The sequence below is a fragment of the Polyodon spathula genome, chromosome 60, assembly GCF_017654505.1.
Source record: "Polyodon spathula isolate WHYD16114869_AA chromosome 60, ASM1765450v1, whole genome shotgun sequence".
NCBI classification, from domain to species: Eukaryota; Metazoa; Chordata; class Actinopteri; order Acipenseriformes; family Polyodontidae; genus Polyodon; species Polyodon spathula.
In genome coordinates this window covers 1,104,209-1,176,297 of record NC_054593.1, presented here as the reverse complement: position 1 = coordinate 1,176,297, position 72,089 = coordinate 1,104,209, and the positions used below count along the sequence as shown (strand labels likewise).

The following is a 72,089-nucleotide window of genomic DNA, read 5'->3' as shown; positions in this document are numbered from 1 at the left end:
TATCAACATATTCTTAGTTTTAGTTTATTTTAAACAATTCACTTCTGTATCTTATAATGTACTCAATGACACTGACACAGTAATGCCATCTATAGTTCAAATTAAATAATATTATATATAAGTTATTGGAAACTTTGTTTAATGTGTGTGGAGAAAAAGCTTGCCATATATTTCCAATGTGTCCCTTCTAAGTAGAATGACTCGGTAACTCTGTCCTAAATCCCAAGGCTCTCCAGATCATTGTGAAAGAATGGGTCTGTCTCCTTCAGTTGGACACACTCCCCTTCTCAGTGTCTCTGGATTCAAGGTTGCTCTCATTCCTGGGGACCCTCTTCATTTACTGCAGGGTGAGAGAGACAATGAATCAGACAGCTCTCCACACACTCAAACAAGCAGGGTGGAGAGGTGAGGGACGGAGGGAGGATGGCTGGCTCTAGTGGTTAGAGCTAAAGGACCTAGAGGGAAGGAAACTGTCCCTGGTTAGAGAAGAGGGACTGGGAGGGAGGGAGATTGGCTCTATGGCTAGCTTAAGGACTGGGAGAGAGTGAGGGAGACTGTCCCTGGTTAGAGAAGAGGGAACTGGAGGGAGGGATGAAAAAGTCAATAAAGTAAATCTTACCTCCTTTTCTTCTTTGGGAGGACTGTGGCATACATGACCTCTGCATTATCTGCTGTGGGTTTGCCTGTGAAATGCACCCTGATTAATAGATGGAGGAAACACAGAGAGGAGGGGTTCTAGACAGTCTCCAGCAGTGTTTACGGTTTACATTACCTCAGGGCTGTTAGCTGCTGGGGGAATACAGACCGGCTAGTGAGTGAAAGAGAGTTACATTCATAAAAGAAGTGCAGTCGTTTTCACGTGCTTGTTATAACACCGATGAAGACATTCCCCGCTTGCTTGAGTTTCTCATGCTTTTTGATTGCGTGTCTGCAGTTAAAGGTGGATAACATGATCCACTGTGGAGGTTGAATATCCCTGGCCACAGTGTACAATGATATTGATCCACTGTGGAGGTTGAATATCCCTGGCCACAGTGTACAATGATATTGATCCACTGTGGAGGTTGAATCCCTGGCCACAGTGTACATCCCTGTCCCAGCGACAGCGAGTGGAAGCGACAGCGAGTGGGAGAAGTACAGGCGTGGAAAAGTACAGAGCAGTTTCGAAGCAGAAAGGAGAAATTGCATCTTGAATTGCTTTAATCAGAAAACAGAGGACATTGGGGAAACACAGCAGCAGCTCAAAGTCAAACAGCCGCGTGTGTTTTTCTGATAACAAACAAGCTGAAACTCGGAGCAGCTGATTCAAATTCAGCGTCGTTTTGAGACACGGGCGAAGGGAGGAGCCGACAGCACAGCAGAACAACGCAGTTAAACGAGGCAGTCTTCCCAGCGACAGCGAGTGGAAGAAGTACAGGCGTGGAAAAGTACAGAGCAGTTTCGAAGCAGTTTGAAAGCAGGCTGACAGTTGCAGAAGAAACTAAACTTCAAAAAAAAAAAAAACCTCAACATGGTCTTCAAGCCTGTAATCTGTGATACCTGCTTGATGTGGGAAATCCGAGAAAACCCAGCGGAGCTAAACCAAGTGTGCGTAAAGTGCCGCGCGATCCAGGATTTGCATAAACTAGTAAGTATGCTAGAAATGGAGCTGGAGGAAGTGAGACAGCAACAGGATCTTGAGGAACTGGCACACCCACAATTCATGGAAGTCTGCATCACCCCTAACAGACTGAAAGCCACCAGGGAGATAGAAGGTAAGAACAGCTGGGTTCAGGTAGGCAGAAGCAGGGAAAAAAAGAAACTTCGTCAAACACAACCACCAGAAATCAAAACAACCAACAAATTTGAGTCACTTCAGAATTGTGATGAGCAGAACCAACAACAAGAGAATGAAAGGAACAACATCCAGGACCCCATTGACAGTGGTGACCAGACAGCAAAAAGAAGGGAGGTCATGATTGTTGGGGACTCCATATTGAGAAACACAGCAAGTTCAGTTCGCAGTTTGGACCCCCTTACTACAACAGTGTGCTGCCTTCCGGGAGCCTCGGTCAAGCACATCACTGAAAACGTGGACAGGCTCCTAGAACGAACAGGAGACGACCCGGTAGTAGTCGTCCACATCGGTACAAACAACATTGGAAGAGACAGACCAAAATCCCTGCAAAACAAATTCAGAGAGCTAGGAAGGAAATTAAAAGAGAAAACCAAAACTGTGGTATTTTCTGGTATACTACCCGCACCTTGCAAAGGACCATATGGACAGCTGGAAATAATTAATCAAAACGCATGGCTGAAGACGTGGTGCACACGGGAAGGCTTCACCTATCTTGATCATTGGACCACATTCTACAACGAGGACTATCTGTATAGACGGGATGGACTGCATTTAAATAACAAGGGAACTAGTCTACTCGGAGAAAAGATCCTCGAGCAGGTTCGGAAGCATTTAAACTAGAAAGGAAGGGGGGAGAAATCAACAAAAAAACAGAAGGGAGACCGCATCAAAACAAGAACAACAACTCAGGTAAGACAACCATTAAATGTATTTATCTAAATGCTAGAAGTATCAGAAACAAAATTCTAGAACTTGAAGCTACTGCACTAACAGGTAACTATGATGTGATAGGTGTTACAGAAACGTGGTTATCTGAGAGTGATGGGGACGAATATAATATTTGTGGGTATACACTGTATAGGAAAGACAGGCAGGACAGAAGAGGAGGAGGGGTAGCGCTATACATAAGAAACAGTCTTGAAGCCCAGGTGTTAAACCTGGACAAAGAAAATAAAACCGAATCAATATGGGTCAGAATAACAGACAAAAATTCAAAAGGCATAATAATAGGAGCATGCTATAGACCGCCAGATTCAGACGGTGAGCACAATAATCTGTTATACAATGACATTAGAAATGTGTGTAGCAAAGGAGAAGCCATACTAATGGGGGATTTCAACTTCCCCCATATAAAATGGGAAAACCCGGTGGGTAGCGCGAAGGATGAAATAGAAATGGTGGAAATGACAAATGACTGCTTCCTAACACAATTTGTGAAGGCACCCACTAGAGGGGAGGCATGCCTTGATTTAGTCTTTTCAAATAACGAAGATAGAATAACTAAAACAGAGGTCAGAGAACCACTGGCAAACTCAGACCATAACATGGTCTCATTTGAAGTGTTTTTTAAATCCCCAAAAGTAAAGACTAAAGTTAAGGTTTACAATTTTAGAAAAGCAAACTATGAAGGCATGAAACAGAGACTAACAGAAGTAGATTGGAGTAAAATAGAGAAAACACCCACAGAAGAAGGATGGTTGTTCTTCAAAAATGTAGTACTAGAGGCGCAAAACAATTACATCCCTAAAGTAGACAAATCTAAATGTAAAACTAAATTGCCAAAATGGTTTAATAGATCAATTAAAAAAAATATTCAGCGAAAAAAGGCACTTTACAGAGCATTAAAAAAGGACCAAAAAGAAAGTACACAGAAAGAGTACACAGAACTGCAAATGCAAGTCAAAAAGGAAGTTAGAAAGGCCAAGAGAGAAATAGAAATGAACATTGCTAAGGGAGCTAAAACCAATTCCAAAATGTTTTTCCAATATTACAACAGCAAGAGAACATTCAAAGAGGAGATTAAATGTTTAAGAGATACAAATGGCAAAATCGTAGAGGAAGAAAAAAAAATAGCAAATATGTTAAATGATTACTTTTCACAAGTTTTTACAAAGGAAGATACTGACAACATGCCCCACATGTCATCCAGTTCCTATCCAGTTTTAAATAACTTTAGCATAACTGAGGCAGAAGTGTTAAAGGGACTAGGAGCTCTTAAAATAAACAAATCCCCTGGGCCGGACGAGATCCTCCCAGTAGTACTCAAAGAAATGAAAGAAGTAATTTACAAACCGCTAACCAAGATCATGCAGCAGTCTCTTGACACAGGGGTGGTACCGACAGACTGGAAAATTGCAAACGTAATACCGATCCACAAAAAGGGAAACAAAACTGAACCAGGTAACTACAGACCAGTAAGCCTGACTTCTATTATATGCAAACTTATGGAAACTATAATAAGATCCAAAATGGAAAATTACCTATATGGTAACAGGGTACTGGGAGACAGTCAACATGGTTTTAGGAAAGGGAGATCGTGCCTAACTAACTTGCTTGATTTTTTTGAGGATGCAACATCGATAATGGATAATTGCAAAGCATATGACATGGTTTATTTAGATTTCCAGAAAGCTTTTGACAAAGTCCCGCACAAAAGATTAATTCTCAAACTGAACACAGTTGGGATTCAAGGAAACACATGTACATGGATTAGGGAGTGGTTAACATGTAGAAAACAGAAAGTACTGATTAGAGGAAAAACCTCAGAATGGAGTGTGGTAACCAGCGGTGTACCACAGGGATCAGTATTAGGTCCTCTGCTATTCCTAATCTACATTAATGATTTAGATTCTGGTATAGTAAGCAAACTTGTTAAATTTGCAGACGACACAAAAGTAGGAGGAGTGGCAAACACTGTTGCAGCAGCAAAGGTCATTCAAAATGATCTAGACAAGATTCAGAACTGGGCAGACACATGGCAAATGACATTTAATAGAGAAAAGTGTAAGGTACTGCACGCAGGAAATAAAAATGTACATTATAAATATCATATGGGAGATATTGAAATTGGAGAAGGAATCTATGAAAAAGACCTAGGAGTTTTTGTTGACTCAGAAATGTCTTCATCTAGGCAATGTGGGGAAGCTATAAAAAAGGCTAACAAGATGCTCGGATACATTGTGAAAAGTGTTGAATTTAAATCAAGGGAAGTAATGTTAAAACTGTACAATGCACTAGTAAGACCTCATCTTGAATATTGTGTGCAGTTCTGGTCACCTCGCTATAAAAAAGATATTGCTGATCTAGAAAGAGTGCAAAGAAGAGCGACCAGAATTATTCCGGGCTTAAAAGTCATATGCAGACAGGCTAAAAGAATTGAATCTGTTCAGTCTTGAACAAAGAAGACTACGTGGCGACCTAATTCAAGCATTCAAAATTCTAAAAGGTATTTATAGTGTCGACGCAAGGGACTTTTTCAGCCTGAAAAAAGAAACAAGGACCAGGGGTCACAAATGGAGTTTAGAAAAAGGGGCATTCAGAACAGAAAATAGGAGACACTTTTTTACACAGAGAATTGTGAGGGTCTGGAATCAACTCCCCAGTAATGTTGTTGAAGCTGACACCCTGGGATCCTTCAAGAAGCTGCTTGATGAGATTTTGGGATCAATAAGCTACTAACAACCAAACGAGCAAGATGGGCCGAATGGCCTCCTCTCGTTTGTAAACTTTCTTATGTTCTTATGTTCTTATGTACAATGATATTGATCCACTGTGGAGGTTGAATATCCCTGGCCACAGTGTACAATGATATTGATCCACTGTGGAGGTTGAATATCCCTGGCCACAGTGTACAATGATATTGATCCACTGTGGAGGTTGAATATCCCTGGCCACAGTGTACAATGATATCACAGTGTGTCGGTATCAATGTTAAAACAGCCCCTTGCTTTTGTGGGTTCAAGTTTAACACAGAATCTTATTTTGAATATTATATTATCGAATTTAAGGACCAACTTGGTAAGTGTAGGACATGTCAGAGTTATCTTTACTAATCTATTTCTCTTGCTTAGAATTACTTTGTATCATTTTCTGTTCCATCCTGGTGAATTTTAAAACTGAGTGGTCTCAATAGAGCTCTCATAGTCATGTCTGAATCCTAAATTCATCAGGGACACCAGAGTGTAACCAAGAATATGTTCTCTTACTCAGAAAGTAAGAAATACCACACAGAGTAAATGAGGTTCTGAATTTCATATCTATCATGTGTGTGTGAGAGAGAGAGAGAGAGAAAGAGAGAGATGCAATGGAAAGAGCTTTAAGAGATTCTTACCTGCAGTTATTTTCAGTGCTGAGTACACAGTGTCAGTCTCAGCAGGTTTGACTGGTAAAATAAACAGACTGTTAATACTCATAGGAGAGTAAACACATTGGATCAATAGTCCCAGTCTTTTAGCAGACAGGGACCCCCTTAGTGTTCAGGGGTTACACACAGACAAGGGGTGTCTTCTATTTCTGGAGCAGCTCAGCTCCACAGTCCTTTTGCTCACCAAAGAGCTCAGAGGAGCCACTCTCACACCATGAGAGCCAGGGGCCACTGGACATGTGAACTGATATAGAAAACAAGCGGAAGCCTCTCTCCCCTGTCATGGGTTACAATCCTAGATCGTTTGTGGAATTGTGAATGGTGAATTGTGAATTGTTCAGGTTGGTAATTTAGACACACAATTTCCAGCAATTCTTACCTTTCTTTTTTTTGTTGTGCTTGCTGGTGTAAATCTCGCTGTAAAATAATTCTTCAGAATCTGGAGGGACATATAAAAAAAAAAAAAAAACAACAGCATTGAAATGCAGTGTTAAAAAAGTTACTAAATAGGGTTAATTCGTTATTTTACACTGGTGTAGGTAGAGGCATGTACAGTATGCAATTTTAAAAAGTAAGATTTTTTTTTCATTGAAAAGTTATGTGTACATTGTATTTCAGCATTTATTTCATTAACTATCTTCATTATTGGTTTTATGCTATTTTAGAAATTAATTTCGGTACCCAGCTTTACTGTTATGATCGTGTGTGAATAAAGTTTCGGTGTCTCCTCTGTGTGTCAGTAACTCACCAGGTTGCTGTGATCGGCTGGAGAGCTCTACTCCCCCTGCTGCTTGGTCTTGGTTCTGATCCGAGAGTTCCCTGTGAAAGTTTTGAGATACAACCAGGCTTGATCATAGTGTCAGTGTTTCACTTCAGCAGTAATCCCTCCTGTCAGTGTGTCAGTGTTTCACTTCAGCAGTAATCCCTCCTGTCAGTGTGTCAATGTTTCACTTCAGCAGTAATCCCTCCTGTCAGTGTTTCACTTCAGCAGTAATCCCTCCTGTCAGTATCGGTGTTTCACTTCAGTAATAATAAGAACATAAGAAAGTTTACAAACGAGAGGAGGCCATTCGGCCCATCTTGCTCGTTTGGTTGTTAGTAGCTTATTGATCCCAAAATCTCATCAAGCAGCTTCTTGAAGGATCCCAGGGTGTCAGCTTCAACAACATTACTGGGGAGTTGATTCCAGACCCTCACAATTCTCTGTGTAAAAAAGTGCCTCCCATTTTCTGTTCTGAATGCCCCTTTGTCTAATCTCCATTTGTGACCCCTGGTCCTTGTTTCTTTTTTCAGGCTGAAAAAGTCCCTTGGGTTGACACTGTCAATACCTTTTAGAATTTTGAATGCTTGAATTAGGTTGCCACGTAGTCTTCTTTGTTCAAGACTGAACAGATTCAATTTTTTTAGCCTGTCTGCATATGACATGCCTTTTAAGCCCGGAATAATTCTGGTCGCTCTTTTTGCACTCTTTCTAAGCAGCAATATCTTTTTTATAGCGAGGTGACCAGAACTGCACACAATATTCAAGATGAGGTCTTACTAGTGCATTGTACAGTTTTAACATTACTTTCCTTGATTTAAATTCAACACTTTTCACAATGTATCCGAGCATCTTGTTAGCCTTTTTTATAGCTTCCCCACATTGTCTAGATGAAGACATTTCTGAGTCAACAAAAACTCCTAGGTCTTTTTCATGGATTCCTTCTCCAATTTCAGTATCTACCATATGATATTTATAATGTACATTTTTATTTCCTGCGTGCAGTACCTTACACTTTTCTCTATTAAATGTCATTTGCCATGTGTCTGCCCAGTTCTGAATCTTGTCTAGATCATTTTGAATGACCTTTGCTGCTGCAACAGTGTTTGCCACTCCTCCTACTTTTGTGTCGTCTGTAAATTTAACAAGTTTGCGTACTATACCAGAATCTAAATCATTAATGTAGATTAGGAATAGCAGAGGACCTAATACTGATCCCTGTGGTACACCGCTGGTTACCACACTCCATTCTGAGGTTTTTCCTCTAATCAGTACTTTCTGTTTTCTACATGTTAACCACTCCCTAATCCATGTACATGTGTTTCCTTGAATCCCAACTGTGTTCAGTTTGAGAATTAATCTTTTGTGCGGGACTTTGTCAAAAGCTTTCTGGAAATCTAAATAAACCATGTCATATGCTTTGCAATTATCCATTATCGATGTTGCATCCTCAAAAAAATCAAGCAGTTAGTTAGACACGATCTCCCTTTCCTAAAATCATGTTGACTGTCTCCCAGGACCTTGTTACCATATAGGTAATTTTTCATTTTGGATCTTATTATAGTTTCCATAAGTTTGCATATAATAGAAGTCAGGCTTACTGGTCTGTAGTTACCTGGTTCAGTTTTGTTTCCCTTTTTGTGGATCGGTATTACGTTTGCAATTTTCCAGTCTGTCGGTACCACCCCTGTGTCAAGAGACTGCTGCATGATCTTGGTTAGCGGTTTGTAAATAACTTCTTTCATTTCTTTGAGTACTATTGGGAGGATCTCATCCGGCCCAGGGGATTTGTTTATTTTAAGAGCTCCTAGTCCCTTTAACACTTCTGCCTCAGCTATGCTAAAGTTATTTAAAACTGGATAGGAACTGGATGATATGTGGGGCATGTTGTCAGTATCTTCCTTTGTAAAAACTTGTGAAAAGTAATCATTTAATATATTTGCTATTTTTTTTCTTCATCTACGATTTTGCCATTTGTATCTCTTAAACATTTAATCTCCTCTTTGAATGTTCTCTTGCTGTTGTAATATTGGAAAAACATTTTGGAATTGGTTTTAGCTCCCTTAGCAATGTTCATTTCTATTTCTCTCTTGCCTTTCTAACTTCCTTTTTGACTTGCGTTTGCAGTTCTGTGTACTCTTTCTGTGTACTTTCTTTTTGGTCCTTTTTTAATGCTCTATAAAGTGCCTTTTTTCGCTGAATATTTTTTTAAAATTGATCTATTAAACCATTTTGGCAATTTAGTTTTACATTTAGATTTGTCTACTTTAGGGATGTAATTGTTTTGTGCCTCTAGTACTACATTTTTGAAGAACAACCATCCTTCTTCTGTGGGTGTTTTCTCTATTTTACTCCAGTCTACTTCTGTTAGTCTCTGTTTCATACCTTCATAGTTTGCTTTTCTAAAATTGTAAACCTTAGCTTTAGTCATTACTTTGGGGGTTTTAAAAAACACTTCAAATGATACCATGTTGTGGTCTGAGTTTGCAAGTGGTTCTCTGACCTCTGTTTTAGTTATTCTGTCTTCGTTATTTGAAAAGACTAAATCAAAGCATGCCTCCCCTCTAGTCGGTGCCTTGACAGATTGTGTTAGGAAGCAGTCATTTGTCATTTCCACCATTTCTATTTCATCCTTCCTGCTACCCACCGGGTTTTCCCATTTTATATGGGGAAGTTGAAATCCCCCATTAGTATGGCTTCTCCTTTGCTACACGCATTTCTAATGTCATTGTATAACAGATTATTGTGCTCACCGTCTGAATCTGGCGGTCTATAGCATGCTCCTATTATTATGCCCTTTGAATTTTTGTCCGTTATTCTGACCCATATTGATTCGGTTTTATTTTCTTTGTCCAGGTTTAACACCTGGGTTTCAAGACTGTTTCTTATGTATAGCCCTACCCCTCCTCCTCTTCTGTCCTGCTTGTCATTCCTATACAGTGTATACCCACAAATATTATATTTGTCCCCATCACTCTCAGACAACCACGTTTCTGTAACACCTATCACATCATAGTTACCTGTTAGTGCAGTAGCTTCAAGTTCTAGAATTTTGTTTCTGATACCTCCTGATCTCCTGTGCTGTGTTATTGAAGACACTCATATGCATGGGCACCATGTGTAGGGTAACATTTTAATAAAGGCTTTTAAAAATGAACAAAAACTCTGCTAACTCTGTGCAGGTATTGAATGCTAACACTGCCTAATGGATAGCAGAGCCATCATTACAATGTAACCCTGTTTGCTAATATTAATAAGTGGTCAGACAATGGATATTAAAGCTTTGGCACCACTTCTTTAAAAGAGGACCAGTGATGCTAGCGCTAATAGAGGTAAGACAATGGGTTTTAACTAAGCCTGGGTTCAATGAAGAACCAGTGACAAGATTTTGAATTCTAGTAAGAATTAAGAGTCTTGGTAAGCACTCCTTCATTGGGTGACCAGTGATAATGCTGTTATATCTAAAAGGAAGTAAGACATATATTGTAGAGCCTTGTTATTAATGTTCACGATGTCCAGGTTTCTACACACTTGCTGATTTTCCACACTGTAAAGGATGACTACAGGTAGAGACAGTGAGCTGTGAGCGCCACTGCCCTGTCTGCACACATACAAGAGCTGACTTACCTTGAGATGCCACCAGCAACACTCAGTAAACCTAGACAAGTAATACAGATTGATTACATTTGGTTTCTTACAAGTGTTCTGAAAGTAAACAAACTTGCAAATCCTGTTTGCTAATTAGCTGTGCATACTTAATTAGACAATGATTATTAACTAATTATTTGTATGTCAGTATCTCACCAGGTTGCTGTGCTCGGCTGGAGAGCTCTACTCCCCCTGTTGCTTGGTCCTGGTTCTGATCCGAGCGTTCCCTGTAACAGTATTGAGAGACATCAGACTTGATCAGTTTCAATTCAGCAATGATTCCACACTCCCTACCTCTCTATGTGCCATTGAAGACAAGCATGTTTTTTTGTATTATCAAATTGTTATATTAAAAATAATGACAATATTGTTAAATAGCAAATAGCTTTAAATACAATGTTTTTTTTAAATATCTTTTTATCAGCTTTTAGTTTAGAACAGAAAAGAAAATAATGTTAAACATATCCAAGTATGGTAAGGATAGTACCTAGGTAAGGATCATACATATATAATTACATTCAATAAATCATAAGAAGATGATACAACAATACTCCTTGACTCATGAGTTAAAGAAAGAGTAAATAAAATAAGTAAATAACAATTGACCAAGTTTGGATATGTAAGTTCTCAAAGGATTCCATGAAGGGCAATCACACCTTGTTAAGCTTGTCTTTGGAACCTTTTAATGTAAACTTAATGTTCTCCAATTGAAGATGTTGCATAACCTCCCTGATCCACTGTGTGTGAGAGGGTGGGGCAGCTTGCTTCCAATTCAATAGTATCAGGCACCTCGCCAGTAGGGATGAAAAAGCTATGGCATCAGACTGGGTTTTTAGTAGGGCTGTGTCTGCTGGTAGAACTCCAGAGATTGCAATAAGTGGGTCGGGATCAATACTCAAGAAAAATTAGGGAGAAAGTTTCAAAAATAGAGGTCCAAAATGTAACCAATCTGAGACAGGACCAGAACATGTGGATTAGAGAGACAGGAGTCTGTTTGGATCTCTTACAGGCTGGGTCAGTATCTGGATATATTTTAGCTAGCTTTTCTTCAGTACGATGTAGAATTTTAAATTGGATAAGCATGAAGAATGCACACAAGCTAGAACAGACTCCCACTGGTCATCTGAAAAAGTGATGCTCAGATCCTGCTCCCAGAGTGTCTTCACTGTTGCTAACGACTGAGGACTCGAGTCAGAAGTAATATTGTAGATTTTAGATATCAGACCTCCACCACTGGGGTTCAACTCCAACAAACAGTCAATAGGGGCTAGAGGAGGCAAGAATGGAAATTGACTAAATAATTTTTTGGTAAAATGTCTAATTTGTAAATAGCAAAAAAAGTGTGAACGAGGTAAATTAAGGTTGAAGAAACTTTTGGTAATGAAAATTGGGATATTCTGGAAGAGATACAGAAATCTGGGAAGCACGCTCATTTTAAACATGTTGATACGACCAGCAAGTGACAGGGGTAGAGCAGGCCAGCGGGCAAGATCGTGTCGAATGCATTCAAGCAGTGGTGTGAAATTAGCCTTAAAGAGGGAGGAAAACGCAGGTGTGACTGATATGCCCAAGTATTTCAAATTACCAGACACCTTCTTACAGGGGCAGAGTGTAGAGGGTAAGTGCAAGGTGGATGTATTAATAGGGAATAGTTCACTTTTATGTAAGTTTAGTTTATAACTAGAGAGTGTCCCAAATTGGTCCATAACTGACAAAACATGTGGAAGGGAAGAGCTTGGGTTTATAATATATAGGAAGAGTTCATCTGCATTTAAATATACTTTGTGCTCTTGATCTCCCCGTATGATTCCTTCAAATCCTTGAGAGTGAGGCAGAGAGATGGACAGAGGTTCAATAGCAACAGCAAACAGTAGTGGAGAAAGAGGGCAGCCTTGTCTTGTCCCCCGATGGAGTGGGAAGTACTCTGACTGTGTATTATTAGTACAAACAGACACAGACGGGGATGCATATAGCAGTTTAATCCATGATATAAAATTAGGGCCAAAGCTAAATTTTTCAAGTGTAGCTAAGCGTTAATTCCATTTGACGTGGTCAAATGCTTTTTCAGCATCAAGAGACACAAGGACTTCTGGGGGCAATTTGGATAAAGAGGAGTAAATTATATTGAATAGTCTGAATAAATTAAAGAGTTTCTTCCCTGTATAAAACCAGTTTGATCTACTGAGATTAAAGAGGGAAGGGCCTGTTCGAGACGATGGGCCAGGACCTTAGAGAGGATTTTAAAATCTGCGTTGAGGAGAGCGATCGGCCTATATGAACCATAATGTAGGGATCCTTGTCTTTCTTCAGTAGAAGAAACATAAAAGCTTGAGAAAGTGTAGGAGGGAGGAGTCCTGAAGAGAATGAATCCCTGAAAACAGAAGAAAGCAGCAGGGAAAGAGAAACAGAATTTATAATAAAATTCCACAGGAAATCCACCTGGACCAGGGGATTTGCTGTTTTGCATATATCTGTTGGCTTGTTCTATTTCTGGGAGAGAGACTGGTTCCTCCAGAGCGGTTTTGGACTGTAGGTCGACAGTAGAAATATTAAGGTTATGAAAGAAAGAATTAAATAAAGAAGGATCATCAGCAGATTCAGATGTATAAAGTTCAGTATAGAACTTTACAAATTAATTATTTATGTCTCGTGGATTGACCTTTGAGGGGCATGTGGCAACAGATTGGCGAGCCTGATGGGCTAAGAGTTTACTGGCTTTGTCTCCAAATTCATATGCACTGCTCAGCATATTTAGTGGACAACAGGTCAATCTCAGTCTGTAATTGAAGATGCTCCTTATATAGGTCAGGTATAAGAGAAGCGTAATGCCTATCGAGTTGTAAAATAAGGTCAGTAAGTCTGGCAGATTCTTGCTTTTTTACCCTAGAGGTATAACAGATTATTTGCCCACGCAGATAGGCTTTGAGGGGTTCCCATAAGGTGGAATTGGAGAGTTCTAGGCTGGAGTTAGTTTCAACGAAAAAAATTATTTCAGAAGAAATAAACCAGACAAATTCTCCATTGGAAAGCAAGAAGGGGTTAAGCTGCCAGGTCTTACAAGAAAAAGAACAGTCAGGGAAGGATAGCTCTACTGATACAGGGGCATGGTCAGAGATCACAATGCTGTGATAGGAGTAGATTTTAACCAATGGAAGAAGCCTATTGTCCAGCAGGAAATAGTCTATGCGGGAGAAAGAGTGGTGAACAGGAAAAAGGAAAGAGTAGTCCCTAGCTGTAGGAAACATAAATCTCTATGGGTCCAATACCCTGTATTGAAATTTAGAGTGGAACAGCTGCCCCACCCATCCCCTATGAATACGAAATTGATCAGTGTGTGACAATGAGTTTCCTGGAGGAAAGCCATGCCCACCTTTAGATGTAAAAGATGGCTTACTACTTTATTTCTTTTAACTGGGTGGTTGAGCCCTTTAACATTCCAGGTGATAAAGTTAATAGGGCGCTCGCCCATGGGAACCCTTCTATTTACCATTCACTAATAAAGGTGAAAAATAGATAAATATTGGATAAAAAAACATATCCCCCCTTTCAGAGTACTGATGAGTTCCAAATTGCAAATATATAGGTGTTTGCGTGAAGAAAAAATAAAAAAATAAATAAAAAATAATAATTCCACAACAATCTCAAGACTGGCTGTTTGTCCCACCCCAGCTCCTATGAAAGAGGAGCCTCCCACCCTCTTAACACCTCCCCAAACGAGATGTACGCACACCCAAAAAACTGCAATATCAGAACTGTGCATCTTGCACAAGTTGAGCACCTCTCAGATACTCATGCTCCTACATACACAATAAGCAGACCTAGGAAACACATTTATAAAGCTTGAAACGGTTACATATACACATGTACATATACATGCACACACATATACACTCACATATACACACATATATACACACACACATATACATACGCATACACATACACACACACGTACATACAAACACTCATCCAGAAAAAAAAAAACGCAGATTACAAAGTATGTGTATCAGTTAAATGTCAGAAATTCTATATGAGTAAGTAATAATAGTACCATTATTACCAACACCAAGTCTAACAGCTGAATGCTATAGCAGTTGGAGAGACAATAATTAGGTTCATTGTACTTACAGAGATCCAAAACCCTGAGGAAAAATAAATAAATAAACAAACATGGTGGTTCAAGGACAATTGGCAGATGCCGTATAGCTAGAGATTTAACAACAATCATAATAATAGAGAAAATAAAATGAAAGCATGTTAATGAAATAAATCAGACCCAAGGTCCAGCACAAATAAAATTACAAGCTGATATTTTATCCATAACGGTTGTACTCTATGCTGTAAACATACATGTGCTGAGTAAAGGGGTTTCGGTCTGCAATTCAGCCTCCCAACAGTAGAAGGCATCAAACCAACTCGGGACTTCCCTTACCAAGGTCTTGTGACCATGACAAAAGCCATCTTTATGAGGGGCGGCACATTGGTGAGGGGCGGAAGTACGAGTATGTAAATTCCAGCCTCTGGAGTCAAGTGAAGTTAAGGATAACTGTCAGTCTGGGATTGGTGATCCACTGACTACCGGGGCGGGGTTTGCATACTAAAGGAAACGTGCTACTGTGTTCGGGGTTGGTCCTGAGGAATAGAGGCGGGGGAAAAAATGGCTGGAGGCAAGTACGTGTGGGGTGGACTGTGTTATTTACTTTTAATTACGGACGGAGGCCTTACTAGCTTTGCTCTTTTCTGTTTTTATTCCTTTTTGTTTCATTTTGGATTGAGCAGATCATGAAGAGGATTAAGAGGCTTCCGTTTCTTTTATTTTTGATTACTCCAGCACTCCCTCCCTCACATCCTTCTTTATTTTTTTTTTTTCTTTTCCGTGTAATATTAAATAAAATTTTTATTTTTTTTACACGTAAATCGCTGTCTGGAAAATCCATTTTTACTCACACGCCTCACAATAATACATAATAATAATAATAATAATAATAATAATAATAATAATAATAATAATAAAAATAAAAAAAAAAAAAAAAAAAAAAAAAAAAAAAAGAAAAAAAAAAAAAAAAAAAAAAAAAAAAAAAAAAAAAAAAAAAAAAAAAAAAAAAAAAAAAAAAAAAAAAAAAAAAAAAAAAATATAATAATATCATTAAAAGTCCAGAAGTCAACAAAGGTTCAGCACCACACTTCAGTTGAATGTCCACACAAAGCTTGGGTAACAAAAATACCATTAACGGTTATGAATCTAATAAACAGTAAATGTCATGAAGCACAATGAAGTTGGGTACTCATCTAGCAACCTGAGGAGCAGCGGCACCTGCAGGATCCGTTAAAGGTGATCTGGAGATGTGCAGGATGTAGCAGATCATATCGTATCCCTGCTTCACAAAGCTGAGACTTAACCCTTCCAAAAGCTGCTCGGTGTTTTGAAACCTCTGAGCTGAAATCAGGGAAGATGTGTACTTTCTTGACATGGTAGTGAAGGGGGCCATGCTCTCGGGTGAGATGCAAGATTCGCTCTTTCGCTTGATAGTGATGTATTCTGGCAATAATAGATCGAGGTCTCTCTCCAGGTTGTGGCTTCAGATCAAGGGACCGGTGTGCTCTATCCAGTGTCGGAGGGGTATCAAACATCTCTTTCCCAAAAAGTTCTAGAAAAAAGTTACTTATAAAAGCTGTCGGTTGTTGGCCTTCACTGCCCTCTGGTATCCCAATCACACGTAGATTCTGTATATGGCTCCTGCATTCCAAATCATCCAACTTAGATTTTATGGCTGTATTTTCAGTGGTGAGGGTGGAGCATATTTTTTCCAAGGCAGCCAGCTCCCGTAGCCTTCAATGGTGGTTTGTAGGGTGGAGATGGAGGATCGGGTCAGGAAAGATTCAATCAGGCCGTGGATACTAGTCATCGAGGCTGCCGGCGAGGCCAGGGACAAATCACTGCCATCTTCAGCTGCGTGGTCTGGCCTTTGTTCAGCCGTGCCAACTTGTTCGGTTTCCGAGGTCTCTGCAGCCTGAGCTTGCTTGGTCTTGATTTTTGACATCGTAAAAAGTGCTAATAACTTTTGTAATGTAGTAAATCTGAAATAACTAACTAATACAGTAGGTTTGCATTAATTAAGAAATTATTTTGTAGGAGCTAGCTTGAGACGCATCTACTCACTTAGCATGCTAAACAGCGCCTCTGTCCAATACAATGTTAAAAGTTTATATTACTGTCTTTGTAGTAGTGAGTGCCGATGCTGAAGATTTGTATTGTTTCTGTGGCACAAGCTGGGAAAGTGCTTTTAACTTCTAATTTATTTTATACTCTTGGGATTCCTCATTCCCACAATACTGTCTCCATGGATACCAGTAGCACCCATTTAGTTTGAACCTTCACTGTTTGTTAGAATGGATGCTTCTGCAATTGATTCTCTTGTATTTGTGTTCTACCCAGACTTGTCATTTCCTGTCCAGTATGATCTGTACTGGGGGATCGAGGGACACTACTGCTAGTCATGGACACCATTGCCAGAATAAAGACGTGTTTGTAAAGCTGGAAGAGAAGCTGAGATTGAATCCTGGAGTCGTGAGAAATGCTTGTCAGTGCTGCAGTGGAGGAGGACCCTGTCTGTACACATACTTGTGCTGACTTACCTCCACTTACCACCAGTGATACACGGGCAACCTGCAAATGAATAAGACTGCTTTCAGCTTGTTTATTGTACTGTTAGTTTAACTGTGCATATACAAATAGAACATATTTATTTAAAGAAACCATTATATTTAAAAACAGGGTGCTTAAAATATCATGGAAGTTATTTTTCACTAGAGCAAGCGCAGGAGGAACCAGAATATGTGCTGTGACAGAACAAGTGAAACATGTAATAAAACACTGGAGTCTCACCTTTGATCTTGTGATAGAGGAGAAGCAGAGTGAACACAATGACAAGAATCACAACGAAGCCCACACTTATGCCAACAGCAGCAGCGCTGTGCCAGGACGCTGTGGGGAGGAAGGTACCTAGTGAGTTCCATGCACCTTGACTGACAGGGCTGATTCTGCAGGATGGGATTGGAATGATTCCTGATGAAGCTGCTTCAAGTTGCAATGAAGAAGCAGCCATTCTCTCACACTAAGATTATTATTTTGAATATAGACAACATTTACTGTGAATATTAGAAATACCTTTGCCCTAATGGGAAACTTAAATATTTTAGTAGAGAGAGGGGCATAGATAGAAATATAATTAGAAATTGAAAAACAGAGAGAGAGAGATGCTGGAGGATTGAGGCTCCCAATCACCTCTCCCAGAACCAGACAGCACCCCCTACTGCTGAGGGCAAAGCATTAGTAAAAAGGAAGGAGATTCTGTATTACTCACCAGTTACATTTACCCAGATGGGATTGCTGTATTGTGAGTAAAGTGGGTTGCTGCCCCGTCCAGCTCGACACCAGTACTCTCCACTGTGGGACAGAGCAGCAGCACTGATTGTGTATCCGGCTCCAGCTCCACTGCTGCTGTCAGCCTGGTGCACTGGAGCTCCCTGCCTGTCTTTAAACCACAGATATCTCCAGCCAGTAGAATAAGGCTGAAAAGAGCAGCTCAGGGTGATTGTGTCTCCTTCCAATATCTCTCCAGCAGGCTTCAAGTTCAGGGCAGGCTTTGGAAGTGCTGCAGAGAGAAAAAGGACACAATTGGAGAGACATTTATAATGATATGGTCACAGTCCCACGTACCTGGGTCGTTAACCCGGTCTCAGCGACCCACCTCAGGATATGATTTGACTTGTTTAATTTGGGTTGAGAGAGACAAAATGCTTGACGGACATTCAGGGCAGGGGTGTAATGCTGCAGGGGCTGCAGGGAGCCCTGACCCCTCACCTCTTGGGCAGCCAGCGCATCACTTCCGTACTTCACATGTAGAATATTTCACTGTTTTGCTCTTATTAATATATGGAGATAGATATGCATGTGTATAACCCATACAAATAAGCAGATACAATAGTCATAAGAATCCCTTCAGAGATAAATAATAAAGAAGTTTGAATATAGCGTACCTGGTCTAGTATAATGAGTAAGACAGGTGAAGGGAACCTGTATCAACGCTGTGCTGGGGTGTCAGCGTTTTACAATTAGATGTAATAATTGGAACAGATCTTGTTTTTTAGACCCATGAGAGAGTCAGTCAATACAGGCAGTAGGTAAAGGCCAAACACTTGTGGGTTCGGGTCGGGTTGCAGGTCTTATTAAAGCGGGTTATTAAAGATGGTGCTGCAGGGGGTTGTGGGTTCAGGTCAGGTCCTGTAGCAGCAGGTCTGGGTTGGAAACAGGTCGTAAAACTCAGACCTGCTCAGGACTCTTGGTGACGTGGTAGGGATGATGGAGGGGAAGGTAGAGAATAGCGAACTAAATATAGCACTACACCACTTCAGACCAGGAATAGCTTTCATATCAGAAAACTTTGCTAGGACCGGTTACTTTAGCACCTGAGTTGTGCTGAGAACATTAACACAGCTGGAATAGACTCCAGAGTTAATGTATTTGTGAGACATTATAGACAGAGAAGATTACTCTCTCTCTCTCTCTCTCTCTCTCTCTCTCTCTCTCTCTCTCTCTCTCTCTCTCTCTCTCTCTCTCTCTCTCTCTCTCTCTCTCTCTCTCTCAGCTGTTAGAATGAACCTACCTCTCACTGACACCCGCACCTCTGTAGAGTCACCAGAGTAAAGGGAGGAGTTCCACCACGCTTTGCACTTGTAGGACCCCTCGTCTCTCTTTGAAACACGATCCACACTTAGCTATGTGCCAGGCCGGGACTGTAACTCTTTATTATCTTTATAAAAGACAATCCTTGTAGCTGTATAACTCCAGACACGACATCTCAGAGTCAGAGTGTCTCCCTCAATCACAGGTTGGGGGAGAATTTGTATGGTCACCCATTGATCTGAAAAGACAGAAAGAGTTCAAATCAGCAGTGGTTAAGAGACGGGTCAGGATTGAGGAGTCTGCAGGATCACCCATTGATTTGAGATGACAGACAGAGTTCAGATGAACAGGGCAGAGAGACGGGGCAGGATTGAGGAGTCTGCAGTTTAACACAAAAAGCATGTTTGTAATGCTTTTTTATCTCTAATTTATTGTGTGTGCGTGTGTGCGCGCATGTGTGTTCGTGTGCGCGTGTGTGTGTCTTTGTGTGTGTGTGCATCTGTGTGTGTGTGTGTGTGTGTGCGTGTGCGTGTACGTGTTTGTCTGTGTGGGCAGGTATTACTATCAATGTGGGGATAAAATTTGAGAACATGTCCCCACAAAGATAATAACTCCTGAAAAAAACAACGTTGTGGGGACGTCCCCACTTTGTAAAACACCTTTTTAAGAATTAAATATGCCTTTAAAGAAAACTAAAAGTGCCAAAATATTTAGTTTGTTGTCGCCTTTCACCCTGTGTGGAGTTTTGTCTGATTGGAGTTAGAAATAGTAAATAAAAATATAATGACAGTCAATGAGAAGTCCCCACAAGTATAAGAATACAAACATGTGTGTGTTTGTGTGTCTGTGCGTGTGTTTGTGTGTGTGCGTGTGCATAAGTCTGTATGTGTGTGTGTAGGGGGAGAAGGGGGGAATTCTAGTCTAAAGCCCCTTTCACACTGGCATGCTCTACCCAGGTCAGAACCTGCCTGGGTCAGGACCCGGTGTCATGTGGGTCGAGTACGTGAAAGCAGGGTTGACCTGGGTGACAGATGCAAGTCCACACAATGCACGGAACATTGCCCTGGAAGCAGCTTGTTACAGACGCTTCCATCCAAGCTTCTATGGATTAAATCGTCAGCCAAATGTTGATTAGAGCAAATGTTTCTGAATCTCTGCTGCAATCTGGCTCATGCTGTGTATCAATCCACACAATAATGGCTAAACAGAAACGTTCCTTGTGGAACTGTTTGTTATTACGTCAGCTCATGAACGGCAGTCATGCATTTTGTCTCGTCAATCTGGGATCGACCCAGGTATGTGGTTTCACACTGTGCTGGATTGTGACCTGGGCAGCCAGGTCCTGGGTCCAGACCTGGGTAGATGTGTCAGTGTGAAAGGGGCTTTAGAGTCAGAGACCTAGGTTTGCTATTCAGTCACTGTGAGCAGCAACAATTCATACTGACTGGAGATCCAGAGACAACTTTACTCAAATCAGCAAGCCAATCATTACATTACAATACCCTCTCAGCCAATCCGAGTGCAAGATTATTCAACAGCATGTCTGAATATTATCTATAATGTAAATGACATACCTGACACAGTTAGGTTGACAACATTACTGCGCTCCTGTCCTGATGCAGACTCACACCAGTACAATCCACTGTGGGAATATAGAGCGGTACTGATTGAGCAGCTGTCCTCATATCTACTTCTGTATTTATCACTGCACCCTGCCTCTTCACATCCATCTCTGTACTGTCTAAACCTCCAGCCAGCAGAGCCCCCCTCCACCTCACAGCTCAGGGTGACTGTCTCTCCTGGGAATATCTGTGTCCAGGCAGGCTGAAGGGTCAGGACAGCCTTGGGACAGCCCTCTGAAACAGAAAACAGGATAGGATTAGGACACATTCCCTTACAATCAGATAGGAAACTGCAAGAGGAGAGAGATTCCAGTCCCCCAGCAGCATCTCTACAGTGACACAGTAGGACTAGCAAATTATCGTAGCAGCTGAGTTAATAAACTCACCAGATACAGTTAATATCACTTTATCACTGATCTGTGAGTAGAGTGGCTCATCTCCTCTTTGTCCTCGACACCAGTACTGGCCCTGGTCAGATACAGCAGCTGCAGTGATGGTGTAGCTGTCATCAGTTATACTGCGGCCAGCAGTCTGGGGCACTGGACTGTCCTCACTGTCTTTGAACCAGAGATATTTCCAGCCAGTAGAACCCCCCTGAACCCCACACCTCAGAGTGACTTCCTCCCTGGTGAATATCTCTGGGAGTGGAGGCTCCAGGGTGAGTGTAGTCTGCGGCAGCTCTGGAGAAACAGAGAAGATGACAGAATTAGGATCTCTATTGCAGAGAGAGAGAGAGAGAGAGAGAGAGAGAGAGAGAGAGAGAGAGAGAGAGAGAGAGATACTGTTAACGTGCAGTATCAATGGAGCCACCGGCATATGACAATTCAACAGAGGGGTGAAATTACTGACAAATGTAAAACATTTCTCAAATTGGTAGAAATGTTGATTATATTCTGTAACTATATTACATATTCTCAGTATGATCGTGTTACTTGTATGGTCCTTAAAGGGTTACTAAGCTTACAAGAAAAGCCTGTTTCAATATCTTCATACGAAAAGAAGTAAAATTAAATGGTCATTCAAATGTACTTGATATATTTCCATGCCAAGGATAGAATTGCTGTGTTTTTGTACTTCGCATTTGGGTGAGTTTCGAGGGAGGGCTGAAGACAGCCAGCTATATAAAGCTAGCCAGCAGAGGAGGTTGTTTTTTATGTTGATGTTTCTTTGCCTGAAGCTAGAGAAAATGTAAGCCTATTACGTGCTGAATATGTGCTGAATATGTGTAATTTCATTGTTAATTTCAAAAAAAGATTTGTGTAACAAAATGAAAGGTGACTGTTGAGATTGTAAGCTAACGAAAAGTCATTTCTATACTAACACGTCAAAACACTTTTAATTAACCCTATATGTAAATCCTCTATAAATGATATTTACATTTCTCTCTCTTTTTACTCTTGCTGATATCCAACAAACTTCAGCTATTAATGGAACTATCCTTGTGTTTCGAGTGACCACCAGTCCCCCAGTTGGGCAGGACAGTCCCTAAATGTAAAGATCAACTTCCGTTCCTGGACTAAATGCCTCCTAAACACAGTGCAATGTTACAGTTTAGCACCACAGTCAAACCATAGCATATCCATTTGGAGCAAAGCCCCGCCCCTGCGGCATAATTTTGCAATGCCTTACACAGCCCCTGAATGACTGACACATTGGATGGCCAAACTAAGACATAAAACTATTTAATCCCACTATCATGTGACTTTTTACACTCACGTCACATGATACCCAACAGCCTGACACTGATCTGCTTTGGGGTCAGCAAACAAAATAATATTTGTAGAATATTTTAATTTCAGTAGCTGACTCTAAAAGTTGAAGTGACACTGACAGTGATGTGTCGGTAAAGAAAGGAGTGCCCTATAGGCCAACTCTGCCAAAGAACAAAAGTAAGCAACTGTGCAAATTCAGAGAAGAATGGGGATAACAGTCATACACGTGGAGTAGGAAAAGTGCAGATCATTCAACAAGAGTTACGTTGTTAAGAAGCATTCAAACATCATATGCACCTCCCCTCTTCCCCTTAAAAAGACAGGTGTCCCCTTCTTGCATTTTGAAAAGCTGGTCACCGTGCCTGTGTTGTGTCTATCACTGTGTACCTATTTTAAACACCTTGATTTCCTTCAACCTAAATAATATTTAAACTGGAGACTCCTCAACTGTTCAAAGCAAAGTTAATTGTGAAAAAAATTGTTGATAAGAGGTTAAAATAATATGATGGAAATGGTTAACTTCTAATGGATAGCTGCTGTATTGGAACTGTATTGAGAGCAGTGTACAGACTGGAAATCATTAAGAGAATGAATGGATAGCTGCTGTATTGAGAGCAGTGTACTGACTGGTGATCATTAAGAGAATATAACTCAGATAAAACAAACATATGTTAAGTGTATTTTGTCTTTCAAGTAGTAAAATGAGTCCTAATTTAATATTAAACATCTGTGGTATTAAGATGAGCCAGTGTTAATATCAATTGAATAGGCCGCACAGTCTAGAAGCTAGTGATTGTTATCATTAATGTGGCTGGACGCTAGAAATGAGGTTACATCAATGTCAGGGTCAGACGCATGTTTAGCAGACATGGTTTATATATGTTTAGCAGACATGGTTTATATATGTTTAGCAGACATGGTTTATATATAACTGCAACTACAAAGACACTACTGTACCTGAAATGGTTTCTGAGAGATGAGAATTCAAGACACTGTGTTTAACAAAACCTACTCAACACAATGTGCACTGAAAGACCACATTGTTGGTGTTTGTTTGTTGTTTCTTTTTGTATTTGTGGAATGAATTTGTTTTGCTTCCTTTGCTTTTTTTATTATGTTTTTTACTGGTGGCTAAATGAGGGAGGCTGCACTTGCGATTCTTCAAAACAACCTAAACACTTTGTGTAAACCCAGACAGAAACATTGAAATATACCCTCCTCTATTTTAATATTAATTAGAGCATTTGCATTGGAAGGATCATTTTCTTCCCGTATCTTGTATTTGATTTTATCATGTTTAGCTGGAGAGAACATGACAGTGAATTAAAGATCATTGTGAAGCAGAAGCAGAGATCAGGTCTGCTCTGCCAGAGAGAAGTCTGACTCTCATAGACTGACAGGCTTAAAGCACAATATCAATATTAATAATAATGATTGCACAAACCTGGATCACCCACTAACCAGGATTACACTATATCAAGATTTATATTGGATTCATCTTGTACAAATATTTAAATTGTAATCCTTATTTAAATTAATCTGGGGTAAAATAACCAGGATTAAAATATAATCCAATTTCTCCAGTATATTTTCTTGGTGAAATACAAAAAAAAGCTTTATGCTTAGAAGAATATAATCATAGTACTATCAGAACTCTGATATCAATTTCAGAATGTAAAATAAAATAAATGACAAATTTGATTAGAATAAGTAAACTGTCAACAGTTTTGACAGCAGTTTCTTTGACATGAGTTGAAATTTAACATTACAAAATGACATCACCAGTAGGTGGCAGCAAAGCACACAAGAATGAAATTCTGAACCTGTTTGTGTGCATTGAAGAGAGATGGACATTTGACTATTGAACTGTCTTATAAAGTTCTTATTTTCAAACAGACAAAGAAAAGAAGATGTGGTCCCTTTTATTGGACTAACTAAATAATAATTATTCACAAGCTTTCAAGAACTCAAATGTCTCGTCTTCTTAAGAGACCTTTGAGTTCTTGAAAGCTTGTGAATAATTATTATTTAGTTAGTCCAATAAAAGGTATCACATCTCCTCTTGTTCTATCATCTCGGGACTAATACGGCTACCATTTCACCTATCAATGACTATTTTCAAATATAAATCTATTCAAATAGGTCTTCATATTATAACATGTTGCATGAAAGAGGTATTACTGCAAACTCGAGACCAGAACTGAGACAAGCTCTGAGAGCCCTTGAGCCTCTTCACTGGGGGATGTGTTCACTCTTGAGCCCCTTCACTGGGGATGTGAGAGCCCCTGAGCCCCTTCACTGGGGACTGTGAGAGCCCCTGAGCCCCTTCACTGGGGACTGTGAGAGCCCCTGAGCCTCTTCACTGGGGATGTGTTCACTCTTGAGCCCCTTCACTGGGAGATGTGTTCACACTGGCACCCCTTCACTGGGGGATGTGTTCACACTGGAGCCCCTTCACTGGGGGCTGTGAGAGCCCTGGAGCCCCTTCACTGGGGGCTGTGAGAGCCCTGGAGCCCCTTCACTTGGGGATGTGTTCACACTGGAGCCCCTTCACTGGGGGCTGTGAGAGCCCTGGAGCCCCTTCACTGGGGGATGTGTTCACACTGGATCCCCTTCACTGGGGGCTGTGGGAGACCTGGAGCCCCTTCACTGGGGGATGTGTTCACTCTCGAGCCCCTTCACTGGGGGATGTGTTCACGCTGCTATTCCTACTGTATCACAAGCAGTGCAGGCCCTGTTGTGATACAGTAGGAACAGCAGCAGTGTGACCCATTGCAGGCTCTGCTTGTGATACAGTAGGAATAGCAGCAGTGTGATCCATTGCAGGCTCTGCTTGTGATACAGTAGGAATAGCAGCAGTGTGACCCATTGCAGGCTCTGCTTGTGATACAGTAGGAATAGCAGCAGTGTGACCCATTGCAGGCCCTGCTTGTGATACAGTAGGAACAGCAGCAGTGTGACCCATTGCAGGCTGTGCTTGTGATACAGTAGGAATAGCAGCAGTGTGATCCATTGCAGGCTCTGCTTGTGATACAGTAGGAATAGCAGCAGTGTGACCCATTGCAGGCTCTGCTTGTGATACAGTAGGAATAGCAGCAGTGTGACCCATTGCAGGCTCTGCTTGTGATACAGTAGGAATAGCAGCAGTGTGATCCATTGCAGGCTCTGCTTGTGATACAGTAGGAATAGCAGCAGTGTGACCCATTGCAGGCTCTGCTTGTGATACAGTAGGAATAGCAGCAGTGTGACCCATTGCAGGCTCTGCTTGTGATACAGTAGGAATAGCAGCAGTGTGACCCATTGCAGGCCCTGCTTGTGATACAGTAGGAATAGCAGCAGTGTGACCCATTGCAGGCTCTGCTTGTGTGTTTGGCTTGAAAGGAATTCATGAGGAATCTCTCTCAATATGCTAATAACCCTGAACACAAACATATAAAGTGTAGGTCTGTGGTCAATCAGGGATCAATTTGTGCTATTTACAGTAGCAGCTGAGTTATTAAACTCACCAATTTCTCAAACGAGCTTCATGTTTTTCCCTCATGAATTGTAAATCTTGTTTTTAAACTGTGTTCATATTGTAAACTGTTCTCTTACCTTCATACTGTCTGGAGCAGCTCACTACAGTCAACACTGAAACACAAGAGAGACAATCAGGGACTAGACTCTTATAAAAGCAGTACAGTCATGTTGCTGTTTGCAATTCTTTTACCATTGTTATCCCATGCTCATCAGTTATATGTGTATATCATATTAGAATTCATTATTCTTAAGTTATTATTTTCAAAAACAGACACATCTGAGAAGCTGGATAGGGTATTTGATCAGAAATATAAAACAGGTATTTAGGCAGACATGGGTAGGTATATTCACTGATAAGGAATTCACAACAGTATAGGGGCTGTTTTAAGGCAGAGAATATTGTGCCACGTCAACTGACTAGAGGGACAAGGGGTCATAAATTCCATCATTAGAAAGGTATGTGCTGACAAGTGTAAGGATTGTGGTGTTGGTTGCTCTCTCTTCATCTTGCGGTTCTGCAGGCTGGAATGGGTGTGTATGTGTTGAAGTGTTTATGTATATCCATTGCTATAGCACCACTGGACCATGACGGTGGATGTCTCTTGTGTCCTCTGGAAAGACCTGCATGTTTTATGTCTTACCTGATGACGGCAGTCTGCAGTTGCTTGTGTTTTGGGAATGGCGAGTGTGGGATAATAACCCTAATGCCACATTTCCTTTTTTTTGTGGCGATGAGTTTGACCCTAACGCTGCATTAACGTAGTTTTTTTGCAATTAATATATATGGGACCCCCTGAAAAACATATATCCTCTGACTCTGCAGAGAATCCTTGGAGGTGCTGCCTCCTGGACCGGGCCATGCCCCCAGAGGACGGAAAGGTTCATAACCTGGAAAGAAGCAAGGAAAGAGAGTCCTTGGGCCCAATCTTCGATCTTCGCGCAATCCACTCACTAAATTTGCGTCTCGCCAAAAAATAGTGCTTTGGCACAAAATGAGAGATATTCCAAAATAGCACAAAGCAGTTGCGAGACATTGGAATATAGCAGTTTTTTGAGCAATTTACAAATCTGTTTGTGCCTCCAAAACCGTCTGAGCATTCACTGTCAATATAGCAACTGCACACAACAGCCAAGCAAGAATGCAGAATGATGGGCAGTCATCATTAGTAATGGCATTACCCCGACAAGCTGCTATCATTGGTGTTGCCACGGTATGTACCGATATGACAGCAGACGAGACCACACAATATATCGTGCACACATACATACGGACCATTCAAATACACAATGGACTCCATAGCTAGGCGCCGAGTTTTCAAATTAATATACTGATAACACCACTGTTTTATTAAATACAGACAGTATTGTATCACAAGGAAATACTATATAGGTTTCTTTAAAGGCCTGCTGGTCCAACATAGCTGTATGTTTTTGAAGTAAAATTATTTTTAAAAAGTCTTTGGATACTGTCTGTTTTTTTTTTTATGAGTAAACATCAATCAGGCATTGAAATGCGTTATGTTATTCATTCTACTCACCCATTTGAACATCATGATTAAACTATTGTACGCTTGTACTATTGTATGCAACTCCAGAGAGGACTGTTACTCTGACACTATTTGAGCCAGCGGTGAGCAGTTACTGGAACTAGCGCATCGCAATTATCGCGCAGATATTGGTATATTTAGACGAATTAGGGCTTTTGCCTAATTCAAATTTGATTGCGCTATGTGCATACTGAATATCCACCTAGAATACATTTCCATCACATGTTTCTATTTACCGATGCATTACAATATGCTAATAGGACCGTATTAAAGGAACAGAACAGGCATCTGACCACACTCAACCCGAAACCGACCCAACTCGAGCAAGCACATCTTTTTTTGGACCCGACCCAACCTGACTCAATTCAGAGATCTCAAATTCTTAACTGCAAGGCATGAGATCAGTAAATCAAACACATACACAACCAATAAATACAAAAACAAACAACTAAGGTTTTAACATTGTGTAATGCACAACCAATTACACTTTTCATTCTTTCAGTGCCTTTCTATTTACCAAACCAAAAAAGCAACATATCACACTCGCACACTAGTCTATCCATCGCATTGGACAAATGAAGAAAAGCTACACATCAATGTGGTTAATCAAAAAGTCCATGTACGACTATAACTTGTCTAGAGGCAATAGGCATTGTATAATATTAATTTAAAATTGTATTGCAGACATGTTGCACTTGAGTTTAAAGATAGCGAGGTCAATTGTGTTGTAGGAATTTTATGTTTTAATATATTAAAACAGTAAATACAATTTTATTCATGTATTTATTATTTAAAAGTCCACTAGATGCTGCTTAACTTTGCAACAGTGTCTTACCCACCTGACTTCTCTTTGTGATCGTTGCTGTCAACAACATGCAGTCTGAATAAAAAAAAAAAGCGATTGCTGTCCTTTTCTCATCACTTTCTCCTGAGTAGATCAATAGGCGGGCACTGCGTGTCTTAAAATGCATTTGATTGGCTATTGCTAAGAAGCATTGCTTCTCTTAACCAATAGGATTTCAGTGCCATACAAACTGATATATTTAGAGTGGGTGATTGACACCTCCGCAGCAGTGTACTTTCTCAGTGTCCTGAAGCTAGATGAGTGCTCTGTGCTTCCTGCTAAGGCACGTTCTTGTATAAAATCTGATGACAACTGGTAACCCTACATAACCCGACCCAAACATGTTTGTATTAAAATTACACCCGACCCGTACCAACCCCGACACTTATAGTTGGGTCCTGTGGGGTTCGGGTCAGGTTGCAGGGCTCTAGTGTGCGGGACAGAGGTGAGCGCATGTTTCCACACTCGTCTGTTGGGCATGGGAATACGTTATAAATGTCACTATGATATGAACATATTCTCTCTCACATACATACATACACACACACACACACACACATACATCATTTTTTTTTTTTTCGGAATACTGGTATCCAGAATACAGACAGATTCATTCGGAATACCCTGTTTACATGTCTTGAATAGCTATTTAAATTTCCTACTATTCTGAATACAACTGGAATTCTACCTGCATGTAAACGCAGTGACTGGTGATTAAAATAGAGCCATGTAGTCTACTTACCAAGGAGGAATGCATTCGGGATATGTCCAGACTCAAATGCACTGCAGAGTTTGAACGGATACCAGATGTACGCATTGTGGGCCCCCGGGTACTGTTCCAGGACACTGATAGTGTGACCTGTTGCATCACAGACAACCTGCATAGTAAGGGAGTAGTAACCCAGGTCCCGCAAGGACCGCACCCGTGAAGACAAAGAAAAGACAGCATGCCAATGAGCAACAAAAAACAGTGAAGGACAAAGAGAGATATGGTTAGTAAGACAGGCTATGTGCAACCCTCCACTCGGTGGAGAGGAAAAAAACCCTGTTAGGAGGAAACCTCTAGTGGTCCTGGCGGGAAGGGTGCCCCCACTCCGGGAATACTAGCAATTGATTGGTGAGCTGCTGAGATGTCTAGGAAGAGAACGAATGTAGGAGTGGACTGCTGCTGATGACCAGTGACCCATAGTTTTTATAAGGTGATGACTAAAATGTACTTTTGCTGCTGATGGAGCTGCACCAATCCTGAATGAGTGTGGATGAGCGTTTATTTTAGATAATTGAATAAATTGTCCTTGACGAAGCTGGTCAGTCTTGGCTGAGCGAAGAAACATAATGAAATGATTATCAGGAATTATTGAATGATCACAAGAACAAATACCTATGGCTGGGAAACTGGATAGTGATGGTTCTGTGCACTTCTTAGAAATCTGAAGAAAGCTGACAGGCACATAGCTTCCATCACCAGGTCGTCAAATGGGCTGAAACATCCTGAATGCAAAATTGAAATTAATTGGGAAAGGACATCTGTAGATATGGTGTGGCAGAGCCAAGCTCTGCCCTTTTTAAATTGGCAGGGATGGGGTTAATTTCCCCTACCTGCCTGGGTTTATTATGTTCAGGAGGCTGGGGTTGATTAGTTGATTAGGTTAATTAACGAACAATCAGCGCCCAGCCACCTGACATAAAAGGAGGCCTCTGCTTCTCATTGAGGAGGAGGGAGCTGAGGAAGCAGGTTGGTGTTTGTGGTTGTTTTGTGATTTTTGAATTTGGATAAATCCAGTGAAGGCATTGCCCAGCCTGGAAACCTTACTTTTGTAAGTTTTGTTTTTATCTTTCTATTTGTGTTTAAAGATCTTTATTTTGCCCTTGTGCACTTTATTTTTGTGTTTATAATAAAATTGTTACTTTTTTGAACTGCAGACTGTCTCTGGGCCTCTATCCACTCACCAGCCTGCCACATATGGGTAGTCTGGATGCAGATGATGGGGGAAGGCTCTTGGAATTTCAGTGTGAGGCACATTGTAGCGTAGGAGGACCTGGTAGATGGAGAAAGGGCTGATGACATGCATTCTCTTGCAGATGAGAGTAAATTGGAGAGTAGTGGATTTATTTGAATATGAGATGGTGGAACTGGGGAACCTTCTAATCTCTAGGGAGATGAGATAACAATCATCCTAGGTGTTTGTTAATACAGGATCAATCAGCGTTTTGCTACTATCATGTCTGCTTGGAATGGAAAAGGTGAACTCACATTCGAAGATTTGGGTTTCACAATTCCGGTAATTCTCCTAATAGTGGAACTCTTAACTCATAATCAAGACAGATTTCAGTCTCGTACCACGCCTCTCACCATGGATTAATGTTGTAGTATTTGAGAGGATGAGTGGACATACTAGATGGGAATTAGCCTTGACTGTGGAAATGGCTGCCATGATCCGAGTATGGAGGAAAGCTGGAAGATTGGAAGCTCTGGAGGAAGATTTCTTGCTTCTGAAAGATGTTACTTGAGAATCCAGGAATTTTTGCAGTTGAGGCAAGAGCGAGAAGGCGCAATGTGAATGCCTTGTGAATAATGCCAATTACAAAATTGAACTGGCCGAAGGGAGATAACGGGTTGCGTATTGAGATTGATTTTGATATTTGGAAGTTGTTAATGAGCTGATGAATGCATTCCAGGATTGTCGAGTGGGAGGCTGGCTCCAGATTTGACAGTGTATCCAGGTGATTCCGAGGAATTCTAATCGGGCTGATGGTTCTCTAGAGGGTGGGATGGCTACGGAAGAGAACAGGGATTGTAAATTGAAGATTGCTTGAGTGAGGGGGTCCAAAGGTGGGCATATAAGGAGAAAGTTGTCTTCCCCACAGATCCCAAACAGGTGGTGGAGGGAAGGATGAATGGGCATGATTTAAGTGAGTCTAAAATATCCACTTTTTACAAGCCAGGTGGCGTGGCCTGCTTCTTTGATGGATTTAATAGCTTCAGAAGCTGTAATGTAATGAAGGGAGAATTGATTGTGGGGAATTAGGGCATTGAGACTGGAGTGGAACTGCTAGAAGATCGATGATTAGGTGTTTTTCCCCTATATTTTGCGGGTAGCTATTCCAATGGGGCTAATTCTGAAGCTGGGGAATGGAGCTGGGAAAGAATTCTTTGTCCAACTCAACTTGGATTAGAGACTCATAATTAAATTATGTAAGCATAACAAAGATTTTTTTTTTGCATATAAATGGTATAGAGGGAGATTACGAAGGGGGCCAACCAAAGCTTTAAAAATAGGGTGCGTCTGTGACAGCGGGGCGGTGCAGTGTGTATGTGTGTCTGTGACAGCGGGGCGATGCAGAGTGTATGTGTGTGTCTGTGACAGCGGGACGGTGCAGAGTGTATGTGTGTGTGTGACAGCAGGGCAGTGCAGAGTGTATGTGTGTGTCTGTGACAGCGGGGCAGTGGAGTGTGTATGTGTGTGTGTGACAGCGGGGCGGTGCAGAGTGTATGTGTGTGTGTGACAGCGGGGCGGTGCAGAGTGTATGTGTGTGTCTGTGACAGCGGGGCGGTGCAGAGTGTATGTGTGTGTGTGACAGCGGGGCAGTGCAGAGTGTATGTGTGTCTGTGACAGCGGGGCGGTGCAGAGTGTATGTGTGTGTGTGACAGCGGGGCGGTGCAGAGTGTATGTGTGTGTCTGTGACAGCGGGGCAGTGCAGAGTGTATGTGTGTGTGTGACAGCGGGGCGGTGCAGAGTGTATGTGTGTGTCTGTGACAGCAGGGCAGTGCAGAGTGTATGTGTGTCTGTGACAGCGGGGCGGTGCAGAGTGTATGTGTGTGTCTGTGACAGCGGGGCAGTGCAGAGTGTATGTGTGTGTGTGTGACAGCGGGGCGGTGCAGAGTGTATGTGTGTCTGTGACAGCAGGGCGGTGCAGAGTGTATGTGTGTGTGTGACAGCGGGGCGGTGCAGAGTGTATGTGTGTGTCTGTGACAGCAGGGCAGTGGAGAGTGTATGTGTGTCTGTGACAGCGGGGCGGTGCAGAGTGTATGTGTGTCTGTGACAGCGGGGCGGTGCAGAGTGTATGTGTGTGTCTGTGACAGCGGGGCGGTGCAGAGTGTATGTGTGTGTGTGACAGCGGGGCGGTGCAGAGTGTATGTGTGTATCTGTGACAGCGGGGCGGTGCAGAGTGTATGTGTGTATCTGTGACAGCGGGGCGGTGCAGAGTGTATGTGTGTGTCTGTGACAGCAGGGCAGTGCAGAGTGTATGTGTGTCTGTGACAGCGGGGCGGTGCAGAGTGTATGTGTGTGTGTGACAGCGGGGCGGTGCAGAGTGTATGTGTGTGTGTGACAGCGGGGCGGTGCAGAGTGTATGTGTGTGTCTGTGACAGCGGGGCGGTGCAGAGTGTATGTGTGTGTCTGTGACAGCGGGGCGGTGCAGAGTGTATGTGTGTCTGTGACAGCGGGGCGGTGCAGAGTGTATGTGTGTGTCTGTGACAGCGGGGTGGTGCAGAGTGTATGTGTGTGTGTGACAGCGGGGCGGTGCAGAGTGTATGTGTGTGTCTGTGACAGCAGGGCAGTGCAGAGTGTATGTGTGTGTGTGACAGTGGGGCGGTGCAGAGTGTATGTGTGTCTGTGACAGCGGGGCGTTGCAGAGTGTATGTGTGTGTCTGTGACAGCGGGGCGTTGCAGAGTGTATGTGTATCTGTGACAGCGGGGCGGTGCAGAGTGTATGTGTGTGTGTGACAGCGGGATGGTGCAGAGTATATGTGTGTGTCTGTAATCTCGGGGCAGTGCTGATCGTATGTGTGCCTTGTGTGTGGAACTTTGCTTTCTTCTTTTACATGCCTTTGGATCAACGGGGAGAGGGTGTGACGTCAGATGGAGGCTGCTGTTTGGGAGCCTGAACCAGTTTGTACTCTGGAATACTGATAGATGGGGGCGGGGCTGGAGCTGCCTGGACTGTGGCAAGCAATGGAGCTGTTTTGGATCACCAATGAGAGCCGCTGAAACAGAAGATGAAATGAAAGAGTGGACATAGATTAGCACAGGAACTGCAATGGTGCTGGAGCAATTTCTTTGCCATCTAAGTAAGCGACAGCGAGTGGAAGAAGTACAGGCATGGAAAAGTGTAGAGCAGTTTAGAAGCAGTAAGGAGAAATTGCAACTTTAATTGCTTTAATCAGAAAACACAGGACATTGGGGAAACACAGCAGCAGCTCAAAGTCAAACAGCCGCATCTGTTTTTCTGATAACAAACAAGCTGAAACTCGGAGCAGCTGATTCAAATTCAGCGCCGTTCTGAAACACGGGCGAGGGGAGGAGCCAACAGCACAGCAGAACAACGCAGTTAAACGAGGCAGTCTTCCCACCGACAGCATGTGGAAGCGACAGTGAGTGGGAGAAGTACAGGCGTGGAAAAGAGCAGAGCAGTTTAGAAGCAGGTTGAAAGCAGGTTGACACTGCAGAAGAAACTAAACTTAAAAAAAAACCTCAACATGGTCTTCAAGCCAGTAATCTGTGACACCTGCTTGATGTGGGAAATCCGAGAAAACCCAGCAGAGCTAAACCAAGTGTCTGTAAAGTGCCGCGCGATCCAGGACTTGCATAAACTAGTAAGTATGCTAGAAATGGAGCTGGAAGAAGTGAGACAGCAACAGGATCTTGAGGAACTGGCACACTCACAATTCATGGAAGTCTGCATCACCTCTAATAGACTGAAAGCCACCAGGGAGATAGAAGGTCAGAACAGCTGGATTCAGGTAGGCAGAAACAGGGAAAAAAAGAAACTTCGTCAAACACAACCACCAGAAATCAAAACAACCAGCAAATTTGAGTCACTTCAGAATTTTGATGAGCAGAACCAACAACAAGAGAATGAAAGGAACAACATCCAGGACCCTATTGACAGTGGTGACCAGACAGCAAAAAGAAGGGAGGTCATGATTGTTGGGGACTCCATATTGAGAAACACAGCAAGTTCAATTCGCAGTTTGGACCCCCTTACGACCCCTTACTCGGTCAAGCACATCACTGAGAACGTGGACAGGCTCCTAGAACAAAGAGGAGATGACCCGATAGTAGTCGTCCACATCGGTACAAACAACATTTGAAGAGACAGACCAAAATCCCTGCAAAACAAATTCAGAGAGCTAGGAAGGAAATTAAAAGAGAAAACCAAAACTGTGGTATTTTCTGGTATACTACCGGCACCTTCCAAAGGACTGGAAATAATTAATCAAAACGCATGGCTGAAGACGTGGTGCACACGAGAAGGCTTCACCTATCTTGATCATTGGACCACATTCTACAACAAGGACTATCTGTATAGACGGGACGGACTGCACTTAAATAACAAGGGAACCAGTCTACTTGGAGAACAGATCTTCGAGCAGGTTCAGAAGCATTTAAACTAGAAAGAAAGGGGGGAGAAATCAATTAAAAAACAGAAGGGAGACCGCATCAAAACAAGGACAACAACTCAGGTAAGACAACCATTAAATGTATTTATCTAAATGCTAGAAGTATCAGAAACAAAATTCTAGAATTTGAAGCTACTGCACTAACAAGTAACTATGATGTGATAGGTGTTACTGAAACTTGGTTGTCTGAGAGTGATGGGGACGAATATAATATTTGTGGGTATACACTCTATAGGAAAGACAGGCAGGACAGAAGAGGAGGAGGGGTAGCACTATACATAAGAAACAGTCTTGAAGCCCAGTTGTTAAACCTGGACAAAGAAAATAAAGCCGAATTAATATGGGTCAGAATAACGGACCAAAATTCAAAGGGCATAATAATAGGAGCATGCTATAGACTGCCAGATTCAGATGGTGAGCAAAATAATCTGTTATACAATGACATTAGAAATGTGTGTAGCAAAGGAGAAGCCATACTAATGGGGGATTTCAACTTCCCCCATATAAAATGGGAAAACCCGGTGGGTAGCAGGAAGGATGAAATAGAAATGGTGGAAATGACAAATGACTGCTTCCTAACACAATTTGTGAAGGCACCGACTAGAGGGGAGGCATGCCTTGATTTAGTCTTTTCAAATAACGAAGACAGAATAACTAAAACACAGGTCAGAGAACCACTGGCAAACTCAGACCACAACATGGTCTCATTTGAAGTGTTTTTTAAAACCCCAAAAATAATGACTAAAGCTAAGGTTTACAATTTTAGAAAAGCAAACTATGAAGGTATGAAACAGAGACTAACAGAAGTAGATTGGAGTAAAATAGAGAAAACACCCACAGAAGAAGGATGGTTGTTCTTCAAAAATGTAGTACTAGAGGCACAAACAATTACATCCCTAAAGTAGACAAATCTAAATGTAAAACTAAATGGCCAAAATGGTTTAATAGATCAATTTAAAAAAATATTCAGCGAAAAAAGACACTTTACAGAGCATTAAAAAAGGACCAAAAAGAAAGTACACAGAAAGAGTACACGGAACTGCAAACGCAAGTCAAAAAGGAAGTTAGAAAGGCCAAGAGAGAAATACAAATGAACATTGCTAAGGGAGCTAAATCCAATTCCAAAATGTTTTTCCAATATTACAACAGCAAGAGAACATTCAAAGAGGAGGTTAAATGTTTAAGAGATACAAATGGCAAAATCGTAGATGAAGAAAAAAAAATAGCAAATATATTAAATGATTACTTTTCACAAGTTTTTACAAAGGAAGATACTGACAACATGCCCCACATGTCATCCAGTTCCTATCCAGTTTTAAATAACTTTAGCATAACCAAGGCAGAAGTGTTAAAGGGACTAGGAGCTCTTAAAATAAACAAATCCCCTGGGCCGGATGAGATCCTCCCAGTAGTACTCAAAGAAATGAAAGAAGTAATTTACAAACCGCTAACCAAGATCATGCAGCAGTCTCTTGACACAGGGGTGGTACCGACAGACTGGAAAATTGCAAAAGTAATACCGATCCACAAAAAGGGAAACAAAACTGAACCAGGTAACTTCAGACCAGTAAGCCTGACTTCTATTATATGCAAACTTATGGAAACTATAATAAGATCCAAAATGGAAAATTACCTATATGGTAACAGGGTCCTGGGAGACAGTCAACATGGTTTTAGGAAAGGGAGATCGTGTCTAACTAACTTGCTTGATTTTTTTGAGGATGCAACATCGATAATGGATAATTGCAAAGCATATGACATGGTTTATTTAGATTTCCAGAAAGCTTTTGACAAAGTAACACATAAAAGATTAATTCTCAAACTGAACGCAGTTGGGATTCAAGGTAACGCATGTACATGGATTAGGGAGTGGTTAACATGTAGAAAACAGAAAGTACTGATTAGAGGAAAAACCTCAGAATGGAGTGTGGTAACCAGCGGTGTACCACAGGGATCAGTATTAGGTCCTCTGCTATTCCTAATCTACATTAATGATTTAGATTCTGGTATAGTAAGCAAACTTGTTAAATTTGCAGACGACACAAAAGTAGGAGGAGTGGCAAACACTGTTGCAGCAGCAAAGGTCATTCAAAATGATCTAGACAAGATTCAGAACTGGGCAGACACATGGCAAATGACATTTAATAGAGAAAAGTGTAAGGTACTGCACGCAGGAAATAAAAATGTACATTATAAATATCATATGGTAGATACTGAAATTGGAGAAGGAATCTATGAAAAAGACCTAGGAGTTTTTGTTGACTCAGAAATGTCTTCATCTAGACAATGTGGGGAAGCTATAAAAAAGGCTAACAAGATGCTCGGATACATTGTGAAAAGTGTTGAATTTAAATCAAGGGAAGTAATGTTAAAACTGTACAATGCACTAGTAAGACCTCATCTTGAATATTGTGTGCAGTTCTGGTCACCTCGCTATAAAAAAGATATTGCTGCTCTAGAAAGAGTGCAAAGAAGAGCAACCAGAATTATTCCAGGCTTAAAAGGCATGTCATATGCAGACAGGCTAAAAGAATTGAATCTGTTCAGTCTTGAACAAAGAAGACTACGTGGCGACCTAATTCAAGCATTCAAAATTCTAAAAGGTATTGACAGTGTCGACCCAAGGGACTTTTTCAGCCTGAAAAAAGAAACAAGGACCAGGGGTCACAAATGGAGATTAGACAAAGGGGCATTCAGAACAGAAAATAGGAGACACTTTTTTACACAGAGAATTGTGAGGGTCTGGAATCAACTCCCCAGTAATGTTGTTGAAGCTGACACCCTGGGATCCTTCAAGAAGCTGCTTGATGAGATTCTGGGATCAATAAGCCACTAACAACCAAACGAGCAAGATGAGCCGAATGGCTTCCTCTTGTTTGTAAACTTTCTTATGTTCTTATGTATTGCTGACAAGGGCTTGCTGGTGAAAATATCTTTATTTCAATAGCAGTGAAAACTGGAAGTGTACAGGATGGGAAAGTCCAGTAAAATAGCAGTGTGAAGCCTGTTTTCAAAAATTTAACTTGACAGAAACAACAACTCACCTATTTCTCAGTACTTGCAAGCAGTCTAAATTTGAACTGTACTGAAAATGTTCCCTTTCAGAAAAATAAAATGAAACGAGCTTGGAAAATAGCTTTGAGAATCTAGCCCTCAATGTTCTACAACTATACAAAACAGAAACCATATGTGACGGCTGGACTTTATTTCTGACTACAGACACTTGCTGTGGACCATTAAGGGTGGCTGATGCCCAGTTGTAGGTCGGAACGTCAGCTGTGGGGACCGGAAGTGCTGAACCCGAAGAGACGGCGTCCGTGATTAGAGTGCCGAATACTGGGCTTGAAGTAATGGAGAAGCAACCCGTTTGAGGAAATTGAGACGGCACCGACACTGACACCTCCTCAGAGTACACCCTACACACTGACCCCTCCTCAGAGTACACCCTACACACTGACACCTCCTCAGCTAGTACACCCTACACACTGACACCTCCTCAGAGTACACCCTACACACTGACACCTCCTCAGAGTACACCCTACACACTGACACATCCTCAGAGTACACCCTACACACTGACACCTCCTCAGCTAGTACACCCTACACACTGACACCTCCTCAGAGTACACCCTACACACTGACACCTCCTCAGAGTACACCCTACACACTGACACATCCTCAGAGTACACCCTACACACTGACACCTCCTCAGAGTACACCCTACACACTGACACCTCCTCAGAGTACACCCTACACACTGACACCTCCTCAGAGTACACCCTACACACTGACACCTCCTCAGAGTACACCCTACACACTGACACCTCCTCAGAGTACACCCTACACACTGACACCTCCTCAGCTAGTACACCCTACACACTGACACCTCCTCAGAGTACACCCTACACACTGACACCTCCTCAGAGTACACCCTACACACTGACACCTCCTCAGCTAGCACACCCTACACACTGACACCTCCTCAGAGTACACCCTACACACTGACACATCCTCAGCTGGCACACCCTACACACTGACACCTCCTCAGCTAGTACACCCTACACACTGACACCTCCTCAGAGTACAGCGTGGTCTAATTGATAAACAGTTTAACCCTATGGCAGGCAGGAGCCCTGTACATGAAGAGTGGGTTTTGTGTGTAAATATTGTAAATATTATTGTGTGAAATGTGTGTAAATTTATTGTAATTAATTAGTAAAGTACCTGACAGTCTTGGGAGAGCCTGCCTGTCTGCTGTGTATGATTACCAGGTGTGCAAACTAATCAGAAGGTAGGGGTGTCCCAGCGAGGTGTCAGGTATAAAAAAGTCCTGTTTATTCACTTCAGGGCTCATGCAAAGCTAAAGCCACGCTACCCAGACACAGACATGTAAACATGTTGATGAAAGCCTATGATCGCTGTCAGGGTAACCCAAAATCGGAGCCAATAGAAGAAACTGAAACCGCAGTCCTGGGTCCTGAATGCTACAGTAGTGTGGAGTGTGATTCACTGATACACTACAGGAATGGTTTGTATATTATAGCATGATCACAGTGAATCACCAGCCCCCTTATCCTCAGTCCTGAATGCTACGGTAGTGTGGAGGGTGTGTGTGTGGGTGATTCACTGATACACTACAGGAATGGTTAGTATATTATAACGTGATCACAATGAATCACCCTTCCCCCTTATCCTCTCATTCCTGAATGCTACTGTAGTAAAAGACCAGAAACAAACATGCTTCATACACACAGGGATTCAGCATATAATATTTATCTCAAGTTATGCTTTTCAATTTTATAAACTTCAAAATGATTTTAATAGTATAACTCATTTCTTATTGCATAAAAAGCAGCTGCTATTATTATTATTATTATTATTATTATTATTATTATTATTATTGTCATTATTATTGTTATTATTATTATTAGTTAGTAATTTAGCAGATGCTTTTATCCAAAGAGACTTACAGAGACCAACTGCTGCTTACAATTGGACTCCGTTCTGAAACTGTAATATAATAACAGCAGCGTGAATATCAAACAAACAAATTATTCTATTCAATATAAATGTTCAATGAGGACAAAATGTTGGCAATCAATATTATACAACTATCAAACTATTAGAAAGCCAGAACACAGGAGGCCTGCAATCACTGGGCAATGAAATTTCAACTTTAACATTTTTATTTTACCACCTACTGCTATGGCCAAAAATGTTGCATCACCCTATATAATTAACTGATTTTGCTTCATAAAGTTGACTGAAACTTGCTGAATAATGTTAAGTTAGCGTATTCAGTTATATAAAGCTTTGTATTTTTTCCGTATAATTAATGAATAACTGACAAAAATTTAAAAATGTGACATTTTCAAAATTTAACATGAAATACTACACTAACTAGACTTTTGCAATTTTATTTTGTAGTTTCTTTTATTACATAATGTTAAATAAAATATCTAAAGTATGTTCATATAGTTATTTTTTTTATTTTGTATTGTGTCTCAATCTCAAAATTCTAGGTGATGCAAAACTGTAGATTTTCTTTTAACACCCCATTCGCAAAAATATGTTTAAGTAAGAACGTGCTTTAACACTTTGAAAAAGAAAGTGCTTTAATGCGAGCTGCTGTAGCTGCAGTTCAGACCTGTTCAAAGGGCCTAAGCAGCATCAGCACGCATTATTGTGAGAGGACTTTCTGTACCACTATTTACAACTGGCAAATGAGATGAGATGAGGCTGCGAGGGTGCAAAGGTCTTCACTACGTGTGTTTAATAAAGCATTTCACAAGTGCCGTTGCCTGTGATCTGCGCTCAAAAAAAACAGTAACTCCATTTTAAAGCCCAGTGACCAATTCGGTAATTACACAATGAAAGGGGTGCGAAGTAAACCACACTTTCCAAAGAAGAAAGGTATACAATAATAGAAATGGTTGGCCAACACAAATCTGTTCTTTTAGGCAAGTTGTCTGTAAGTTTCACTGAAGATAACAAGTGGCAAGTAATCACATATGCAGTAAATGCTCTCGGGGTGGAGCAGAGAACAAAACCTCAAATAAGATGAAAGATGAAAAAGACCTCAAATGAGGAGGAAAAAACTGTCCCAATAGGAACTTGTTTTTGGTATTGAAAGAGGATTGGAAAAAGCAAAAAAGAATAGCAGATAGCAAAGCTCTTCCTGCTGCCTTTAACCCAGCATAAGTAAACACACCTTTACCTATCCATCTAAGTAAGCAATAATTCAAATACATACATAGTTATAAAAGTTACACTTGTTCATAAAATGTATTATTATTATTATTATTATTATTATTATTATTATTATTATTATTATTATTGCCCACTATCTCCCAATATCTCATCACTAATATCTTCATTGGCAAAATGATTGGCAATATCACAATTTGCCCAAATGAAATTGCTGTTTGTACTCCCAGGCTATCAAATGACAGCACCTAACAGACATGTTGGCATATGAGATGGCTTTAATATTAACTGAATTAAAACCTTTCTTGCATATACAGGTGCTCATTTACAGCACGGGACAAAATTGGTCTTTGAGATGTAAATTTCTTGATCTAATAAATCTCACAGTGCAGCACATGTAAAAAATGTTATTTGAATTCAATTTGAAAATCACCTTCTGTAGGGAATTGGTTAACAACACCAATACACAAGAATTATCATTGCGGTAAATGTATTCACTGCCCTAATATGCACAACACAAAATACTTTAATCACCCACATACAGGTCACAAATACACAATCAATGGGTTTATTAATTGTACTACAATTGTTTATTAATTGTAATACAACTCATGTCATCTTATTCACGTGTGATGTCATGTTTAGTTCTAATCAATTGCTATCTAGACAAGTGCAGTTAATTGAATGATTATATCATATCTGTATATAAGCTAGGGTGGTTCCCTTGAATAGTCATAATAATTAACTACCTGACGAAGACACATTGTGTCGAAACGCGTTGTGGTTCTTTTTTTTTATTTTGAAAATAATGCCTGTTCAACAAAATGTATTTTAATCAGAAATTGACAGTGTGCGACCAAGTGTGTCTCTAAGTTGGTGAAACACAAATCAACCAGAAAAATAAGGTTTGTTCAACTGCACAAAATGAATGATTGTGACCAATATTTATCTGAGACAGTTATTGACATTAATTATTGACATTGCCTTACATTGGTCAGCACCACTGTTCAAATTAAACGTTGCAGTGCACGGACAGTGTCTCTGCTTGGAATACATTGGAAGGTTTTTGTTTCATATATCTTTGTTAGGTTAAAACTGATTAATCAAATCAATTTAGAATTGTTTCTGTTTAAATCTAAAAAATAACTTTGATCACTCTAAGATTAGTTATCTCCCTTCTTGGCAATCGGTACTTTGATATTAATCAGTCAAGAGGATTTGTACGGACCCTAAATATTCTTTCCCTTCAGATTTCTCTGCCATATCAACGACAAGCTAGTAGTGTGAGCGCCATTGTAAGCTCTAATACTGTCTACGGTGAAAATTGCTGCTTGGCTGTCTGGCTGTTGCAAGTTTCTGGTGAAAATTGGTGATGTCGCAGCCCATGTTCCTATAATTGATTGTAGAAGGCTATCAATTTAGTAAACTTACAATCCTTGAATAAACATTTTATTTATTCATTAACATGCATCCATGTTTGGCCATACTTTTGCCATGTTGTATCACGCATGTACAATACTTTCATTTGATTGCCATACATTGACTAGCTTTTTCTACACTTTTACCATGAAACTACCATGAAATAAACTCGCTTCCTTGGTCTTTACCACATGCTTCCCTGCTTTACCATGCAGGTAGTATGTTTTACAATACTCTATTTCATTTACCTCTGCTTTTACCATGACATTTCCACAAGACATCACCTCAAAATATAGATTTTGAATTACAATCAAGTCTTACAAACCCGGAAACTTTCACTCTAACTGTCCCCAAACCAGATGGATAATCAGCAATAATACTTACATATCAGTAAGGTGAGTTCAAAAGCCTGCATTCTTTCTGGAGGCACTTTCAAAAAGCTGAGCTCAAAGCAGAAACACGCTCTTGTAATGTCAACGTACAGGTTCCTCCCACTGATCCTATTAATATCTCAGATTTTGTCATCTGACAGAACATAGCCCTGCAATCTTAATTTGAGAATTTTTAATAATAACTTATTTATATTTAAGAAGCTAAAACTTATAAGAAACAGGAACTCTTTACTCAAAAACTGGTCTGATGAAACCACTGTTCAAATGAGGGGATTGAAACACTTCCCTACACACCCTTCTCTGTGCTCTGTGTGGGAAATGTAAGGGTAGCAGGGATGGGGTTAAATCTATCCCTGCCAATAAATCACAGGTGTGGCTGTTCCCCAATTAAACAATTTATACTACTTGGGGAGTGGCCACATGTATAAAACGAACCAGAAATGCTTTGTTTGGGGTGGGTGTTTGTGCTGTGAGTTTCAGAAATGCTTTGTTTGGGGTGAGTATTTGTGCTGTGGGTTTTGTGTTGTTGATCAACATGGTAGTGAAGGCTAATGCCCAGCCTATGTTTTGTTTAACTTTGTGCCTTTTTCGTTGTTCCTGTGTTTGTTAATAAACATGTGCACCAGCACTTAAACTGCAGCTTCCTGTCTTTGGGTCTGCTGCAACGCTACCCTGTCACAAAGGCCATAACAGCGTATGCTTATAACGCGACAAACAACATTCTCCAAACTAAAAACTGAGTGATGGTGTACTGTACGTACCTACTCAGAATTGCCATTCTATATGTAAAATGTTTGAATATGATCTGTATAAATGACATTTTCCAGCAGAAAGATATTGTCAGTAGAAAATTTATTTTCTCTATTTTCTGCCATGCAAATTGATTGATTGATTTCTTTATTGATTTCTTCAAACACAGTACAGGAAATGGATGGAATCAGGTCATTCTGTACGGTTTTTGACATTTCAGTAAATATGGTCCCTTATTTCCAGGGGCAGCAAGTAGCTTGTCATATTGAGCAACCATTATGCCAAATGTTGCATTACTTTCAGATATGTGCGTGCGTCAGCGTTCCATATTAATCTATTCATCACCATGGTTTCAATATGAATTTTCGACATTATAAATGAAATGCACTTTTTAGACATCGAAACAGTACATAATGTACACCAAACCACAAAACAGATCAAGTGAAGATTTAATTAAAACAGCCGTTCTGCTTACTTTCCATTTATATATTTGCTTTATATGTTTTTTATATATATATATATATATATATATATATATATATATATATATATATATATATATATATATATAAATATCAGTCTGCCGAATTTCCAGAAGGTAGAAGCATTTAAAATGATGAAACCATATAAATACTTTACAGTTTTCCATACACTATATGTGCGTAACACAGTACAGCATTAGTAATAATACTAGCATGAACTTGTACATCATTGTATTTCAATGTAATATTTCTAAATTACGTACTGTATTTATTTTTTTTTATTTTTTTGAAGCCTAATAGCTTGAACACAATACTTACTGTATTCTACCTTTAAAAATGTCTGCACACGACAAGCACCAGGGGCTAAAGACGATAAGACAGCTGTGTTTAAATATACAGCGTTTTTAAAATGTTCCGGCTGTTAGTATGGATTTTTTTTTTTTTGTCACTTTTTATAACTCACGCATTGTAGGCTGACAGCAGTGCTTCAGTAGAGAGCAAGAGGGTTTGAATTGATCCTCCAATTAAAACCAAGGATCAGACTAACGTCATCTGCCATTGCTAGTACTGTACTGTGTGTTGTTACAGGAGATAGGAGTTTATAACATGTCTCCTCTGAGGTAAAAAAAACTCTCTGGGCTCCTCCAATTAAAACCCGTGCTCAGATCATGTGGTCTGCTACTGCTAATACTGTGGTTAATGGCGGATAGGAGTTTATAACAGAGACTTGCCTCCTCTGAGGAGCCAGAACTGCTGTTCCTATAGGAATGTTGAATTCAGGGTTTTGCTGTTCAGCTGGGGGTAGAGATAGGGCAGAAGAAGAGAAGAGAGCGGTTAGTAGGACAGAGTGCCGGCTAGAAAGGACCGGACCTAGGCTAGAAGAGCAGGCAAGGCCCACTCTAGTAGCAGATCAGCGAAGCTGGACATGGAAGCTAGGATAGAAAGTGGTCACTGACTGAGGGCGGCGATGCCGACACGAGCCCAGGGCCGAAGGCCTAGCAACCGAAGACAGGATACAGAAAGTGGTCACTGACTGAGGGCGGCGATGACGACACGCTCAGGGCCGACGGACCTAGCAACCTAAAACATATGAGGGTTATAACTCGTGGAGCTGCCCCTCAGAGTATGATGGTCCTGGAAGACTGGGACACAAAAGGAGATAGAGAGGGAGAGGTACCCAGCATCTGAGACTTCTGTAAAGGGGTGCTAGTTAGACCCCCAGTTGGCCAAGAATTCACGCTGCCTGGGACCTGAGATAAGAACAAGGCATAGAGGTTAGTATGGAACTCAAGCATGAGTAGCCACGTCCCGAACTGAGACAGAGTATAGAACAGCCTTGAGTAAGGCAAGATAAGCGCAGGAGCTACGAAAGAACAGAGTGTGGCCGGGCATCCGCTCTGACTCACACGGTGAGAACACCCCTGAAGGTCAAGGGAGGCTGAAGCCTGCCCTGAGGTCAGGGAAGTGATGATAACTTGCCCCCTAAAAGGATGGACCCCCGGCACTTCACCAAATCACCCACACCGTGAGATAAACAAAAGAGCACATGCCAGCGCATAACATAAACAAAAAACTAGAAGGACAAATGGGACAAACAGGAGAATGGTTAGTAAATTTAGTAGGATATGACTGTGTGTATACCTGCTGCTCAGTGAAGAGGAAAAAACCCCTTGAAGCTAATTAGGGGAAAACCTCTAGTGGCTCCGTCACACGGTTAGAACCCACTTCAGGCATACTAGCATTTTTGGAATGGGCTGCAACTATGTCGAGGGAGATGAATGAACATAAGAATCCACTGCAGAACAGGACCAGTGCCCCATGGTCTTGATCAGGCTCTGATTGATGCTGGCCCTTGCAGCGGAGGTGGCTGCACCGATACGGAAGGAATGGGGTGAATAGCTGAGGAGGGAGGCCTGTCCTGGAGAGGAGGGTGGAGAGGTGGGTTTAGAACCAGAGACAAGTGACGATGGATCTGGAAGAATTGGTGAATAGAGGGTCCAGGATGGGGGGGGGGGCAGGGTTTCCTGCATGAGAGACACCTTGACATTGCTGAAAAAGGGCAGAGAGCAGACGTGGTCCTTGAAAGCTGAATGAATTGACCGCACTGGAGTTGGTCTGTCTTTGAAGTGCGCAGCCAAATAAGAAAGTAGGAGTTGGAAATAGAAGAGAGGTCACATAAACGAATACCCACCAAGGGCAAGCAAGAAGCTGAGGGAACTGTGAATTCGGAGCTTCTGAGAAAGCCAAAGAAGGCTGTGAGGCAGATGGTCTCCATGAGTAGATCCTCGTAGGGGGAGAAGCAGCCTTTCCAAAGAGTAGAGATGATTCTAGCATTTTTAAAAGGAGCAGCAACTATATCAGAGAAGGATGAATGAATGTAGGAATCCACTGCAGAGGAGGACCAGTTACCCCACATTCGTGATCAGGCTGGGGGGGGAAGGGGAGAGTCAAGGGGGGGAGGCCTACGAGGAGGCGACGGTGGAGAGGAGGGAGGTCTGCTCAGAGGAGAGGGTGGAGAAGAGGGAGCCATGCAAGGAGGCGAGGAGGGAAGCCTGCTCTGGAGGAGAGGGTAGAGTTGAGGAGGGAGGCCTACTCACGAGGTGAGGGTGGACAGGAGGGAGGTCTGCTCGAGATGAGGCGAGTGATGATAGGAGTGAGAGGAATCAATGAACAGGAGTGGGGGGGGGGGGGGGGGTTCCTGCTGTGGAGATACCTTGAAAAGGGAGATAGGGAACTTGATACTTGACGTGTGAGTGGACCGACCGCACTGAATTGATCCTTCCTGAGGTATGCAGCCAAGTGATGGAGTAAGCATGGAAGGTGGCCGAGAGGCAGCTGATCTCCATGGGTAAATCATTGTAGGGGGAGAAGTGGCTTTTCAGAAGATTGGAAATTAGCAAATGGAGAATATATTTTGATATAGACAGATGGGAAGGTGAGGCAGGGGGAAAGCTCTTAAGAATCCCACAGAGGGTCAGACGGAATGCTGAATATGGAGAGACTGGAGAGAGTTGGAGAGAATCCCTAGCACAGACCATGAGAGCCAGGTTTTGATTGAAGGGCTATGATTATTCGAATCTGGGCTCAGAGGAATGAAAACTCTGAGCAGGCTGTAGAATAGGAGCTTGAACAAGGTGGAGGGCTGCAGACATGTAATGCTGAGCAGATTGAAGGGGGTTACTGAGAGTAGGTTTCAGTTAAATAGCATCTGGAGAAGCTGAGGATTCTGGATGGGTTGTGGAATCAAATGGGACCAACTGACTGAACTTGGATACCGAAAGTAGAGGCAGAAGAAGAGCTGGAACTGAGGGCTGAGGTGGCAGCTGGACTGAACGAACATGAATCGGCTACTGGGGAAGCACGGCTCCTTTGCGCCCCATGTTCTACAAATGAGGGCAAAGATGAGATGCCGCCTTTCTATGTGTTAGTTAATACAGGATCGATCAGCGATTTTCTACTATCATGTCTGCTTGAAATGAAAAAGGTAAACTCACATTCAGAGATTTGGGTTTCATAACACCAGTTATTCTCTTAATAGTGAAAATCCTTAACTCATAATCAAGACAGATTTCCAGTCTCGTACCACGTCTCAAACCAAGTATTAATGCTGTAACATTTGGGAGGAATAGCATTGCTGAAGAAGTGCCCCGTATTTTGATTAGATGGAGATTAGCGTGAGCCTTGATTGGGGGAATACTGCCACGATCTACGTATTGGAGGAAGGCTGGAGCATTGTTAGCGCTGGAGAAGTGCAGCTGCAGACTTCAACAGTAAACTAGATCAACTTTGCAGCTGCAGTAGTGAGCAGATCTGAAGAGGCAGCAGAGATCTGCTGTAGTGAGGAACAATTAACAGTAGAGGGCGGGACCTGCTGAACAGAGCAGAGGTCTGAGGAAGAAAACAATGGAGTGCTGTCAGTAGTGTCCCAGCTGTGAGAACAGAGATTTGCTGAAGCAGAGATCTGGAAGAGACGGAGGACTACCATCGGTAGAGTGCGGTGGTCTGCTGCAGAGAGTAGGGATCTGCTGAATGCAGAGCCCCATCTCTGGCTCCATCTAAATCGGTCTTAACACCGAAATACCAATCTACTGACGACAGGAATGTCGATGTCTTGTTGAAGGAGCTTTAGAGATTTTAGTGGAGGACCAGTTTGTCTAATGAAGACATGGACGAGACGAGAAATGAAGCTACGGTTTGAATGGTGCTGTTGCTGGGATGGAGGCTGGAAAGAGCAGGAAAGACTAACCCTGTAGCTCCTGCAGCCGAATGGAGAAGTTGAATGATGAAATTGTGTTTCCCCCCGTGTGTGTATGTGTGTGTAATATATATATATATATTTCCTAGCATTTAAGATACTGTCATTTTCATATGAGAAAATGAGAGCGAGCCTCTTCCTGTCTCCAGAGTAGCAGAGGCCCCTGAGCTGCTGCACAGCATTCAGTCCAGTGAAGAGCAGCAGAGGCCCCTGAGCTGCTGCACAGCATTCAGTCCAGTGAAGAGCAGCAGAAGCCACTGAATTGCTGTGCAGCATTCAGTCCAGTGAAGGGCTTCAGTGGTTGAGTGAGAGGAAGTGCTGCAGGATGAACACGCAGCGCAGGGTGCACAGGAAGTGATGGCAGTACATTAAACTGACACTTATTATTTATTATTTAGAGGAGATGCTCATGTTAAGGTCTTCAATCCCTGTGAACGTGGCGGGACATCCCTGGACAAGAGATGTTGCAACTCTGAGGATTCAGAAAGCTGAACTCACACAGTTTTAGATGAGAATTGAATAGTTCTATGGGTTTTGCTAACAGCACTGCAGAAAAGTGTATTACATGCAGAACTTCATCTCATGAGTTAAAAGATCAAGTTAAAGCTTTGTAACCTGGGACCTTCAACTAGATAAACATTTCAGCTAAAGCTTTCACCATCACACACTATAACATAAGCACTGTGAAACATTTCAGCTAAAGCTTTCACCATCTCACACTATAACATAAGCACTGTGAAACATTTCAGCTAAAGCTTTCACCATCTCACACTATAACATAAGCACTGTGAAACATTTCAGCTAACGCTTTCACCATCACACACTATAACATAAGCACTGTGAAACATTTCAGCTAAAGCTTTCACCATCACACACTATAACATAAGCACTGTGAAACATTTCAGCTAAAGCTTTCACCATCACACACTATAACATAAGCACTGTGAAACATTTCAGCTAAAGCTTTCACCATCTCACACTATAACATAAGCACTGAAACATTTCAGCTAAAGCTTTCACCATCACACACTATAACACACACTGTCAAACTTTTCACCATCACAAACACTGTCAAAAACAGATCTTAAGACAGACTATAATGAAATCATTGCAATACTATATTAATGACATTCATCTACATCAACTAGACAAACCATCCCTCCTCACAGTGACACACTGTACCATAAACACTCACATTGCATCTGTCTGTGATACAAGGAGATGCACTATAAAGAAATCATTGCAATACTATATTAGTGACATACACCCCCAGGCATAGCTGCAAAATGAAGACCAGTCTGATCAGTGTGAGCTGCATCCAGTGAATGTGCCAGACACACATCTCTTCATATTCCTGTGCTTCTCTCAATACACTAAAGAACACACTCCCCAAATGACACCACAAATGCACTTCTCAAGATACAAATGTGAATATGAACCAGGTCAAATATCCATTAACAAAACTAATAGGGACCAGGGAGTGTTAAGAAAATGATCAGATAATCGAATTGAAACTTGTATTTGTTTATATGACTCTGTGCACAGGTGTAGAGGTGATACAATGCATAAACAGATGACAAACAACAAAGTTCACGGTCCAAACAATTTTTTATTTGCTTTTATAATCTGGGTTGTTTGACAGCCTGTGACAAAATGCCCGCCCCTGTGTATATTATCTATATGTTGCGTGTGATGTGTTAAATGTTGGTGTATAGGCATTGGTACACGGGATATAAATGGGTCTGTGTTTCACGTGTGTTTAGAAATGTATATGTGTATTTAGGCACGAGGATTGCACAGCACTTCACATGCAAGTAAAAAGTAATAATATGTGAGCACAGGGAATTGCACTTTATTAATTCACGTGCAGTTGTACCGCGACTCCAACTGAATGATTGATTATTAGTCGAGTCTTGGTATAGCTGCATAAAAGCAGCATGTTTTCACCCACTCGCAGTTGGGTGTTTGGTGAGTGGAGAACGGGATAGGAGACGGAGGTAATAGTGAATAATTGTGCGAATAATATTTAAAATATCTACTCACCGTGTTTTTTTGTTAGTCCATTGTTTGTTTTGTTTAAGTCTGTTTTGTTTGTCTGTTTATTTTGGCGAATGTGCCATGTCCTGTTTTTGTATTGTTACAGCCGTTTATTTTCTATTCTGTTTATTAAATGCTGAGGGAAAACATTCGCTCAGCTCCACCAAACTCCACCTCTCTCTTTGTTTATTTTCCTGCTTCTGGTCTGAACCCACCCACTCTGGCCGTCTTTGTGACACAGCCGTAAATAATAATCCTTGTCAATACACAGCAAGGTGTACTGCATGGTGAAACCACGGGGTTCAGAACTGAAATAATAAACACAGTATAATCACACACAAACACAAACACCATCACAAGTCCAGAGGGAGTGCTTTGGTGCAAGTGGTGAAATACAATTTATTACTGGACAGTAGAGCAGTGCTGTCCAGGTTAGTGCTGGACTTTAGCCACAGGTCAGCTGTCTAACAATGACAAAAAATGACAGTTAGAACAACAAACAAACGAAACACTCACAGTTAACCCTAACCCTTACACATCACCTACCGCAATAAGGTGATGACTTCTGGTATTGTGGCTCCGCCCCCTTCCTGGATGGCCGACTTCCGACTGACCCTGGAATGAACAGCAAACCATCCAGTAGGGGGGCACACTGTTCCTGTTATAACGTGCCCTTACAGGTCAGGAGGGAAATTGTTGACTTGGATTATAATATGTGAGCATAATATAATATGTGAGCATATGTAATTCGCTCTCTGTCAAAGACTCCCAATAAAATCTATGAAACCCCTTTATCTTTGAATATACAGTATATGTACAGTACTGAACTATACTTTAAACACCAGAGGTTGAGGGATTAACAGTGCATTTCAATGACGACAGGGCAGAAGAGCACAGCACACAACATGACACCTCAGAGTCAGAAAGTGTCCCTCAATCACAGGCTGTAGGGTCACCCATAGATCTGAAAAGACAGAAAGAGTTCAGATCAGCAGGGCTGAGAGACGGGGCAGGATTGAGGAGTCTGCAGGATCACCCATTGATCTGAAAAGACAGAAAGAGTTCAGATCAGCAGGGCTGAGAGACGGGGCAGGATTGAGGAGTCTGCAGGATCACCCATTGATCTGAAAAGACAGAAAGAGTTCAGATCAGCAGGGCTGATAGATGGGGCAGGATTGAGTCTGCATTTTAACACAAAAAACATGTTTGTAATGCTTTTTATATCACCATGTTATAATTTATGATTCTGAATTATGAGTTGTTGAACTTCCAAAAGGTTGGAGAACAAATATTGTAGGAAACTATTTTTCCCAAGTGGAGATACCCCTTGATTTATATTTAAGGCTCTTTGAAGGCCAAAGGACTGAACATAAGACATGAATATCAAATCCTGTAACAGGGTCTGTCACTTTGCAGGAGCTCATATGGAATCTTTCAAAAATACGACCCAAAATTGTTATACTGTAAAAATAAATGTTAGCTATCCCAACACGCGGATCTGGATACATGCAGGGAAAAAGACAATTCAGCTCTCAAGTGTGCGTGTGCATGTGTGGGGGTTCTCAATTTTTTGTAGTCCTACATGAACATCAAATCTTGTAACACGGCAGTCCTAGGTTTACTACTCAATCATTTGAAGCCTATGTAAACATGTCCATTTATCCAGATGCTATTTGAAAACAGCAATGTGAGCAGCAACAACTCATACTGACTGGAGATTCAGAGACAGCTTTACTCAAATCAGCAAGCCAATCATTACATTACAATACCCTCTCAGCCAATCCGAGTGCAAGATTATTCAACAGCATGTCTGAATATTATCTATAATGTAAATGACATACCTGACACAGTTAGGTTGACAACATTACTGCGCTCCTGTCCTGATGCAGACTCACACCAGTACAATCCACTGTGGGAATATAGAGCGGTACTGATTGAGCAGCTGTCCTCATATCTACTTCTGTATTTATCACTGCACCCTGCCTCTTCACATCCATCTCTGTACTGTCTAAACCTCCAGCCAGCAGAGCCCCCCTCCACCTCACAGCTCAGGGTGACTGTCTCTCCTGGGAATATCTGTGCCCAGGCAGGCTGCAGGGTCAGGACAGCCCTCTGAAACAGAAAACAGGATAGGATTAGGACACATTCCCTTACAATCAGATAGGAAACTGCAAGAGGAGAAAGATTCCAGTCCCCCATTGCAGGCTCTGCTTGTGATACAGTAGGAATAGTAGCAGTGTGACCCATTGCAGGCTCTGCTTGTGATACAGTAGGAATAGCAGCAGTGTGCCCCATTGCAGGCTCTGCTTGTGATACAGTAGGAATAGCAGCAGTGTGACCCATTGCAGGCTCTGCTTGTGATACAGTAGGAATAGCAGCAGGGTGATCCATTGCAGGCTCTGCTTGTGATACAGTAGGAATAGCAGCAGTGTGACCCATTGCAGGCTCTGCTTGTGATACAGTAGGAATAGCAGCAGTGTGACCCATTGCAGGCTCTGCTTGTGATACAGTAGGAATAGCAGCAGTGTGACCCATTGCAGGCTCTGCTTGTGATACAGTAGGAATAGCAGCAGTGTGACCCATTGCAGGCTCTGCTTGTGATACAGTAGGAATAGCAGCAGTGTGACCCATTGCAGGCTCTGCTTGTGATACAGTAGGAATAGCAGCAGTGTGACCCATTGCAGGCTCTGCTTGTGATACAGTAGGAATAAGAACATAAGAACATAAGAAAGTTTACAAACGAGAGGAGGCCATTCGGCCCATCTTGCTCGTTTGGTTGTTAGTAGCTTATTGATCCCAAAATCTCATCAAGCAGCTTCTTGAAGGATCCCAGGGTGTCAGCTTCAACAACATTACTGGGGAGTTGATTCCAGACCCTCACAATTCTCTGTGTAAAAAAGTGTCTCCTATTTTCTGTTCTGAATGCCCCTTTTTCTAAACTCCATTTGTGACCCCTGGTCCTTGTTTCTTTTTTCAGGCTGAAAAAGTCCCTTGGGTCGACACTGTCAATACCTTTTAGAATTTTGAATGCTTGAATTAGGTCGCCACGTAGTCTTCTTTGTTCAAGACTGAACAGATTCAATTCTTTTAGCCTGTCTGCATATGACATGCCTTTTAAGCCCGGAATAATTCTGGTCGCTCTTCTTTGCACTCTTTCTAGAGCAGCAATATCTTTTTTATAGCGAGGTGACCAGAACTGCACACAATATTCAAGATGAGGTCTTACTAGTGCATTGTACAGTTTTAACATTACTTCCCTTGATTTAAATTCAACACTTTTCACAATGTATCCGAGCATCTTGTTAGCCTTTTTTATAGCTTCCCCACATTGTCTAGATGAAGACATTTCTGAGTCAACAAAAACTCCTAGGTCTTTTTCATAGATTCCTTCTCCAATTTCAATATCTCCCATATGATATTTATAATGTACATTTTTATTTCCTGTGTGCAGTACCTTACACTTTTCTCTATTAAATGTCATTTGCCATGTGTCTGCCCAGTTCTGAATCTTGTCTCGATCATTTTGAATGACCTTTGCTGCTGCAACAGTGTTTGCCACTCCTACTTTTGTGTCGTCTGCAAATTTAACAAGTTTGCTTACTATACCAGAATCTAAATCATTAATGTAGATTAGGAATAGCAGAGGACCTAATACTGATCCCTGTGGTACACCGCTGGTTACCACACTCCATTCTGAGGTTTTTCCTCTAATCAGTACTTTCTGTTTTCTACATGTTAACCACTCCCTAATCCATGTACATGTGTTTCCTTGAATCCCAACTGCGTTCAGTTTGAGAATTAATCTTTTGTGCGGGACTTTGTCAAAAGCTTTCTGGAAATCTAAATAAACCATGTCATATGCTTTGCAATTATTCATTATCGATGTTGCATCCTCAAAAAAATCAAGCAGTTAGTTAGGCACGATCTCCCTTTCCTAAAACCATGTTGACTGTCTCCCAGTACCCTGTTACCATATAGGTAATTTTCCATTTTGGATCTTATTATAGTTTCCATAAGTTTGCATATAATAGAAGTCAGGCTTACTGGTCTGAAGTTACCTGGTTCAGTTTTGTTTCCCTTTTTGTGGATCGGTATTACGTTTGCAATTTTCCAGTCTGTCGGTACCACCCCTGTGTCAAGAGACTGCTGCATGATCTTGGTTAGCGGTTTGTAAATTACTTCTTTCATGACCCATTGCAGGCTCTGCTTGTGATACAGTAGGAATAGTAGCAGGGTGATCCATTGCAGGCTCTGCTTGTGATACAGTAGGAATAGCAGCAGTGTGACCCATTGCAGGCTCTGCTTGTGATACAGTAGGAATAGCAGCAGTGTGACCCATTGCAGGCTCTGCTTGTGATACAGTAGGAATAGCAGCAGTGTGACCCATTGCAGGCTCTGCTTGTGATACAGTAGGAATAGCAGCAGTGTCCCCCATTGCAGGCTCTGCTTGTGATACAGTAGGAATAGCAGCAGTGTGACCCATTGCAGGCTCTGCTTGTGATACAGTAGGAATAGCAGCAGTGTGACCCATTGCAGGCTCTGCTTGTGATACAGTAGGAATAGCAGCAGTGTGACCCATTGCAGGCTCTGCTTGTGATACAGTAGGAATAGCAGCAGGGTGACCCATTGCAGGCTCTGCTTGTGTGTTTTGAGTGAAATTAATTTATGAGGACTCTCTCTCAATATGATTATGGCCTTGAACACAAACATAGAAAGGAGAGAACTGTAGTATATCGGGCAGCAATTATTACAGTTTACAGTAGCATCCGTGTTAATAAGCCGATCATTAGTTTACAATATCCTCTCAGATAACATGTTTAAGATCAGTGGGAAGATTACTGTTCATAAAAGGCACCCTGATATTCGGTCTGGTTAGCAGTCAGCCTATGTAATTTTCTCATTCAAACGCTTTCTAGAAATACCACACATAGCCTGTAGGTGGAGGACAGTATGGCGCTGTAATGGCTAGTGTTTGCTGGAGTCTTTCATTTTTTATCTAACTAAGTTAAACTGTTATATTGGACAGAAGAAAAGGAAAGCTGATGGAAAAAATGTGATTTTTTAATTTTTTATATATGATCAGGAAGCAGGATGAGAATCTTTACCAGTCTCTTCATTTTGTGACTGCATTGATACTCATGTATAGAATAAAAAATATACTTTCTAATCTAGTCTATATTAAATATGTATGTGACAGGCAGCTCCTGAACTCATAGTCAAAGCACCTTCACACAGACTTACTAAATAATACAAACACAAGATTTGAGTCATCTCAGTAAGATCCCTGTGAATGATTGTAAAGGTGAGGGAAGAGTCCAAACAAAGCAAGACAATGTCACCTAATAATAATAATAATAATAATAATAATAATAATAATAATAATAATATAATAATAATAATCCTTCTGTGAGGCGAGAGTGTATTAAATGGAATGTCCAGACAGTAATTTATGTGTACAGAAATAAAATAATTTATTTTTATTTTCTATACACAACAAAAATAAATAAATAAATAACAAAAGAAAACAAAACGGCGTGAGGGAGGGAGTGCTGGGGTAAAATCCAAAACAGGTAGTGAAAAACTCGTCTTTATTCGTCTTCCCGGCGTATCCGGACATAAACAAAAAAAAGACAAAAGAAATGTTAGTCACCAGTTTTTCAAAAACCTCGCTACTCAATTATGATTTCTCCCTCTGCCCTAAACTCCAACTATTTCCCTTCGGACCAACCCCGAACACAGTAGGACGTATGTAAATTCCAGCCACTGGAGTCAAGTGAAGGATAAGGACACTTGACAGTTGGGGATTGGTGTTCCACTGACTACAGAGGCGGGACGTTACATACTAAAGGTATGCAACGTCCCGCCTCTGTAGTCAGTGGAACACCAATCCCCAACCGTCAAGTGTCCTTATCCTTCACTTGACTCCAGTGGCTGGAATTTACATACTCGTACTTCCGCCCCTCACCAAGGTGCCGCCCCTCATAAAGATAACTTTCGTCATGGTCCCGAGATCTTGGTAAGGGAAGTCCCGAGTTGGTTTGATGCCTTCTACTGTCGGGAGGCTGAATCACAGACCGAAACCTCTTTGACTCATCACACCTTCATTAACTGATACTGATTCAATATTCACACTGATTCCAGTGTTCACAGTGAAGAGAAGAAAGCAGACTTGAGTTATGGGTGCAATAAGTGTAACAGGGAGAAGGCTGGACACACACTGTCGACCACATCTTAACCCCTATGGAAAAAGAGCCAGTTTCCTCTGCATTTGTGGTTATAGAGCTTTTAACCTCCCCTCACCAGGGGTCAGAATCCATAATGCCAGGGAATCACACAACACTGCCCGTTACACTGACAGCATCACAGTATGGACAGGACCTTGCAATATTTATTGAACTCTGTGAAATATTTTAACAATGCTATAACATAAATAAGATAATTTACCATTTAAAATATACACACTATGTATGTAACTTGCTTTCAAACCATGCGATCAGTGCCTCAGTGCAATCTCTTCATTTGTTGACCACTGCAGTCTCTCTTCGGTAGCAATGGTTGTTTGGTTATTTTCTCGGTCAGCATCTAGAGATCACATGACGTAAATCTGGATCATCATTGGTTGTTTCACTGAAGTTGCCAGAAAGATTGCAACAAAATGAAAATGATCTAGTTTTGAGCAACCTGGAGGAAATTGCTTGACAAAGTCTCAGGTAACTAGTTGCTGCAACTGTTGCCTGAAACAGTTGCTTGAAAGTTACCTCGTGTTACATCTGCTTAAGTGTGAAATGATTCTGTTTTTTTGCCATAGAGGTGTGTGTCAAGTGAAACATGACTAAACTCAAAACATGAGCTATATTTTCATAAAAAACAATTCTAACCAAATGTAATCAACAAATACAGTAGGAACATTTTCTAACAGCATCAGAAATTGTAACATTTCAATTGAAATGACAAGCAGTGACACAGACCTGTGAAAAACAAGAGATTTAAAAATTAGCAGAGCACAGGACTGAAGCCACACTGCAGTGCTTCCTCCCTCCCACGCTAACATTCTTCACACAGCTGACCACCTCCACAGCTTGCTCTTACCCCATGGTGTTCAACATATATATATTTTTCCATTTCATGCCCCTCACCCGGTATTCCCACACTCAGGTATAACGACACAGCTGACATTTTAAGTATTGTTATTTATTTCTCATTGATACCAGAAACATACTTTGACACCCCTGATCTGCATTCCATGCCATTGACTGTGCCATACAGGTGTGGTCAGAGCAGGGGGCATGGTGAGTTGGGGGTAGTTGGAAGGGGCTTTCAGCAGGAGTATGAGTAAGGGGTGCACATGTGCAGGCTGCATCCACAGGCAGCGTTCTTGGCCGGCTCCATGCTTCCGATCAGAGTAGTGTTTTCAGCATTGTGGGTTTGTTTTACATTCCAAACTTCTGTAAATATGTTTATGTATAGTGTAAGGAGCATGGGTCAGAGCTACTCAGAACACTGCCTGACAGGCGCGTTTCTGTAAAATAAAGAGTAGAGTTTGATGCACAGAGATATTTTGTCTGTCTCCATGTTGACACTGATCCAGTTAGCAAGTTGCTACAATATATTTGTATTTAAGTTATATGTCGCATAACCTACACTATCCTGTGGTCCATTGTTTCATTTCTCCATTTAGTAGCTTATTTATATATTTGTGGGGGTGGGTATGCAGCTTCAGGGGTGCCAGTGCTACCGATGTGTGTTGAGCTTTGACTCTGCATTCCATGTGCAGATTACATGTGAGTGCAGACTCGTCTCGGGAATATTGATATGTACGGTACCTCTATGATAGCTGCTTGGCAGGGTATTGTTAACAGTCCATTCTTCATAGCTCATTCATAGCTCTTGTGCATTTCTGCTATGTTGGTATTGCATGTGCAGGTGGGTTTACGAAGCACAAGCACATTTGCGAATTGAGCAAAGAACTGCTATTTTCCAACTTCGCGCAACTGTTTTGTGCTGTGTTGGAAAATATCAATTTTTGTACCAAAAGCACTAACTTTTGTGAGACACAAATTTTGTGAGGGGATTGCACTGTCTGAGCCCGCATCTTTTACTCTGTATAAATGCTCATGGAGGCGAATGTTGGCAATCAATATTACAAAAACCAGCATCAAAAGGTATTTGAGTCAGATTTTACATTCAGCTTTCAGACAAATATAAACACAGGAGGCTTGCAATCACGGGGTAATTAAATGAAAAAAAATACTTTGATCATAGAAAATGGTCCTTTCTACTTATGGGAACAAGCCATTACTGCATTAAAGTTTGTATTTTACCACCTAGAAGTGCTTAGTGTTCTTTGAGCAGCCCCTCTCAAAAAATGTGCGTGGCTTGTGAAGCAAATATCAAATTCCAATATTTATTGCTTAAACTGAATTCTACACTACTTGGGGGGAGAGGAGGGTCAGTGATCATAACAAACTAATAAAGAAAGAGAGAAAGAAAGAAAGAAAGAAAGAAAGAAAGAAAGAAAGAAAGAAAGAAAGAAAGAAAGAAAGAAAGAAAGAAAGAAAGAAAGAAAGAAGGGCATTAGTTTGCTTTAACACTTTTTTCAACAGGAAGTGTCAGCATCAGTGATCTGCTGTAGCTACAGTTTAAGTCAAAGGGCCTCAGCAGAATAAGCATATATTATTGTGAGAGGACCTTCTGTACCATTATTTACAAGTTTTCAGTTTCCTATAATTGATCATAGGTGGCAATCAATTAGTAATCTAACAATCCTTCTGCACACAACCCTTCTGTATTCTCTAGCACTCTTCCATGTTTGGCCAGACTTTAACCATCTTGTACCATGCATGAACCATACTTTCATTTGATTTATCATACAATGAATTGCTTTTGCAAAGTGGCTGCTGATTAGAAACAGGTGCAGGGGTGATGCAGTGCAGAAATAACCACACGGAAGGAAACTGTAATCCGTTTTGGAAAAAGGAATCTTTATTTTGTAATCCTGGTCTGGCGACCAAATAATAAGTTCCAGTTCTGCACAGCGATGTGTAAAACCCAGAGAACATAAAACAGGGATTGAAGCCCAGAACAATAACCACACATTATCCTCCCCACAATACTTGCTACGGTCACCAGTCCAGGTGCGTGCAGCAGTGATAACAATTTACTTTCAGTGACTGTGGTGCAGTGTCGATCTGGTTTTTGTGCTGGCCCAAGGCGACAGCTCTGGATATGTATCAGCAGCTGGTGATCTACAAACACAGACAGTTACTAACAGACACCAACAAACAAACAAAACACTCACAAATATATTTCTACACAGCTTTCTCTGCGTCTCTCACGGTCCTTCCAGTCTCTATTACCAAAACCAATCGAAGGAAAAGATTTACGATTCTCTGTCCCCTTTATGCTATCAGGCCAACTCATCCAAAGACTTCCCCTTTTGCTACTTAGCACCCTCACAGGTCGGGAGGGAGATTTACAACCAAAACTCATTGTATTTCTGTCACAAGCACTCAGCAATAATACTTACATATCAGTAAGAGGAGTTCCCAAGCCTGCATTCTGTCTGGAGACACTTTCAGAGCTGAGCTCACAGTAGAAACACTCTCTTGTGTCATTGCAGTTCACAGGTTCCTCTCACTGTGCCTGTTTATTAAATGAACACAAACCTAACATCTCTAACATCTCCAATTCTGTCATGTGACAGAACATCTCCACATGATCTCATTTCAGGGAATATTTATTTTTACATTTAGCATGTAACAACTTCATTATATTTAAATTACAACTTCCATTAGCCAACTGGTTGCTGGAGAACAAAATATTTTACTCAAAACTGGCGAAACCCCTGTTCAAATGAGTGGATTGAAACACTTCTCTATATAAAGAGTACTGAGGAGGTGGAATGGGTTTCCTTTTCATTTTGAGTGGATTAAAACACTTCTCTACACAGAGAGTGCTGAGGGTATGGAATGGGTTTCCTTGTCATGCTGAGTGGAATGAAACACTTCTCTACACACAGAGTGCTGAGGGGATGGAATGGGTTTCCTTCTCATTTTGAGTGGATTGAAATACTTCTCTATACAGAGAGTGCTGAGGGTATGGAGTGGGTTTCCTTCTCATTTTGAGTGGATTAAAAAGAACATAAGAACATAAGAACATAAGAAAGTTTACAAACGAGAGGAGGCCATTCGGCCCATCTTGCTCGTTTGGTTGTTAGTAGCTTATTGATCCCAAAATCTCATCAAGCAGCTTCTTGAAGGATCCCAGGGTGTCAGCTTCAACAACATTACTGGGGAGTTGATTCCAGACCCTCACAATTCTCTGTGTAAAAAAGTGTCCTCCTATTTTCTGTTCTGAATGCCCCTTTTTCTAAACTCCATTTGTGACCCCTGGTCCTTGTTTCTTTTTTCAGGCTGAAAAAGTCCCTTGGGTCGACACTGTCAATACCTTTTAGAATTTTGAATGCTTGAATTAGGTCGCCACGTAGTCTTCTTTGTTCAAGACTGAACAGATTCAATTCTTTTAGCCTGTCTGCATATGACATGCCTTTTAAACCCGGAATAATTCTGGTTGCTCTTCTTTGCACTCTTTCTAGAGCAGCAATATCTTTTTTATAGCGAGGTGACCAGAACTGCACACAATATTCAAGATGAGGTCTTACTAGTGCATTGTACAGTTTTAACATTACTTCCCTTGATTTAAATTCAACACTTTTCACAATGTATCCGAGCATCTTGTTAACCTTTTTTATAGCTTCCCCACATTGTCTAGATGAAGACATTTCTGAGTCAACAAAAACTCCTAGGTCTTTTTCATAGATTCCTTCTCCAATTTCAATATCTCCCATATGATATTTATAATGTACATTTTTATTTCCTGCGTGCAGTACCTTACACTTTTCTCTATTAAATGTCATTTGCCATGTGTCTGCCCAGTTCTGAATCTTGTCTAGATCATTTTGAATGACCTTTGCTGCTGCAACAGTGTTTGCCACTCCTCCTACTTTTGTGTCGTCTGCAAATTTAACAAGTTTGCTTACTATACCAGAATCTAAATCATTAATGTAGATTAGGAATAGCAGAGGACCTAATACTGATCCCTGTGGTACACCGCTGGTTACCACACTCCATTCTGAGGTTTTTCCTCTAATCAGTACTTTCTGTTTTCTACATGTTAACCACTCCCTAATCCATGTACATGTGTTTCCTTGAATCCCAACTGCGTTCAGTTTGAGAATTAATCTTTTGTGCGGGACTGAAGAGATGTGTACTGTGACACACACCTGTATGGTGACGGAAAGATGAGTTCTGGTGATGAATCTTCCTCCCGACCTGTGAGGGCGCTAAAGAACGGGAGGAGAAGTATCTGGAAGGGCTGGCCTGACAGTTCGTTTCCGGGTCAGGGAAGTGGGTCAGCCTGGAGAGAAGCGCGACTCTGTTGTAAGACCGTATTGATTTGAAAGGTAAATGAGAGGCAGCTGGAAGTAATAAGGCAGCTGCAACTGTTTATCTCGATATCATGCGGGATTACATATAGGGGCCAGGGTAACGCTGATCTTCTCCTTCGTTTGGGTTAAACGAGTGGAGAGAGAGAAGGACTGAGAGAGGAGCTCTCAGAGTGGATTGTGTTCGTGTTTTGTATTGTTGTGTCTGTCCGTGTAACTGTCTGTTTTTGTATTCAGCACTAGACAGTTAACGCACATCTCTGGAGCTGTCGAAAGGAGAGCACTATCCGGAGCACCACTGCACTGAGCACCTGCACGTTTTCGATCACCCAGGACTGGTGACCGTACCGTTGTTTTTGTTCAGGACTGTGCCCTTGTTTTCATTATCCCCGTGCTTTACACATTGTTGTGTATTGCCGGGGATTTATTATTTTTGACGGTCGCCAGACCTGGAAAAGAGCAATAAAGCACTTATTCACTGAATCACTGTTGTCTGTTCATCACTCCTGCACCGCATCACCGCGACACCTGTTCCCCTTACCAACCACTTTGCCACACATACACACACACACACTCTCACAATGACACACACACTCACTGACACACACACTGACATACACACACAAACTCTCATACTGAAATAATAATAGGAGCATGCTATAGACCTCCAGATTCAGACGGTGAACACAATAATCTGTTATACAATGACATTAGAAATGCGTGTAGCAAAGGAGAAGCCATACTAATGGGGGATTTCAACTTCCCCTAAATAAAATGGGAAAACCCGGTGGGTAGCGCGAAGGATGAAATAGAAATGGTGGAAATGACAAATGACTGCTTCCTAACACAATTTGTCAAGGCACCGACTAGAGGGGAGGCATGCCTTGATTTAGTCTTTTCAAATAAGGAAGATAGAATAACTAAAACAGAGGTCAGAGAACCACTGGCAAACTCAGACCACAACATGGTCTCATTTGAAGTGTTTTTTAAAACCCCAAAAGTAATGACTAAAGCTAAGGTTTACAATTTCAGAAAAGCAAACTATGAAGGTATGAAACAGAGACTAACAGAGGTAGATTGGAGTAAAATAGAGAAAACACCCACAGAAGAAGGATGGTTGTTCTTCAAAAATGTAGAACTAGAGGCGAAAAACAATTACATCCCTAAAGTAGACAAATCTAAATGTAAAACTAAATTGCCAAAATGGTTTAATAGATTAATTAAAAAAAATATTCAGTGAAAAAAGGCACTTTACAGAGCATTAAAAAAGGACCAAAAAGAAAGTACACAGAAAGAGTACACAGAACTGCAAACGCAAGTCAAAAAGGAAGTTAGAAAGGCCAAGAGAGAAATACAAATGAACATTGCTAAGGGAGCTAAAACCAATTCCAAAATGTTTTTCCAATATTACAACAGCAAGAGAACATTCAAAGAGGAGATTAAATGTTTAAGAGATACAAATGGCAAAATCGTAGATGAAGAAAAAAAAATAGCAAATATATTAAATGATTACTTGTCACAAGTTTTTACAAAGGAAGATACTGACAACATATCCCACATGTCATCCAGTTCCTATCCAGTTTTAAATAACTTTAGCATAACTGAGGCAGAAGTGTTAAAGGGACTAAGAGCTCTTAAAATAAACAAATCCCTTGGGCTGGATGAGAAATGAAAGAAGTAATTTACAAACCGCTAACCAAAATCATGCAGCATTCTCTTGACACAGGGGTGGTACCGACAGACTGGAAAATTGTAAACGTAATACCGATCCACAAAAAGGGAAACAAAACTGAACCAGGTAACTACAGACCAGTAAGCCTGACTTCTATTATATGCAAACTTATGGAAACTATAATAAGATCCAAAATGGAAAATTACCTATACGGTAACAGGGTCCTGGGAGACAGTCAACATGGTTTTAGGAAAGGGAGATCGTGTCTAACTAACTTGCTTGATTTTTTTGAGGATGCAACATCGATAATGAATAATTGCAAAGCATATGACATGGTTTATTTAGATTTCCAGAAAGCTTTTGACAAAGTCCCGCACAAAAGATTCATTCTCAAACTGAACGCAGTTGGGATTCAAGGAAACACATGTACATGGATTAGGGAGTGGTTAACATGTAGAAAACAGAAAGTACTGATTAGAGGAAAAACCTCAGAATGGAGTGTGGTAACCAGCGGTGTACCACAGGGATCAGTATTAGGTCCTCTGCTATTCCTAATCTACATTAATGATTTAGATTCTGGTATAGTAAGCAAACTTGTTAAATTTGCAGACAACACAAAAGTAGGAGAGTGGCAAACACTGTTGCAGCAGCAAAGGTCATTCAAAATGATCTAGACAAGATTCAGAACTGGGCAGACACATGGCAAATAACATTTAATAGAGAAAAGTGTAAGGTACTGCACGCAGGAAATAAAAATGTACATTATAAATATCATATGGGAGATACTGAAATTGGAGAAGGAATCTATGAAAAAGACCTAGGAGTTTTTGTTGACTCAGAAATGTCTTCATCTAGACAATGTGGGGAAGCTATAAAAAAGGCTAACAAGATGCTCGGATACATTGTGAAAAGTGTTGAATTTAAATCAAGGGAAGTAATGTTAAAACTGTACAATGCACTAGTAAGACCTCATCTTGAATATTGTGTGCAGTTCTGGTCACCTCGCTATAAAAAAGATATTGCTGCTCTAGAAAGAGTGCAAAGAAGAGCGACCAGAATTATTCCGGGCTTAAAAGGCATGTCATATGCAGACAGGCTAAAAGAATTGAATCTGTTCAGTCTTGAACAAAGAAGACTACGTGGTGACCTAATTCAAGCATTCAAAATTCTAAAAGGTATTGACAGTGTCGACCCAAGGGACTTTTTCAGCCTGAAAAAAGAAACAAGGACCAGGGGTCACAAGTGGAGATTAGACAAAGGGGCATTCAGAACAGAAAATAGGAGGCACTTTTTTACACAGAGAATTGTGAGGGTCTGGAATCAACTCCCCAGTAATGTTGTTGAAGCTGACACCCTGGGATCCTTCAAGAAGCTGCTTGATGAGATTCTGGGATCAATAAGCTACTAACAACCAAACGAGCAAGATGGGCCGAATGGCCTCCTCTCATTTGTAAACTTTCTTATGTTCTTATGTTCTTATGAAACAGAAACACTGACATACACACACACACACTCTCACACTGACACACACACTAACATACACAGACACACACACACTCTCACTCTGACACACACACTGACATACACTCTCACACTGACACACACACACACACTCGCACAGTGACACACACACACACTGACACACACTGACATACACACAAACACTGTCACACTGACACACACACAGACACACACTCTGACACACACACACACACACACACACACACACACACACACTCACACTGACACACACACACTACACACTCTCACACTGACACTCAAACACTGACATACACACACACTCACACTGACGCACACACACTGACATACACACACACACACTCTCACACTGACACACCCACACTTGCACACTGACACACACTCTCACACTGACACACATACTGACATACACACACACACTGACATACACTGACATACATACACACTCTCACTCTGACACACACACTGACATAAACACACACACTCTCACACTGACACACACACACACACACACATGACACACACACACACACTGACACACACACACATGAACAGACTCTCACACTGACATACACACACACACTCTCACACTGACACACCCACACTTGCACACTGACACACACTCTCACACTGACACACACACACTGGCATACACACACGCACACACACATTCGCACACTGACACACACATACTGACATACACACACACACACTGACATACACACACACACACACTGACATACATACACACTCTCACTCTGACACACACACTGACATAAACACACACACACTCTCACACTGACACACACACACATTCTCACACTGACACACTCTCACACTGACATACACACACACACACACACACACATTTTTACAGTTCTTACAGAGTACAAAACTATAGTTAATAGTTTATAGTACCCACTTCTCCAAACAGAAAATAGCTAGTACAGCTATGGCCAATAGTTTAGCATCACTCTATAGAATTCACTCATTTTACTTCATAAAGTCGAACGAAACCTGCTGAATAATGTTTTTTTACAGTTTTTTTCAGTTGCTAAAATCACTTTTATGAAACCATTGGCGCAATTTTCAAAACTGTTAACACAAAACTCAAACTGAGTTTCATACAGAGAACCAGTAAATGTATAGAACATTCACAGTGTACCCAGTTTCACAGTACATTTACTGACAGCAGTAAAGAGTAACCACAGCATGCATATTGTGCTTTGTTTCCAGAATTGAGAAACAGGCATGCAGTGGTGGCCGCAGTCGATTACTCCCTGATCAACTGTGGGGTGGCTGTAGTCCGTGCAAAAAAAAAAGTATTTTGGCCTCACCGAAATCCAGCGTTGCATTGTTGAAGACAACAATGTTTTCAAAGGTGTGAACACCATCAGTCTAACTATAATTGCTCATACTCTACAAAGGCACTAAGTAACTATGAAACAAATTTACTTGATGCTTTTTGAAAGAAATAATCCCAGGATGAAGCAAATGTGAGAAGAGTAGGTTCATGTAGGACACTATATTCATGCCTCAGTATATTGCAATAGAAGTGCATACACAGGGACAGTGATGTTCTTCTGATACTGTTAGCATGTGAGTTTGGTACAGATACTGTAATACTGTGGTGTTACTGTGAGTTGATATGGATAAGTAAACACAACTGTGCATCTCTATTTTCAGAAGGAAATGGAGCTGGATGCAGACGTCAATCGGCACAAATACATTTTAGTTGATGAGGCTGGCTTCAACTTGGCCAAAACACGAAGACATGGCAGGAATATCATCGGCCAGCATGCGACTACTCAAGTCCCAGAGCAGCGTGACAGCAGCATCACCATGTGTGCTGCCATTTCAGATGATGACGTGGTGGCCCGGAGGCTGTTACTTGGTACAAACAATTCTACACATCTAGTGAATTTTCTAGATGAGCTGCACAATAACCTTGTAACAAAACTGTAACATATTGCATTACATACAGCTTTGGATACTTTACAAAAAACTGACGTAATTTAAAAAAGTGTGACATTTTAAAATCTTACATGAAATGCTGTACAACTATTGTAGCTTCCGGTAGACTTTTGCAATAGCATTTTGTCGTTTCTTTGATTACACGATGTTAAATAAAATACCGAAATATATATATATTTTTTTTTTATTATGTCTTAATCGGAAAATACTAGGTGATGCAAATCTTTTGTCCAGAACTGTAGGACATGATAATCAATCTGCTGGGAGATGTCACTGACATTCTTGTCTCTATAAGTAATGTTGTCGTAATGCTTGGTTTTTACAACACTTCATCACAGAGCAGAGTGGAGAGCTGTGCTCACACTTCATCACAGAGCAGAGTGGAGAGCTGTGCTCACACTGCATGACAGAGCAGAGTGGAGAGCCGTGCTCACACAGAGCAGAGTGGAGAGCTGTGCTCATTCACAGAGCAGAGTGGAGAGCTGTGCTCACACTTCATCACAGAGTGGAGAGCTGTGCTCACACTTCATCACAGAGCAGAGTGGAGAGCTGTGCTCACACTTCATCACAGAGCAGAGTGGAGAGCTGTGCTCACACTTCATCACAGAGCAGAGTGGAGAGCTGTGCTCACACTTCATCACAGAGCAGAGTGGAGAGCTGTGCTCACACTTCATCACAGAGTGGAGAGCTGTGCTCACACTTCATCACAGAGCAGAGTGGAGAGCTGTGCTCACACTTCATCACAGAGCAGAGTGGAGAGCTGTGCTCACACTTCATCACAGAGCAGAGTGGAGAGCTGTGCTCACACTTCATCACAGAGCAGAGTGGAGAGCTGTGCTCACACTTCATCACAGAGCAGAGTGGAGAGCTGTGCTCACACTTCATCACAGAGCAGAGTGGAGAGCTGTGCTCACACTTCATCACAGAGCAGAGTGGAGAGCTGTGCTCACACTTCATCACAGAGCAGAGTGGAGAGCTGTGCTCACACTTCATCACAGAGCAGAGTGGAGAGCTGTGCTCACACTTCATCACAGAGTGGAGAGCTGTGCTCACACTTCATCACAGAGAGCAGAGTGGAGTGGAGAGCTGTGCTCACACTTCATCACAGAGCAGAGTGGAGAGCTGTGCTCACACTTCATCACAGAGCAGAGTGGAGAGCTGTGCTCACACTTCATCACAGAGCAGAGTGGAGAGCCGTGCTCACACTTCATCACAGAGCAGAGTGGAGAGCTGTGCTCACACTTCATCACAGAGCAGAGTGGAGAGCTGTGCTCACACTTCATCACAGAGCAGAGTGGAGAGCTGTGCTCACACTTCATCACAGAGCAGAGTGGAGAGCTGCTCACACTTCATCACAGAGCAGAGTGGAGAGCTGTGCTCACACTTCATCACAGAGCAGAGTGGAGAGCTGTGCTCACACTTCATCACAGAGCAGAGTGGAGAGCTGTGCTCACACTTCATCACAGAGTGGAGAGCTGTGCTCACACTTCATCACAGAGCAGAGTGGAGAGCTGTGCTCACACTTCATCACAGAGCAGAGTGGAGAGCTGTGCTCACACTTCATCACAGAGCAGAGTGGAGAGCTGTGCTCACACTTCATCACAGAGCAGAGTGGAGAGCTGTGCTCACACTTCATCACAGAGCAGAGTGGAGAGCTGTGCTCACACTTCATCACAGAGCAGAGTGGAGAGCTGTGCTCACACTTCATCACAGAGCAGAGTGGAGAGCTGTGCTCACACTTCATCACAGAGCAGAGTGGAGAGCTGTGCTCACACTTCATCACAGAGCAGAGTGGAGAGCTGTGCTCACACTTCATCACAGAGCAGAGTGGAGAGCTGTGCTCACACTTCATCACAGAGCAGAGTGGAGAGCTGTGCTCACACTTCATCACAGAGCAGAGTGGAGAGCTGTGCTCACACTTCATCACAGAGCAGAGTGGAGAGCTGTGCTCACACTTCATCACAGAGCAGAGTGGAGAGCTGTGCTCACACTTCATCACAGAGCAGAGTGGAGAGCTGTGCTCACACTTCATCACAGAGCAGAGTGGAGAGCTGTGCTCACACTTCATCACAGAGCAGAGTGGAGAGCTGTGCTCACACTTCATCACAGAGCAGAGTGGAGAGCTGTGCTCACACTTCATCACAGAGCAGAGTGGAGAGCTGTGCTCACACTTCATCACAGAGCAGAGTGGAGAGCTGTGCTCACACTTCATCACAGAGCAGAGTGGAGAGCTGTGCTCACACTTCATCACAGAGCAGAGTGGAGAGCTGTGCTCACACTTCATCACAGAGCAGAGTGGAGAGCTGTGCTCACACTTCATCACAGAGCAGAGTGGAGAGCTGTGCTCACACTTCATCACAGAGCAGAGTGGAGAGCTGTGCTCACACTTCATCACAGAGCAGAGTGGAGAGCTGTGCTCACACTTCATCACAGAGCAGAGTGGAGAGCTGTGCTCACACTTCATCACAGAGCAGAGTGGAGAGCTGTGCTCACACTTCATCACAGAGCAGAGTGGAGAGCTGTGCTCACACTTCATCACAGAGCAGAGTGGAGAGCTGTGCTCACACTTCATCACAGAGCAGAGTGGAGAGCTGTGCTCACACTTCATCACAGAGCAGAGTGGAGAGCTGTGCTCACACTTCATCACAGAGCAGAGTGGAGAGCTGTGCTCACACTTCACTTCATCACAGAGCAGAGTGGAGAGCTGTGCTCACACTTCATCACAGAGCAGAGTGGAGAGCTGTGCTCACACTTCATCACAGAGCAGAGTGGAGAGCTGTGCTCACACTTCATCACAGAGCAGAGTGGAGAGCTGTGCTCACACTTCATCACAGAGCAGAGTGGAGAGCTGTGCTCACACTTCATCACAGAGCAGAGTGGAGAGCTGTGCTCACACTTCATCACAGAGCAGAGTGGAGAGCTGTGCTCACACTTCATCACAGAGCAGAGTGGAGAGCTGTGCTCACACTTCATCACAGAGCAGAGTGGAGAGCTGTGCTCACACTTCATCACAGAGCAGAGTGGAGAGCTGTGCTCACACTTCATCACAGAGCAGAGTGGAGAGCTGTGCTCACACTTCATCACAGAGCAGAGTGGAGAGCTGTGCTCACACTTCATCACAGAGCAGAGTGGAGAGCTGTGCTCACACTTCATCACAGAGCAGAGTGGAGAGCTGTGCTCACACTTCATCTCACACTTCATCACAGAGCAGAGTGGAGAGCTGTGCTCACACTTCATCACAGAGCAGAGTGGAGAGCTGTGCTCACACTTCATCACAGAGCAGAGTGGAGAGCTGTGCTCACACTTCATCACAGAGCAGAGTGGAGAGCTGTGCTCACACTTCATCACAGAGCAGAGTGGAGAGCTGTGCTCACACTTCATCACAGAGCAGAGTGGAGAGCTGTGCTCACACTTCATCACAGAGCAGAGTGGAGAGCTGTGCTCACACTTCATCACAGAGCAGAGTGGAGAGCTGTGCTCACACTTCATCACAGAGCAGAGTGGAGAGCTGTGCTCACACTTCATCACAGAGCAGAGTGGAGAGCTGTGCTCACACTTCATCACAGAGCAGAGTGGAGAGCTGTGCTCACACTTCATCACAGAGCAGAGTGGAGAGCTGTGCTCACACTTCATCACAGAGCAGAGTGGAGAGCTGTGCTCACACTTCATCACAGAGCAGAGTGGAGAGCTGTGCTCACACTTCATCACAGAGCAGAGTGGAGAGCTGTGCTCACACTTCATCACAGAGCAGAGTGGAGAGCTGTGCTCACACTTCATCACAGAGCAGAGTGGAGAGCTGTGCTCACACTTCATCACAGAGCAGAGTGGAGAGCTGTGCTCACACTTCATCACAGAGCAGAGTGGAGAGCTGTGCTCACACTTCATCACAGAGCAGAGTGGAGAGCTGTGCTCACACTTCATCACAGAGCAGAGTGGAGAGCTGTGCTCACACTTCATCACAGAGCAGAGTGGAGAGCTGTGCTCACACTTCATCACAGAGCAGAGTGGAGAGCTGTGCTCACACTTCATCACAGAGCAGAGTGGAGAGCTGTGCTCACACTTCATCACAGAGCAGAGTGGAGAGCTGTGCTCACACTTCATCACAGAGCAGAGTGGAGAGCTGTGCTCACACTTCATCACAGAGCAGAGTGGAGAGCTGTGCTCACACTTCATCACAGAGCAGAGTGGAGAGCTGTGCTCACACTTCATCACAGAGCAGAGTGGAGAGCTGTGCTCACACTTCATCACAGAGCAGAGTGGAGAGCTGTGCTCACACTTCATCACAGAGCAGAGTGGAGAGCTGTGCTCACACTTCATCACAGAGCAGAGTGGAGAGCTGTGCTCACACTTCATCACAGAGCAGAGTGGAGAGCTGTGCTCACACTTCATCACAGAGCAGAGTGGAGAGCTGTGCTCACACTTCATCACAGAGCAGAGTGGAGAGCTGTGCTCACACTTCATCACAGAGCAGAGAGTGGAGAGCTGTGCTCACACTTCATCACAGAGCAGAGTGGAGAGCTGTGCTCACACTTCATCACAGAGCAGAGTGGAGAGCTGTGCTCACACTTCATCACAGAGCAGAGTGGAGAGCTGTGCTCACACTTCATCACAGAGCAGAGTGGAGAGCTGTGCTCACACTTCATCACAGAGCTGAGCTCACACTTCATCACAGAGAGCTGTGCTCACACTTCATCACAGAGCAGAGTGGAGAGCTGTGCTCACACTTCATCACAGAGCAGAGTGGAGAGCTGTGCTCACACTTCATCACAGAGCAGAGTGGAGAGCTGTGCTCACACTTCATCACAGAGCAGAGTGGAGAGCTGTGCTCACACTTCATCACAGAGCAGAGTGGAGAGCTGTGCTCACACTTCATCACAGAGCAGAGTGGAGAGCTGTGCTCACACTTCATCACAGAGCAGAGTGGAGAGCTGTGCTCACACTTCATCACAGAGCAGAGTGGAGAGCTGTGCTCACACTTCATCACAGAGCAGAGTGGAGAGCTGTGCTCACACTTCATCACAGAGCAGAGTGGAGAGCTGTGCTCACACTTCATCACAGAGCAGAGTGGAGAGCTGTGCTCACACTTCATCACAGAGCAGAGTGGAGAGCACACTCACAGAGCAGAGTGGAGAGCTGTGCTCACACTTCATCACAGAGCAGAGTGGAGAGCTGTGCTCACACTTCATCACAGAGCAGAGTGGAGAGCTGTGCTCACACTTCATCACAGAGCAGAGTG

The 72,089-nt window shown here is 42.0% G+C and overlaps 1 protein-coding gene across 1 annotated transcript; it reads right to left on the bottom strand.

Annotated features, from left to right (window-relative positions):
- Positions 1–19,301: 19,301 nt before the first annotated feature.
- Positions 19,302–30,342, bottom strand: LOC121307889. The gene is made up of 6 exons (XM_041240206.1): positions 30,270–30,342; positions 26,745–26,816; positions 26,004–26,039; positions 21,084–21,377; positions 20,792–20,931; positions 19,302–19,313 (listed from the first exon to the last, which is right to left on the bottom strand). Exons 1-6 carry the CDS (start codon positions 30,340–30,342, stop codon positions 19,302–19,304), a joined length of 627 nt encoding a protein of 208 aa, XP_041096140.1.
- Positions 30,343–72,089: the final 41,747 nt, after the last annotated feature.

Coding starts and splice junctions, on each gene's coding strand:
- LOC121307889 (XM_041240206.1), bottom strand. CDS start 30,342: ATGTGCCTCACACTGAAATTCCAAGAGCCTTCCCCCATCATCTGCATC. Junction 26,817..30,269: donor TACCCATATGTGGCAGGCTG/GTGAGTGGATAG, acceptor GCTTCTTTCCAG/GTTATGAACCTTTCCGTCCT. Junction 21,378..26,003: donor CTGCTCCAGACAGTATGAAG/GTAAGAGAACAG, acceptor CTGTTTCTCCAG/AGCTGCCGCAGACTACACTC.